The sequence below is a fragment of the Ranitomeya variabilis genome, chromosome 2 (assembly GCF_051348905.1).
Source record: "Ranitomeya variabilis isolate aRanVar5 chromosome 2, aRanVar5.hap1, whole genome shotgun sequence".
NCBI lineage: Eukaryota > Metazoa > Chordata > Amphibia > Anura > Dendrobatidae > Ranitomeya > Ranitomeya variabilis.
In genome coordinates this window covers 1,097,621,120-1,097,693,208 of record NC_135233.1, presented here as the reverse complement: position 1 = coordinate 1,097,693,208, position 72,089 = coordinate 1,097,621,120, and the positions used below count along the sequence as shown (strand labels likewise).

General features: G+C 44.4%; 1 protein-coding gene and 1 long non-coding RNA gene across 2 annotated transcripts; both read left to right on the top strand.

Annotated features, from left to right (window-relative positions):
* The first annotated feature begins 19,630 nt into the window (after nucleotides 1–19,630).
* Nucleotides 19,631–21,051, top strand: LOC143804075 (uncharacterized). Its single transcript, XM_077281812.1, has 2 exons — nucleotides 19,631–20,104; nucleotides 20,489–21,051. Exons 1-2 carry the CDS (start codon nucleotides 19,631–19,633, stop codon nucleotides 20,876–20,878), a joined length of 864 nt encoding a protein of 287 aa, XP_077137927.1. The 3' UTR covers nucleotides 20,879–21,051.
* Nucleotides 21,052–22,938: 1,887 nt separating this feature from the next.
* On the top strand, nucleotides 22,939–43,666 carry LOC143810234 (uncharacterized). The gene is made up of 4 exons (XR_013222713.1): nucleotides 22,939–23,213; nucleotides 31,403–31,534; nucleotides 31,771–31,905; nucleotides 43,053–43,666. It is a non-coding gene; the product is annotated as an uncharacterized LOC143810234 (long non-coding RNA).
* The last annotated feature ends 28,423 nt before the right edge of the window (nucleotides 43,667–72,089 follow it).

Here is a 72,089-nt window from a genome sequence, read left to right as displayed (position 1 = left end):
TTACACACATCATAATTGCGCTCGGCGGGCGAGAATTTTCTAAAAAAGAACGCACATGGCTTCATCACGAGCCATCGGAACTTCTCTGTGACAAAACCGCCCCCGCTCCAATCTCGGAAGCATCAACCTCAACCTGAAAAGGAAGTGAAACATCTGGTTGACATAACACAGGAGCAGAAGAAAACCGGCACTTAAGTTCCTGAAAGGCCTCCACAGCCGTAGGAGACCAATTAGCAACATCAGCACCTTTTTAGTCAAATCAGTCAAAGGTTTAACAACACTGAAAAAATTAGTAATGAACCGACGATAAAAATTAGCAAAACCCAAGAACTTCTGAAGACTCTTAACAGATGTAGGTTGTGTCCAGTCACAAATAGCCTGAACCTTGACGGGATCCATCTCAATAGTAGAAGGAGAAAAAATGTACCCCAAAAAAGAAATCTTCTGGACTCCGAAGAGACATTTTGAGCCCTTCACAAACAGAGAATTGGCCCTCAAAACTTGAAACACCTTCCTGACCTGTAGAACATGAGACTCCCAGTCATCAGAAAACACCAAAATATCATCCAAATACACAATCATAAACTTATCCAGATATTCACGGAAAATATTGTGCATAAAGGACTGAAAGACTGAAGGAGCATTAGAAAGTCCAAAAGGCATTACCAAATACTCAAAATGGCCCTCAGGCGTGTTAAATGCGGTTTTCCACTCATCACCCTGCTTAATCCGCACAAGATTATACGCACCACGAAGATCTATCTTAGTGAACCACCTAGCCCCCTTAATGCGAGAAAACAAATCAGTCAATAATGGCAATGGATATTGATATTTGACTGTAATCTTATTCAGAAGGCGATAATCTATACAAGGCCTTAGGGAACCATCTTTTTTAGCCACGAAAAAAAAACCTGCTCCCAGAGGGGACGAAGATGGACGAATATGTCCCTTTTCCAAGGACTCCTTAATATAATTCCGCATAGCAGTATGCTCTGGCACTGACAGATTAAATAAACGACCCTTAGGGAACTTACTGCCAGGGATTAATTCTATAGCACAGTCACAATCCCTATGAGGAGGGAGCGAATTGAGCTTAGGCTCCTCAAAAACATCCCGATAGTCAGACAAAAACGCAGGGACCTCAGAAGGAGTAGATGAAGCGATTGAAATCAGAGATGCATCATCATGAATCCCCTGACATCCCCAGCTTAACACAGACATTGTTTTCCAGTCCAGGACTGGATTATGAGTTTGTAACCATGGCAGACCAAGCACTAGTACATCATGTAAATTATACAGTACAAGGAAGCGAATCACCTCCTGATGAACGGGAGTCATGCGCATGGTCACTTGTGTCCAGTACTGCGGTTTATTCATAGCCAATGGTGTAGAATCAATTCCCTTTAAAGGAATAGGAATTTCCAGAGGCTCCAGACTAAAACCGCAGCGTTTGGCAAATGACCAATCCATAAGACTCAGGGCAGCGCCCGAATCCACATAGGCATCAACGGAAATGGATGACAGTGAACAAATCAGAGTTACAGACAAAATGAACTTAGACTGCAGAGTACTAATGGCAAAAGATTTATCAACCTTTTTTGTGCGTTTAGAGCATGCTGATATAACATGAGCTGAATCACCACAATAAAAACACAATCCATTTTTCCGCCTATAATTTTGCCGTTCACCTCTGGACTGAATTCTATCACATTGCATAGTCTCAGGTGCCTGTTCAGAAGACACCGCCAACTGGTGCACAGGTTTGCGCTCCCGTAAACGCCGATCAATCTGAATGGCCATAGTCATAGCCTCATTCAGACCTGTAGGCGCAGGGAACCCCACCATAATATCCTTAATGGCCTCAGAAAGACCATCTCTGAAGTTTGCAGCCAGGGCGCACTCATTCCACTGAGTAAGCACCGACCATTTCTGAAATTTTTGACAATATACCTCCGCTTCATCATGCCCCTGAGAGAGGGCTAATAAAGCCTTTTCAGCCTGAATCTCCAGGTTAGGTTCCTCATAGAGCAATCCCAGTGCCAGAAAAAACGCATCCACACTGAGCAATGCAGGATCCCCTGGTGCCAGTGCAAATGCCCAATTCTGAGGGTCGCCCCGCAGGAAAGAAATCACAATCTTGACCTGCTGAGCAGGGTCTCAAGAGGAGCGAGATTTCAAAGAAAGAAACAATTTGCAATTGTTCCTGAAATTCAGGAAGGTAGATCTATCTCCAGAAAAAAACTCTGGAATAGGAATTCTAGGTTCAGACATAGGAGTGTGCACAACAAAATCCTGTATGTTTTGAACTTTAGCAGCGAGATTATTCAAGCTGGAAGCCAAACTCTGGACATCCATGTTTAAACAGCTAAGGTCAGAGCCATTCAAGGGTTAAGAGGAGGTAAGAAGCAGCTAGACAGCAATTAAGGGCTAGGCAGCAAAACTCTGAGGGGAGAAAAAAAAAAAAATTTCTCCTCAACACTTCTTTTCCTCCTGCTTCAGCCCAAACAATTAACACTCTGTGGGCCGGCTATACTGTCATGTTCCCAATGGCAGGGAATCTGAACAACAGAACACAGGCAAAAAAACAGGAGGAGCTCTAGGGTGATGGAACCTGAGCTGACCGCGATCCTGAACCTCAACTCACAACTAGCAGCAGCCGGGGAGCATTCCTGGGGGGACTCTAGACGCCTCGCGCCAGCCGGAGATCTAGCTTCCCCTATCAGAAGAATAACAGACCTCGCTTGCCTCCAGAGAAATGTACCCACTGAAATAGCAGCCCCCCACATATAATGACGGTGAAATGAGAGGAAGGCACAAACGTAGTTATGAAAATAGATTCAGCAAAAATGAGGCCCGCTAAAAGCTAGATAGCAGAGGATACAAAAGGTGAACTGCGCGGTCAGCTTAAAAACCCTTCAAAATACCATCCTGAAATTACTTGAACTCATGTGCCAACTCATGGTAAATGAGTGGTAATTTCAGCCCACTAGAGCAACCAGCCACAGGGAATTACATATCTGCAAGCTGGACTAAAAAACATGAAAACAAACAAGAAACAGGGAAATCCAGACTTAGCTTGTCTTGAAGGCTTTAGGAGCAGGTAGCAAAGGTAACAGAGACACACTGATACATTGATAGCCGGCAAGGGAATGACAGGAAAGCCAGCTTAAATAGGAAACACCCAGCCTCTGATGGACAGGTGGAAACCAGAGACCGCAACCCACCAAAGTCACCCAGTACCAGTTGTAACCACCAGAGGGAGCCCAAAAACAGAGTCCACAACAGTCCTCCTCCTCTTCATCCTCCTCCTCCCTGTCCTCAGGCCCTCCCTGCTGAACAGACAGTATGACAGCTGTGTTTGTAGTACCTCCTATAGTGCATGAAAGTAGCTCCTGTTCTTCCTCCTCCTCCTCACTGACTACCAATCCACGATGAGAAGACATGAGGCTGGGTGTAATCCCACAGTATGGTTCCTTGCTCCATGTCCTCGTGATCTGCCTGCAATGCATCCTCTTTAATTGTGAGCAGAGAGGTTTTCAGAATGCTGAGAAGTGGTATTGTGATGCTAATTATGGCGCCATCGCCGCTCACCATCTTGGTGCAGTCCTCAAAGTTTTGGCGGATGGTACATATGTCGGACATCCCTGTCCAATCCTGAGGTCTTATGTGTGGAGTCTGAACTGAATATCGACGGCCTTGTTGATGTTGGTAGTCAACAAATGCCCTCTTCTGCTCACAAATCCTTTCCAATATATGCAGCGTAGAGTTCCAGCGCATGGACATCAAACACCAGCCGGTGAGCTGCAAGCTGCAAGCGCTGCTGAAGCATGGCAAGGGGGCTAAAGCTGTAGCTGACTTTCTAAAATGGGCACACAGACGGGGTACTTTCTCTAGCAGATCTGGCAGCTCCGGGTAGCTTTTCAGAAAATGTTGAACCACGAGGTTAAGCACATGGGCCAAGCAAGGTTCGTGTGCGAGCTCACCTTGACATTGTGGATCATCAGCTTGACCTCATTATGCTCTGCTCCATCCTTTCTGTCCACTCTTTCACTGTATCTTTTGCTGGTTCCTCCTCCTCTCACCTTCCCCTTACTGTTGGGGTTCCTCAAGGATCAGTCCTAGGCCCCTCCTGTCCTCTTTTTATACGGCCCCTATTGGACAAACAATCAGTAGATTTGATTTCCAGTACCATCTCTATGCTGATGACACCCAATTCTAAACTTCTTCTCCTGATATCATGCCTGCCTTTTTAGAAAACACCAGTGATTGTCTTACCGCTGTCTCTAACATCATGTCCTCCCTCTATCTGAAACTGAACCTGTCAAAAACTGAACACCTCTTGTTCTCTCCCTCTATTAACCTACCTTTGCCTGACATTGCCATCTCCGTGTGTGTTCCTCCATTACTCCCAAACAACATGCCCGCTGCCTTGGGGTCATACTTGATTTGGAGCTTTCATTCACCCCCCACATCCGATCACTGACTCGCTCTTTTTATCTGCATCTCAAAAACATTTCTAGAATTCGCCCTTTTTTTACTTTCGACTCTGCAAAAACTATCACTGTTTCAGTTATTCATTCTTGTCTGGACTATTGTAACTCTCTACTAATCGGCCTCCCTCTTACCAAACTCTCCCCACTCCAATCTGTCCTGAATGCTGCAGCCAGGATCATATTCCTCACCAACCGTTACACCGATGCCTCTACCTTGTGCCAGTCATTACACTGGCTAGAATCCAGTACAAAACTATTACTCTCACCCACAAAGCACTCCATGGCTCAGCACCACCCTACATCTCCTCCCTGGTCTCAGTCTACCACCCTACCCGTGCTCTCCGTTCTGCTAATGACCTGAGGGTAGCATCCTCATTAATCAGAACCTCCCACTCCCATCTCCAAGACTTTTCACGTGCTTCGCTAATTCTTTGGAATGCACTACCCAGGTTAATATGATTATTCCCCAATCCCCACAGTTTTAAGCGTGCCCTAAAAATGAATTTGTTCAGACTGGCCTACCGCCTCAACGCATTATCCTACCTATCCCTATGTGGCCCATTCAAAAAACTTAAACCATAATCAGGTTCCTCGCATCATGTTCTCATAGACTTTATGCAGTTAATAGCCCTCTGTGTCTGTACTGCTACATACTTAGGCAGTGAACTGGTTCATGCAGCTTTACATGAACACCCGAGCCTTACACTATGGCTGGTCCGAATAACTAAAGCAATTGTTACCATCCACCTCTCGTGTCTCCCCTTTTCCTCATAGGTTGTAAGCTTGCGAGCAGCAGGGCCCTCATTCCTCTTGGTATCTGTTTTGAACTGATTTTTGTGATGCTGTAATGTCTTTTGTCTGTACAAATCCCCTCTATAATTTGTAATTATTATTATTATTATAGTGTCACTGGTGCCTTTAGCAGCTCGAGAAGAAGTGAGGAGCAGAGTAATTTCTTCTTGTGTGACCAGTTAGAAGACACAAAATGAACTTGATCAAGTGCAGGAATAAAGATGATCCATGATATTAGGTGATTGGGGGATAATTTTTCTTTTGACTTGTTCAATATTTTCTTTGACATGAAATTTTCTCCTCAGACGTGCAGCACACCTTTTGTACAGCTGTAGAAATTGTGTTTGCAGCGTTTACCAGTCATGGTCATCATTTGTGCTGGGGTGTTATGGGTGTAGGGGTGCAGCTTCATCGAGGACACTTTCCATTGTTTAATTTTTCAAAGCTATGCCAGGACTGGAGGTTGAGGACATTGATAACTGTAAATTCTTTAAGTTGCTTGATATTGATGGCACATAGATTTCCATATGTTTGGTTAGTGGGGGTGTCCTGGGTGGGGCAATATTGACAGAATAGGAAAGAAGGTTGTGGTCAAAGAGCGGGAGAGAGGAGTTAGTAAATTTCCATGACTGTGCCTAAATACAATCCATGAAATATTTCATCTGTAGCTTCTCCAGAGTGAAACATTCTAATTTGTGTAAACACATTGATCATTTTGAGACATATTTGCATTATCGTTTGCATGAAACATTGAGAGCAGATCACCGAGCACAGAGGAAACCTTCTGTATCATCTTTTGTGGAGAAATCCGAGTGCTGGAGAGAAGATGAAACAGAATAGTTGTGTTGTTATCTAGCGTGAGGAAATTTTTAAGCCTTACAATGCTCCTCTGGGAATTATGACACTTTACATACAGTATTTCCCAGAGGAGCATTACAAGGCTTAAAAGCCTCCTCACCTTGGCATGTCAGTCTCCGCAAGGAAAAATGTTACCCCTTAGAAAGTAATTCTGGCACACTGAAACAGAACTACTGCCACAGGGATACCACAATTAGATGTATTTTATAAGCGCTACGATTGTTATGAGCTGTATATGCGCGTCAGCCACATGAGAGCACGTAGTCAAATTTCATCATGACCTTCTTATTTGTTTAGCATTTTGTAACTTTGTGTTTTTTTCCATTCTCATTTGCATCATCCATTGGAATATATTATGGGACAACTGAGCAGTGATCACTGTCAACTCTCGGAGGAATAATCAACAACACTGGAGACTTCACCACGTCTATGGAGCAGGTCTCAGCCATTGCTGTCATTGTTCCAGAAGGCCTCCTCTATGTCACAGGTCTAATGATACATTCATTCGTTATAGGAGTCGATGTCACTGACTGGCTGAAAAGAAGACCTTTGACCACCGCTGAACACATCATCACTTCTCTCTTTATATCGAAACTTCTTTATCAGCTGTTTGGTCTGGTGGACATAATATGGAGCTCTTTCTTGGGAGAAATATCTGTGGCATATGCAAGAAGTTCATATTTAATTACTAATTGGACTATGGTTTCCAGTGTATTGCTCTCAACCCTCCTCTCTGTTGTCTACTGCTTGAAAATTTGTCACTTTCACAATCCCATAATTATACATGTTAAAAGGATTATATCATCTGGCATCTTCCCATTGATTACCGCCTGTGTGCTGATTTCTGCTGGCTATTCTTCATCAAGTCTCCTAATTAATCTATTCATAAGAACAAAAGAATCATATAAGAATGAAACATTGGAGATCACTGATGACACTTGGGAACATCTGCTGGGATTATTTTTCTACATTGTCATCATTACTATTTTCCTTGTGCCATCAATCCTCGTAATAATCACTCTGTGCCATCACGTGTGCCATATGAGAACAAACAGTAATCTATCTAATCATTTGGTGGCTTATATTAAGACTATCAAGTTTACGATCATCTCTTTCCTCAGCTGCCTGTTCTGCAGTATCATCAGTCTAACCGGAATATCTTGGATCAATGAAATTGGCTTTGAATGGGTTTATTTATTATGGAATGTGTTTTGGAATCTACAATCGATTTGCCTGATCTGGGTAACCACAAGATTAAGGAATCATTTTTCTCAAATTTTCCATATTGGAACCAGCTGTTTTCTCAACAGAAGAAGTTCGGAACCCAACAATGTAGATCAAGTTGAGACAATCGCTTTATGACTTAAAACCCAAGACTCAAGTGATTAAAGTAGAAGAGCAACTTAACAGTAAAGAAATATTAACGTTTGATAACTCCTTAGGTTTTTGTGTGGACCAAAGTATTAAGCTCCATTATTTTGTAGCTAAGTTGCTTATGGTGGCTGTTTTGACTCAGATTTTACAAAAAGAGGGAATCAATCAGTTTATGAATAAGTTGAGAACTTTTTTCTTACATAGTCATTTTTGATAAAACTTTACCTCATCAGAAAATAGCTGAGATCACAATTTGACCTTACAGTTTTTGTAATTAATCACAAAATGATAAATGTGTTTTTCTAATTTTTCTATAATTTCTAATTCTCAGTAGTGCAGCTATGTACATTCGCTCCAAGGTTTTTGGAAAAGTTATTGTTTTTATGGTGGCTATACAGTACACCTGAGACAGAAGCTCTGAAGAGTGATAGATAGTTTGACACTCAAAATAACTTATTGAATGAGAACCATTGCTATCTGAGCCTTGACTTGATCTGGGCACCTCATATTGAAACAATAAGGAACAGTTATTTCTTGCTGTGTGAGACTTGGACAATTGAGAAAATAAAAATGACCTTTATTTATGTAAGAATATAAAATCTATTGAAATAGTTCTGCCTCCTGTCTTGCTGATGTTGGAGGAGAGGGCTGGGATCAAAATCTACATCAAAGTTAATTCCAAAGGTGTTGGATGGTACTGAAAACTGTGTGGCCTGTCTCCACAAAGCTAATGAAAATAGTCCAAAAGGCCCGTGCAGAAGGTAACCGTGGGAGCGGCACCAAGTGCACCATTTTAGAAAAATGGTCGGTGACTACCCAGATAACGGTGCAGCTACGAGACTTAGGTAAGCCCACCATGAAGTCCATCTCGACCATCTCCAAGGGCCTGTCTGCCACTGGCATGGGGTAAAGTAACCCAGCAGGCCATTGTCAAGGAGACCGATTCTTGGCGCAGGAGACACACGCCGGAATATAGTCCCCAATGTCACGGGCCATATGTGGCCACCAGTACGTCCTCGCCAGAAACTCAAATGTTCTCTTGGTCCCAAAATGTCCTCCCACCCTGGACTAGTGATCCCAAGAGAGAACCCCCGGATCTCAAATTAGATGGTACCAAAGTCTTGCCCTGGGGGCACAGACTCTAGCGAAACTGGAGCCACAGTTCTCAGGCTCTCTGAAGGGACAAAAGGTGAGGCTCCTCCTCCTCTGATAACAAAAAGGTGCGAGAGAGCATCGGCCTGAGTGTTCTTCTCCCCAGAGAGAAAATGAAGGTAAAGTGGAACCGGAAGAAGAACAGGGACCATCTGGCCTGGCAAGAGTTTAGCTGCTGGGTGGTTTGTAAATACACCAAGTTTTTGTGGTTGGTGAATACTTGGAAGGGGTAACGAGTTCCCTCCAGATGATGTCTCCAATCTGAAAAGGCCAACTTCATGGCTAGCAGCTTCCTGTCCCTGATGGAATAATTCCTCTCCGCCGGTGTGAAGGTCTTGGAGAAGAAGAAGCAAGGATGCTTCTGACCTTGAGCAACCTTTTGGAAGAGGACTGCTCCAGCTCCGACGGAAAAGGCATCCACCTCCATGATAAATGGTTTATCAACATCAGGGCGATGTAAAATGGGAGCGCCAGCGAAGTGTGACTTGATAGAGAGGAAGGCCTTGGAGGCCTCCTCCGACCACAATTTGGGATTAGCTTCCTTCTTGGTGAGAGCAACCAGGGGAGCTACCAAAGTTGAGAAGTCGGGAATGAACTGGCAATAATAGTTGATGCACCGCTTTGAGAGAATGGGGTTCTTGCCAGTCCATCACAGCCTGTAGCTTGGCAGGATCCATAGCCAATCCTTTGGTGAAGATGATATAGCCCAGGAAAGGCAAAGACTCCAGCTCAAACACACACTTCTTGAACTTGGCATAGAGGGAGTTTGCCCGAGGAGGTCGAAGACTTTGCAACTTCTCTTCGGTGGGAGTCTATATCTGTAGAGTAGATGAGAATATCATCCAGATGGACTACAACCAAGGTGGACAGCATATCCCGGAAGATATTGTTTACAAAGTCTTGGAAAACGGCTGGGGAATTACAACGCCCGAAGGGCATCACCAGTTATTCATAGTGCCCATCCCCGGTGTTAAAAGCCATCTTCCATTCGTCCCTCTCACGGATGCGAATCAGGTTGTAAGCACCCCGCAGAGCAAGCTTAGTAAATATCCTCGCTCCCCGCAACCTATTGAAGAGATATCAGGGGCAGAGGGTATTTATTCTTAACGATAATGGCGTTAAGACCCCTGTAATCTATGCATGGAAACAAATTCTCCGTTCTTCTTCTGCACAAAGAAGAACCCTGCAGGTGACACTGACTTCCTAATGAATCCTCTTGCCAGATTCTCCTGAAAGTACTGAGACATTGCCTCCATCTCCGGGAGAGATAACGTGTAGACTCGACCCCGGGGAGGCTCAGCACCAGGCAGGAGGTCAATAGGACAGTCATAGGAGCGGTGAAGCGGAAGGGTCTTCGAAGCCCTCTTGGAGAACACGTTCACATATGGCCAATAGTGCTTGTGGAGAGAGGAAAGATCTGCGGGTACTTCAGTTGTAGCAACTTTAACGCACTCCCTCAGACATCTACCCTCACAAGATTCACTCCATCCCAGAATTCTCCCTGAGGACCACTCTATATGAGGAGAGTGGTAGCATTACCATGGTATCCCCAAAAAGACCTCATCAATTCCCTCGGGAATGACTAGCATAGAGATAATCTCCTGATGGGATGGAGACATGGATAAGGTAAATGGGATGGTTTGGTGTGTTATCTGTGAGGGCAGTGTCGACCCATTTACCACTCGTACGGTCACAGGTTTGGCGAGCATCACCAAATGATATCTATAACCCTGTATGTAACCCCTTTCTCATATACAGCGCCATGGAATTAATGGTGCTATATAAATAATAATAATATTAATAAAACTGTTCTCTACTCATCTTTCTAATTTCCACTAGTGACTCATTCCTCTACTTCTATTATTTGGAAGTTATTACGGCGCTGACATCACGACGACAGAAAGGCAGCCAATCATTGAGATTTATACTTGGGAATGCCTCTTTCTGAGCGCACTAATTGGCCTTCGCTCTGTCAACAAGACATCAGCACCATAAAAAATGCCAGACAGTGGGAGCAGAGACTCATTGGTTGAGATGGGGAAATGGTCAGAATGGTTAGTTTTAGGATTGAGCGACTTTAACTTTTTAAGGATCGAGTCGGGTTTCGCGAAACCCGACTTTGTCAAAAGTCGAGTCGAGTCAAATCGGCCTATTATCGCGCAAAGTCGGGAATCGACCGAAACACGAAACCCAATGTAAGTCAATGGGGGAGCCCCAATGTAAGACAATGGGGGAGCAAAGTCTCTCTCTCTCTCCTCCGTCGTCCCTGCAAAGCAAAGGTTGTGTTGGACTGTGGAAATCGCTATATCCCAAACGGTAAGATGGCGGTTTTACCCCCTGTGACGCCGCACAAAGCAAGCCGGAACCTATGTCATCACGCTGCCCACACTCCCTGATTGGCTTAAAAATGGCGAGGAAAGCGTCATATGAAATGCGACTTTGGCGCGAAGATCGCCGACCGCATGGCCGATCCCGCAGTGGGATTGGGTCGGGTTTCATGAAACCCGACTTTGCTGAAAGTCGGCGATTTTTGAAAAAGTCCGATCTATTTCGCTCAACCCTAGTTAGTTTCTTTATAACAACCTGCAGCAAGGGACTGACCAATAATTAAGTCATCAGATTTCTATGGAGAAAACAATTTGAAAACAATTGGAAGCAGACTGAGACTTTCAGAAACTTATCTCAAGACTATAAAATCTATGATACTTTTTTAAAAGTAGTATAATCAGTACAATTGGCTTCTATGAATATATATCTATTTTCAGCATCTTGTGGTTGTCGTCTTGTCGAATTGTTTCTACTCACTGAATTCTATTATTTTAATCTGTATGTGGGTCTACACATAGAATGAATAGGTCTGGAGTCTTGACCTAGCAGGTAAAATTGGTTCTCCAGGTTTGAGATGAAAGTCAGCAGTTACGTTATGTGACTACAGACTTTTGAATCCTCACAGTGTGTGTACAGCGCACTGTCAAGATTCTCCGCAGCCGGTTGCAGGGTGGTCAGTCACATGACCATAGGTTTGTGATTTGCATACTTCTGATCACATTCCAACTAGATTTGCACAGCCTAGCTCATTAAAAGTGAACCGAGCGAGCACATTCAACCAACACACGACTGCTTGTTTGCTGCATACTCGCAGTTAAGTAGCCTCCTGCTTTCGCTGCTGGCACCAGAGAATCCTGATAGTAGGACCTATTATGTACAGTATATGGTAAACAAAGGGGTGTAATCATAAAAAGTACACTATGTACAAATATGAGATCCCTGTAGTCAAGGCCGGACTGGGACTGAATTCAGCCCTGGTCCCAAGATCACCCAGCCGAACTTACTATAAAGTGAATGTGGAATATGTTCATCGATTTGTGGATTGCTTGAAGTGTTTATGACATTTACAGAATACAAACTGCTGTAAAATCCAATTGCATGTCCTTCAGAGTAAATTAAGCCTTTAAGCTGACTGTCCCACTAAAATGGCATCTGTCACCGTACAATGTGTCGCCCCAGTGCGTGCAGCATTGACCTCTTTGAACTAATGCATATAAAGATAAAAGCAATAGTTTTATTATTATAGCGCCAACATATTCCATGATACTTTACATTTCAGGGGAGAGATGTGCAAAGAAAATAAGAAACTACAGAGAGGTCCATTTACAGTGGTATGTTCAAAATTACTGTTATTGTGAACAGTAAAGGGGTAGTGTCACCATAAAGAATACATTTAACTAGGCAGAAAATGTGGAAATAAATGGTTTTGCAATTTATACTTATTGAAATTATGCTCCATTCAAAAAATAACAAGCTTTCATCTTCTGAAGTATGCTCCCTGGTGCCCCCTGGCATTATTCCAGCTGCAGGCTTTACCCGTCCTTCCAACAGCCGGTCAGCTGGCTGAATTTGCCCAATACTAGTCATCATAAAAGGCCCTCCCAATTCCCCACCCCAAATGTGCATAACGGATTCCTCTGGGAGTGGGATGGGGTTGGAGAATCACTGACGTGTTTCTGTGCTTTCTGGTATCTGCTCTCTGCACTATCAGACCTGTGTGATGTGAGCGCAGGAAGAATACGTTGTACCCACTGGGGGTGTTGAGTTTTGGGAACCTGTTATGATAACAGATACTTATAGAATCATAGAATGGTAGAGTTGGAAGGGACCCCCTGGGTCATCGTGTCCAACCCCCTTCTCAATACAGGATTCACTAAACCATCTCAGACTGATGTCTGTCCAGCGTCTGTTTGAAGACCTCCGTTGAAGGAGAACTCACCACCTCTCGTGGCCGCCTGTTCCACTCATTGCTCACCCTCACTGTCAAACAGTTTTTTCTAATATATGTATCTTCTCCCTTTCAGTTTCATTCCATTGCTTCTCGTGTTTCCATGTGCAAATGAGAATAATGATGATCCATCTACACTGTGACAGCCCTTCAGATATTTGTAGACAGCCATTAAGTCTCCTCTTAGCCTTCTTTTTTTTTGCAAGCTAAACATTCCCAGATCCTTTAACTGTTCCTTATAGGACATACTTTGCAGTCCACTCACCATCCTGGTCGCTTTTCTCTGAACTTGCTCCAGTTTTTCAATGTCTTTTTTAAAATGTGGTGCCCAGAACTGGACCCAGTATTTCAGATGAGGCCTGATCAAGGAGGAGTAGAGGGGGATAATTACTATATGTGATCTACACTCTATGCTTCTCTTAATACATCCTAGAACTGTTTTTGCCTTTTTTGCTGCTGCATCACACTGTTGACTCATGTGCAGTCTGTAATCTATTAGTATACTCAAGTCTTTTTTACATGTGCTGTTGCCTAGTGTTAGGGCTAGCGGAACGCACCAAATTATAAGAGAGATGGTATAAGGTGCGTTCGCAGCCCGGGGTCCACCGTGCAGAGAGGGAACCTGCTGCTGAGTAATGACGGACTATATGGCAGTACAATGTGGATACACACACGGGTTAACTTCACCCTGTGTGAAGGAAGCAAACCCTGTTGCGTCACAGGGCCGCGGTACCGCACCAAGAGCGCAAGCAAGGAGTCTCAGGACTCTATCCCAAGACACAGGATTAGAGTACTTTCAGACCACTTGCGCTCGACACCGCAACTGGGGTGTCAAAGTAACAGAAAAATATAACTTAAAGCACAAGAGTGCGTGCTGTGCCGCTTTGGCTTTGACTAACCACCCAGACTTGGGATAGGAAAGCGCTCTATAAGCGCACGGCGCCGCACTGGAGGCTACAGCAATAGACGCTGTATCGTGTGTCTTTATATTGACAGCTTAGTCGGGCGCTAGACAGCAAGCATCCACCTTTCGCGAGCAGCCATACACAAGGGAGGGGATATTTAAGAACGACTTGCACTCATCAACACACACACGTAAAAAAATGTACACTAGCGCATGGCCGTGCGGTCGTGTGAACCTTTTATAGATGCAGAATGTACAGGACCTTCCCAGAAGGACCAATGGGAAGCTGCCACAGAAGTTGAGCACCTTCAGGACCTTCCTGGAGGACCAATGGGATCTGCTGCAGTATCTGAGCATGTGACCTTCAATCTCCAATGGGAGATCTTGCCCTGGTCATGCTCAGAAGGGGAAAAGCAGGACTTAGTCCCAAAAGCATCTGCTCGCCGCTGCCCAGCATTGGCTTCAATGGCAGAAGCTGGAAAATCAGCAGTAACTCTATGCACAGAGTGAGACTGAGCAAGATGCTGGGACCGATGTCTCTGCTGAGCAGACTTCACTGGAGTCCACTGGCTGGAGAAGAATGGGAGACCGCAGCAGAGATGGTTCGAGATTCCCCCTGTGCAGAGGCAGGAACTCGACACCTAACACCTAGTTCTATTCCTCCCATTCTATAGATATAATTTTCATTTTTCTTGCCCAGATGTATAATCTTGCATTTTTAGCTATTCTTCCTAGCTTTGCAATGTCTGCAAATTTGATCAGTTTACCTTCAGTTCCCTTATCTAGATCATTTATAAAAATGTTGAGCAACACTGGGCCAGTGTTGTGAACTCTATTTTTGGGCTCCCTCTAGTGGTCACAAGCGGTACTGTGTAGTGTTGTCTTTCTGCAGGTTGCAGCATCAGCTTGTTCGTTATCCTGGTTGGTTTCCTATTTAGCTCACCTGGATACTCAGTTCCTTGCCTGCTATCAATGTATTCAGTGCTCTTCAGATTCCTTGTGTCTACCTTGCTCCCAGTCTCTCCAAGACAAGCTAAGTTTTTGTTTGATCATTTTTTGATTATCAGCGTTCATTATGTTTTTAGTCCAGCTCGCTAAAATGTGATTTTCTCGCTTGCTGCTTGCTCTAGGGGACTGAGTTTCTCCCCCCACACCGTTAGTTGGTGTGGGGGTTCTTGAAATCTCAGAGTGGATATTTTGTAAGGGTTTTTTACTGACCGCATAGATTCCCTTTTCTATTTTCTGCTATCTAGTATTAGTGGGCCTCATTTGCTGAATCTGCTTTCACCCCTGTGTATGTGCCTTCCTCTTACTTTACCGTTATTATTTGTTGGGGGCTTCTATATCTTTGGGGATTATTTCTCTGGAGGCAAGAGAGGTCTTTCTTTCTCTCTAGGGGTAGTTAGTTCCTCAGGCTGGCTCGAGACGTCTAGGATTTTTAGGCACGTTCACCGGCTACTTCTAGTGTGTTTGGATAGGTTCAGATTTGCGGTCAGTCCAGTTTGCCACCTCCCTAGAGCTTGTCCTATGTTTGTTACTTAGCTGGAGTAATTTGTGATCCTCAACCACTAAGGATCATAACAGGCCAGGACAGAACCTTGTGGTCCCCACTTGAAACATTTTTCCAATTGGATATGCAATCATTTATTACCACTCTTTGAGCATGATCACTGAGCCAGTTATGAATCCACCTAAATGTAGCCTTGTCAATCCCATACTTGGTCACTTTTTCAATAAGGGTAGTATGAGATACTTTATCAAATGCTTTTCTGAAGTCGAGATATACTATATCTACAGCATTTCCTGTTGTGAACTCTATTTCTGGGCTCCCTCTTGTGGTCACAAGTGGTACTGTGTGAGTGCTGTCTTTCTGCAGGTTTGTGACTGGCATCAGCTGTCTCATTATATGTGGGCTGGTTTCCTATTTAAGCTCACTTGGACTCTCAGTCTATGCCTGCTGTCAATGTATTCAGTGCTACTCTTATTCCTTCTGACTACCTTGCTACCAGTCTCTTCAAGAGAAGCTAAGTTTCCATTTGTTCATTTTTTGATCATCAGTGTTCAATATATTTCTTGTCCAGCTTGCTAATATGTGATTTCCCTGTTTGCTGGTAGCTCTAGGGGGCTGAGTTTCTCCCCCCACACCGTTAGTTGGTATGGGGGTTCTTGAATTCTCAGCGTGGATATTTTGTAGGGTTTTCTGCTGACCGCACAGCTCACTATCTGTCTTCTGTAGTATTAGCGGGCCTCATTTGCTGAATCTGTTTTCATTCCTACGCGCTATAGTCACCAAGACATGGTGGGCGCGCCGGTATTCAAGAATCTCTCACAATGTGTCTGTGTGACACTAGTGGGATCTCCGCTGTATTGTAAAACGTTAGACAGGAAGTATCACGGTCTCCTTGGTTACCTCTGTGCTGCTCCATTAGCTGCCTGACGCTGGAGTATGTGCAGACATTTCTCCACTGTATTAGAAAACACTAGACAGGAAGTATCACGGTCTCCTTGGTTACCCCTGTGCTGCTCCATTAGCTGCCTGACGCTGGAGTATGTGCAGACATTTCTCCACTGTATTAGAAAACATTAGACAGGAAGTATCACGGTCTCCTTGGTTACCCCTGTGCTGCTCCATTAGCTGCCTGACGCTGGAGTATGTGCAGACATTTCTCCACTGTATTAGAAAACATTAGACAGGAAGTATCACGGTCTCCTTGGTTACCCCTGTGCTGCTCCATTAGCTGCCTGACGCTGGAGCATGCGCAGACAGAGCACAGTGGGTAACAGATCACATGGCTCTGATTGAACCGTGCGGCTGGAAGCAGCAACACAGCTGAGGCTGGTAAGGACATTTTTCCATGTATATTTAAGTGGCACATATTTTGCTATGAGATTACCCCTGATGAAGCCGCCCAGTGCAGGTGGCGACACGCGTTGGGTCTCTCTCTAACCCACATTATGACCCACTCTGGAGGCTATTTCGGTTCTGGCTCTGCATGCCTTTAGGCAGTATTTTCACTGCCTCACCCTACAGGTTGCTTATATTTGCTTTGAATGGTCTGTATTATATCTTGACTGGTAGGTTATATTGGCTTGGTTATTACTGCCTTCAGGCAGTCTTCATTTTCAACTGTTATCCCATGTTGTGCACAGTCCACATGTTGCTCCTCTGGGCACTCTTACTGGCCATTTGTGGTTAACACTACTGTGGCCTCTCTACTTGTTCATAGTTTAACCCCATGAACCAGCTGTCCTTGCATGTACCTGCTCTGTATTACTAGGCATTACTAGTGCAGTGGGGTTCTTTACTTTGTATTACGTTACAGAGACATACAAGCTGGGGTTTGTTTCACAGGCAGTTTGGTGTTATATACACTGGGTTTTATGGTGTCTTTTTTTCATCTGCTATTTATGCCTTATTTAACTGCATTTTGTCCAGGGGAGAGCCTTGCATAGGGTCTAGTTACTCTCCAGCTGGGCCGTTCTTGCCATTAACAGAGTATTTTACCATCCTATTGTAGTGTGGAGTCATTTGTGGGTTATTTGCCTTATCAGGGGCGATGGTGTATTATTATATAAGTTTTTTAAATGTTTTTAACTGTGTTTTGTCCTTTGTATGTGTCACTTAATAAAGTTGTGTTTATACATTTCTGCCTCATCTGTATTATGGTGATCCCCTGCGATAGGGCCTTGTCTCTCTTTTGTTAGTAAAGCTTATCTTTTTTTAGGCCCTGGTGGTATCCCATATACCGTGGTGCCCCCGTTTTGTCTTATTTAAACAGTGTCTTGTATATGTGGTGCTCTTTTTTGACCACATTTTCTGGGAGTTGGCACACGGTATCTTGATAACTACGGTATAGGATTATTTTGGTATATTGGTTATTGTATAATCATGGATTTGGCAGCTAGAGAGGCTGCATGGAGCAATCAGGCCAATGGTATTTTTAATGGGGACTTTGCCGGTGATCCGCCCAATGGGGCAGACCTTGATGATTTTCACCTGGTAACCAAGGAACTCATTAATCTACACAAGGCACTTACTAAATCATGGTGGAACGTCAAAACATTGGAGGAGTACAAAAAGGCGGGACTGGTTCCCAGAGGCCTTAGGGTACAGATTTTCCCGGCATGGGAAGTAGAGGGTACATTCCAAAACATCTGGGAATCTGGACTGTTGAGGTGTTCCTTTATTATAATTGATATGTTGTTGGAGCACGATCAGGCTGTACTGAGGACACTAAGAGATAAGATCAAAGTCTGTGAGGAGAAATTAATTAAATATGACAAAATAACACAGGTGGAACCTTTTCAAATACAATTGAAAAACACTATAGATGCCTTTGAGAAGGAAGTTATAACTAAGAAGAAGCAGAAATATAGGAGGGATCAACTTGATTTCAAAAATGGACGAGCCTATAGGTGGGTGCACAGGGGGAATAAGAGGCCCAGTGCACCTATAGGCACAGTGACTGCTAATTCTAACACCACGTCTGATGTACCATCAAGCGATGATTTTTTATCTTCGGAACTGAGCGACATCGAAGGCGCCACAGGAGGGGCCGCAGGAGGAGGCATGGCTCCAAAGAAACACATGAGAAATTACAAAGCTTGGCCACCCAGGAGTCAACGAGAGACCCGACAGAACAAGAAACGCCAATACTAGATATTGAAACACGGTGTCCACCATCTGTTGGTAAGCTACAAATTATCAATTTGTCTAATTATGTCCTGTCTGAGGCTGAGGTCTCGGTATTGGAAAAGGGTTTGTCCTTTTGCCCTACTAGTGGCTTGGACAAATTTACTTTTATTAAAGACGTGTATCTGTTTTGCAGACAGCTTACTTTTAAGGTTCTTTTTCATCGAACTTCGGATATGGATGACCTTTCCATCTGTGACAGACAAATCCTGCGGGACCTATTGGACTTATTGGACGAGGGAGAGGAAGGCCCTATTAGACGTAAGTTCACTGGCCGGTTACCATCCCAAGCCACTCCCCCGTTTACATTATGCCCAGCAGTTCAATGTTTTTTTGATGCTGTATATAGGGAGGTTTTACAACTTAAATTGGACCCCATTAGGGGTAGAAACATCAGCAGGGATGAACAGTCTATTATAACAAGATTGGGTTCCAATAGGGACTTTGTAATCCGGGAGGCGGACAAGGGGGGTAACCTGGTCATTTGGCCAGTTCACCTCTATATCCAGGAGGCTATGCGTCAGCTTGGTAACGCAGATTGTTACCAGATTCTCCCCTCTGACCCCACAGGTGTCTTTCAGGCAAAACTTAATCGGCTTTTGGACAGTGCATTTGCACATAACATCATTAACAAACGGGAGAAAGAGTTTTTAACCAATCAACACCCTAGGACTCCAACTTTCTACATGCTCCCCAAGGTCCACAAGTCCTTGGAGGCCCCACCAGGTAGGCCAATTGTGTCGGGGATAGGGGGATTACATGAGCGACCTTGCATCTATATTGACTTTTTTCTTCAACCCCTTGTCCTTAACCTACAGTCTTATATTAGAGATTCAACTTCTCTTATTTCATTATTGCAGGATTTGGAGGTGCCAACCAATACATGGCTTGTCACTCTGGACGTAGAGTCTCTTTACACGTGCATAAGTCACGACTTGGGGACACAAGCTGTAGCATACTTTTTGGATTTGAACACATCAGGAGACAGGGGACATGATTCTTTTCTGTTGGACCTCTTGTTCTTTGTCTTGGATAGAAATTTCTTTACTTTCGACCGCGCCTTTTACAGGCAAGTGAGGGGGACTGCCATGGGGGCACGGTGTGCCCCAGCTTATGCCAACCTCTTTTTGGGGTGGTGGGAGGCGACCAGGGTGTACTGTCTGGAGGGATATGCCAAGCATGTTATCAAATGGCTACGGTATATTGATGATATTTTGTTCCTCTGGACAGGCACCCTGGAAGAGTGTCAGGACTTTGTCAATACACTGAATGACAATCCTTGGAACATTCGACTGACATCCCAATACTCCCAAGGCGACATCGAATTTCTGGACCTTAAACTCAGTGTAATGGAAACAAGGATTGTGACTACTCTTTATCGGAAACCTACGGCCACTAACAGCCTTCTTCACTTCACTAGTTTCCATCCCCAACATCTCAAAAGAGGAATCCCCAAGGGACAGTTCTATAGAGTGAAGAGGAACTGCAGTCGTGTGGGGGACTTTGAGGAACATTCCCGGGAGCTCACTACACGGTTTCGTGAACGTGGTTACCCACACAAGGTAATATCACAGGCTTTTGTTGCGGCAAAAAGTAGTGACAGGGCGGGCCTGTTACAAACTCGGGCCAAAACCACCTACAAACCCCTTGGGGTAATTACTGCCTACAATAATCAATGGAAGGATGTAGGGAATATCCTCTCCAAGTATTGGGGCATTTTACGGAGCGAGTCCAGACTCCATCCCCACATTGCTGCTCAGCCTAGTTTAATAGCTAGGAGGGCAAGAAACCTGAGGGATTGTCTGAGCCACAGTCATTTTCAGCGGCCCACAAAAAGACTAAATAGGGGGGCCAGACTGGTGGGGACATTCCCTTGCGGGAATTGCAATATATGCCCTTTCATGGTTGGTAATGAGCCCATTACTGTATCCTCTTTGCCTTTACAGATCACCACCAAGGCATATTTCAACTGCAAATCCCGTAATCTGGTTTACGCACTTATTTGTCCTTGCCGCAAGGTGTATGTCGGTCAGACCACACAGGAACTGAGGAAACGTACCCAGCAGCACTTCTCAAATGTTCGTACCGCGAGGGCGGACAAAGCTAAAGGAAAGACTTTAACATCGGTGGCCGCACATTATCTGGCCGAACATGACTCCCAACTGGTGGACACCAGGATATTAGGATTGGAAGGTGTACGAACGAACATTAGAGGGGGAAATGTCACCCTGGAACTTTTGAGGCGTGAATCAAAATGGATTTTTCAACTGAATTGCCTAACCCCCTTGGGTTTGAATGAGGATCTTTTGTTTACTGGGTTCTATAAACAGATTTAAGATTTATGTTTCCTATTATTAGTGGCCTCCTCTGGACAAATCTATTGGTACACTTTTTTCAGCATGTTGGTACGATCGTTTATTCAACATTTAATTTGCTTTCTGTATCTTGTTGGCCTTATTTTGGCCAATTTTTCTGCTATATAATAATAACTGTTTGTAGATACTTGGTATTCTTTGAATATGTTCTTGGTAGTTCACCTGTACCTGCGTCCATTTGGTGCCATAGGCAACTGTGCCCCAGGATAAGTGGGCCTTCGGAGGCTAGGCTCGCCTCCTTTTTCATATGCTTCATATTGCACTGCTATGAGATACTGAGCGTTTGGCATTGGGTTGTATTACCCTAATAATCTTCTAAGTAACCTTTTTACCTGGTAGACCTTACATGTTTCTGAGGGTCTGATGTTACTAAACATATCATGGCACCCTATGTGGAAGCCTTGGTAAATTCGCTGCTCCAATGTGGGGACTACTCACCTGGTTATTGCTGACATACATGTCAGCACCTTCAGTTGTTGCATTTGATGCAATGTATCTGCAGGGGTGGCGCAGCTCAAGGGCCAGCACATTGGTGTGATTGTTGTCCTTAGTACATGTACTTTGCGTCGACCTCTTGTGCTTCAAGAGTTCATTAAATCATTTGTGTTCAGCAGAAGTGCCCCTGTGTATCTTTTGCACGGTGTGAGTTTCAGCAACAAATGTTTTTTTTTTGTTTTGTTTTTTTTTTTTTTTTTCTTAAAAACTCAGTCATTACCGTATCTGCAGCACTACACCCATTGGGTTCATTAATCCATTTGTATAGCAATTTAATAATTAATCGTGTGTGATTGCATACGTCTGGGTCCAGTACATTGGTAGTATCGCTCAATATTTTATTTCAGGTGCGCGCTTGGTCACTATGGCGTTCCGTGGCAGCATGCGTCATGTGTTTTATACACAAATTCCTTCGTCTGTGTACATAGAGCAGATTAGCGGCAATATTGGTACCATGACATGTGGGATGCACTGATATACAACATTGTCTGATAGTATTCCAGTGCAGCTCTGGTGGGATATCCACTTGATTGTAAATGCGTAACAGGAAGTATCATGGTCTCCTTGGAAACCCCTTTTATATATCAATAGCTGTCTGATGCTGCATTATGCACAGAACTCAGCGGGGTGGGGAATGTACCATTTACTATATTGGTTTTGAATTTATCGCACGGCTGTAAGTAGCAACACAGCCGTTCATGGTCTTTTTAGTATTTCAGTTGCTTATGGCAACGGATAGGAGTGTGTATAATACGGCATTTTGCACTAATATGCACAGTGCGTTCCACTCATGTATCTCCAACTTATATTTCCATGGCGCTCTAGTGGCGCTATAGTCACCAAGACATGGTGGGCGCGCCGGTATTCAAGAATCTCTCACAATGTGTCTGTGTGACACTAGTGGGATCTCCGCTGTATTGTAAAACGTTAGACAGGAAGTATCACGGTCTCCTTGGTTACCCCTGTGCTGCTCCATTAGCTGCCTGACGCTGGAGTATGTGCAGACATTTCTCCACTGTATTAGAAAACACTAGACAGGAAGTATCACGGTCTCCTTGGTTACCTCTGTGCTGCTCCATTAGCTGCCTGACACTGGAGTATGTGCAGACATTTCTCCACTGTATTAGAAAACACTAGACAGGAAGTATCACGGTCTCCTTGGTTACCCCTGTGCTGCTCCATTAGCTGCCTGACGCTGGAGTATGTGCAGACATTTCTCCACTGTATTAGAAAACACTAGACAGGAAGTATCACGGTCTCCTTGGTTACCTCTGTGCTGCTCCATTAGCTGCCTGACGCTGGAGTATGTGCAGACATTTCTCCACTGTATTAGAAAACACTAGACAGGAAGTATCACGGTCTCCTTGGTTACCTCTGTGCTGCTCCATTAGCTGCCTGACACTGGAGTATGTGCAGACATTTCTCCACTGTATTAGAAAACACTAGACAGGAAGTATCACGGTCTCCTTGGTTACCCCTGTGCTGCTCCATTAGCTGCCTGACGCTGGAGTATGTGCAGACATTTCTCCACTGTATTAGAAAACACTAGACAGGAAGTATCACGGTCTCCTTGGTTACCTCTGTGCTGCTCCATTAGCTGCCTGACGCTGGAGTATGTGCAGACATTTCTCCACTGTATTAGAAAACACTAGACAGGAAGTATCACGGTCTCCTTGGTTACCCCTGTGCTGCTCCATTAGCTGCCTGACGCTGGAGCATGCGCAGACAGAGCACAGTGGGTAACAGACCACATGGCTCTGATTGAACCGTGCGGCTGGAAGCAGCAACACAGCTGAGGCTGGTAAGGACATTTTTCCATGTATATTTAAGTGGCACATATTTTGCTATGAGATTACCCCTGATGAAGCCGCCCAGTGCAGGTGGCGACACGCGTTGGGTCTCTCTCTAACCCACATTATGACCCACTCTGAAGGCTAGTTCGGTTCTGGCTCTGCATGCCTTTAGGCAGTATTTTCACTGCCTCACCCTACAGGTTGCTTATATTTGCTTTGAATGGTCTGTATTATATCTTGACTGGTAGGTTATATTGGCTTGGTTATTACTGCCTTCAGGCAGTCTTCATTTTCAACTGTTATCCCATGTTGTGCACAGTCCACATGTTGCTCCTCTGGGCACTCTTACTGGCCATTTGTGGTTAACACTACTGTGGCCTCTCTACTTGTTCATAGTTTAACCCCATGAACCAGCTGTCCTTGCATGTACCTGCTCTGTATTACTAGGCATTACTAGTGCAGTGGGGTTCTTTACTTTGTATTACGTTACAGAGACATACAAGCTGGGGTTTGTTTCACAGGCAGTTTGGTGTTATATACACTGGGTTTTATGGTGTCTTTTTTTCATCTGCTATTTATGCCTTATTTAACTGCATTTTGTCCAGGGGAGAGCCTTGCATAGGGTCTAGTTACTCTCCAGCTGGGCCGTTCTTGCCATTAACAGAGTATTTTACCATCTTATTGTAGTGTGGAGTCATTTGTGGGTTATTTGCCTTATCAGGGGCGATGGTGTATTATTATATATGTTTTTAAATGTTTTTAACTGTGTTTTGTCCTTTGTATGTCTCACTTAATAAAGTTGTGTTTATACATTTCTGCCTCATCTGTATTATGGTGATCCCCTGCGATAGGGCCTTGTCTCTCTTTTGTTAGTAAAGCTTATCTTTTTTTAGGCCCTGGTGGTATCCCATATACCGTGGTGCCCCCGTTTTGTCTTATTGGAACCTGCTGCTGAGTAATGACGGACTATATGGCAGTACAATGTGGATACACACACGGGTTAACTTCACCCTGTGTGAAGGAAGCAAACCCTGTTGCGTCACAGGGCCGCGGTACCGCACCAAGAGCGCAAGCAAGGAGTCTCAGGACTCTATCCCAAGACACAGGATTAGAGTACTTTCAGACCACTTGCGCTCGACACCGCAACTGGGGTGTCAAAGCAGCAGAAAATATAACTTAAAGCACAAGAGTGCGTGCTGTGCCGCTTTGGCTTTGACTAACCACCCAGACTTGGGATAGGAAAGCGCTCTATAAGCGCACGGCGCCGCACTGGAGGCTACAGCAATAGACGCTGTATCGTGTGTCTTTATATTGACAGCTTAGTCGGGCGCTAGACAGCAAGCATCCACCTTTCGCGAGCAGCCATACACAAGGGAGGGGATATTTAAGAACGACTTGCACTCATCAACACACACACGTAAAAAAATGTACACTAGCGCATGGCCGTGCGGTCGTGTGAACCTTTTATAGATGCAGAATGTACAGGACCTTCCCAGAAGGACCAATGGGAAGCTGCCACAGAAGTTGAGCACCTTCAGGACCTTCCTGGAGGACCAATGGGATCTGCTGCAGTATCTGAGCATGTGACCTTCAATCTCCAATGGGAGATCTTGCCCTGGTCATGCTCAGAAGGGGAAAAGCAGGACTTAGTCCCAAAAGCATCTGCTCGCCGCTGCCCAGCATTGACTTCAATGGCAGAAGCTGGAAAATCAGCAGTAACTCTATGCACAGAGTGAGACTGAGCAAGATGCTGGGACCGATGTCTCTGCTGAGCAGACTTCACTGGAGTCCACTGGCTGGAGAAGAATGGGAGACCGCAGCAGAGATGGTTCGAGATTCCCCCTGTGCAGAGGCAGGAACTCGACACCTAACACCTAGTTCTATTCCTCCCATTCTATAGATATAATTTTCATTTTTCTTGCCCAGATGTATAATCTTGCATTTTTAGCTATTCTTCCTAGCTTTGCAATGTCTGCAAATTTGATCAGTTTACCTTCAGTTCCCTTATCTAGATCATTTATAAAAATGTTGAGCAACACTGGGCCAGTGTTGTGAACTCTATTTTTGGGCTCCCTCTAGTGGTCACAAGCGGTACTGTGTAGTGTTGTCTTTCTGCAGGTTGCAGCATCAGCTTGTTCGTTATCCTGGTTGGTTTCCTATTTAGCTCACCTGGATACTCAGTTCCTTGCCTGCTATCAATGTATTCAGTGCTCTTCAGATTCCTTGTGTCTACCTTGCTCCCAGTCTCTCCAAGACAAGCTAAGTTTTTGTTTGATCATTTTTTGATTATCAGCGTTCATTATGTTTTTAGTCCAGCTCGCTAAAATGTGATTTTCTCGCTTGCTGCTTGCTCTAGGGGACTGAGTTTCTCCCCCCACACCGTTAGTTGGTGTGGGGGTTCTTGAAATCTCAGAGTGGATATTTTGTAAGGGTTTTTTACTGACCGCATAGATTCCCTTTTCTATTTTCTGCTATCTAGTATTAGTGGGCCTCATTTGCTGAATCTGCTTTCACCCCTGTGTATGTGCCTTCCTCTTACTTTACCGTTATTATTTGTTGGGGGCTTCTATATCTTTGGGGATTATTTCTCTGGAGGCAAGAGAGGTCTTTCTTTCTCTCTAGGGGTAGTTAGTTCCTCAGGCTGGCTCGAGACGTCTAGGATTTTTAGGCACGTTCACCGGCTACTTCTAGTGTGTTTGGATAGGTTCAGATTTGCGGTCAGTCCAGTTTGCCACCTCCCTAGAGCTTGTCCTATGTTTGTTACTTAGCTGGAGTAATTTGTGATCCTCAACCACTAAGGATCATAACAGGCCAGGACAGAACCTTGTGGTCCCCACTTGAAACATTTTTCCAATTGGATATGCAATCATTTATTACCACTCTTTGAGCATGATCACTGAGCCAGTTATGAATCCACCTAAATGTAGCCTTGTCAATCCCATACTTGGTCACTTTTTCAATAAGGGTAGTATGAGATACTTTATCAAATGCTTTTCTGAAGTCGAGATATACTATATCTACAGCATTTCCTGTTGTGAACTCTATTTCTGGGCTCCCTCTTGTGGTCACAAGTGGTACTGTGTGAGTGCTGTCTTTCTGCAGGTTTGTGACTGGCATCAGCTGTCTCATTATATGTGGGCTGGTTTCCTATTTAAGCTCACTTGGACTCTCAGTCTATGCCTGCTGTCAATGTATTCAGTGCTACTCTTATTCCTTCTGACTACCTTGCTACCAGTCTCTTCAAGAGAAGCTAAGTTTCCATTTGTTCATTTTTTGATCATCAGTGTTCAATATATTTCTTGTCCAGCTTGATAATATGTGATTTCCCTGTTTGCTGGTAGCTCTAGGGGGCTGAGTTTCTCCCCCCACACCGTTAGTTGGTATGGGGGTTCTTGAATTCTCAGCGTGGATATTTTGTAGGGTTTTCTGCTGACCGCACAGCTCACTATCTGTCTTCTGTAGTATTAGCGGGCCTCATTTGCTGAATCTGTTTTCATTCCTACGTGTGTCTTTTCCCCTTACCTCACCGTTATTATTTGTTGGGGGCTTCCTATATCTTTGGGGTTATTTCTCTTGAGGCAAGTGAGGTCTTGCTTTCTCTTTAGGGGTAGTCAGTTTCTCAGGCTGCATCGAGACGTCCAGGATTTTAGGCACGTTCACCGGCTACCTTTAGTGTGTTTGGATAGGATCAGGATTGCGGTCAGTCCAGTTACCACCTCCCTAGAGCTTGTTCTTTGTTCAGTAACTTAGCTAGTATTTCTAGTGATCTCCAGCCACTGGGATCATAACAATTTCCATGATTCACCCAGTCAGTGATTCCATCATAGAAGGAAATTAGATTAGTCTGGCATGACTTATTTGCCACAAACCCATGTTGACTATGGTTAATTACTGTATTCTTATCCAAGTACTTACATACATGCTGTTTAAAAATTTATTCAAATATATTTCCTGGTATAGAAGTAAGGCTCACTGGCCTGTAATTTCCTGGCTCCATTCTCTTTCCTTTTTTTGAAGAATATACTGCACAAATTTGGCCAGCTGATCGGCCACTTGGAGGATGGATAAAGCTCGCAGCCGGAATAACGTCAAAGGGCGTCAGGGAGCATACTTGAGCAAATAAAAGCTTTTTAATTTTTGAATAGAGCATAATTTTTAATAACTGTAAATTACAAAACCATTTATTTTCCCCTTTTCTGCTTGGTTAAATGTATTCTTTATGGTGACACAACTTCTTTAAGCAAGTTGAAGATTAAATGATCTCTAAAAGGCCTAAAATTAAAGATGCCACATTTCCTTTGTATTTTAGGCAAAAAAAAATATTGTCATTTTTTCATATAAAAAATTAGAAGAAGGAAAATGGGCCAATGCAAAAGTTTGAGCACTCTACCTGGTTAGTACTTAGTAGCACCCCTTTTTGAAAGTATCACAGCTTGTAACTATACAAGAGTCTTTCAATTCTTGTCCACAGGACATGTTTCCAAATTGCATTAAGCTTGTTTAGATGTTCTTTTGCATACTTCTGATGCAAAATTTTATGGTGAGGATGCAAGAGAGGTTTTTTCTGATGACTCTTCCATGAAGGCCCAATTTGTGCAGGTATCTCTGAACAGTAGAACAATATACAACTCCAGAGTCTGCTAAATCTTTCTGAATGTTTTTTTACAGTCAAGTGGGGCATGCAAGCAGCTCTCATTGAAATTTTGCTTTGTCTTCCAGACCTTATCTTAACCTCTACTCTTCCTGGTAACTGACATTTCTTAATTACATTTTGAACTAAGGAAAGAGCAACTTGAAAATGCTTTGCTATCTTCTTATAGCTTTCTTATAGCCTTCTCCTGATTTATGGACCTCCGCCATTTTCATTTTCAGAGTGCTAGGCAGCTGCGTAGAAGAACTCATGGCTACTGTTTTTTGGTACAAGGTTGGAGGAGGCTGGGTTTCTATAAAGCAGGGATATTTGCATCACCTGGCCTTTCCTACTGAAGATATTGAACAAGCCATAACACCAACAGGCTAATGAGGGCAGCACGCAAGGTGTCTCAATGGTTAGCACTGCAACCTTCCAGCGCTGTGATGTTGAGTTCAAATGCCACCAAGGACAACATCTACAAGAAGTTTGTATGTTCTCCTCGTGTGTGGGCTTCCTCCGGATAGTTCAGTTTTCTCCCACACTCCAAAAGACATACTGATAGGGAAAGTAGACTACTGATAATGTCTGTAAAGCGATATATAAGCAAACATGATAAATAATAGCAAAATTAAGGGTTGAAACTTTGGACCAAGTTATCTGAGTACACAAATCTCTAAGGGTGCTAAAACTTCTGCATTGACCCTTTTTGTAATTTTTAAAATGAAAAGGTGAAAATATACACTCACCGGCCACTTTATTAGGTACACCATGCTAGTAACGGGTTGGACCCCCTTTTGCCTTCAGAACTGCCTCAATTCTTCGTGGCATAGATTCAACAAGGTGCTGGAAGCATTCCTCAGAGATTTTGGTCCATATTGACATGATGGCATCACACAGTTGCCGCAGATTTGTCAGCTGCACATCCCAAAGATGCTCCATACAAGGCAGGATGGATCCATGCTTTCATGTTGTTTACGCCAAATTCTGACCCTACCATCCGAATGTCGCAGCAGAAATCGAGACTCATCAGACCAAGCAACGTTTTTCCAATCTTCTACTGTCCAATTTCGATGAGCTTGTACAAATTGTAGCCTCAGTTTCCTGTTCTTAGCTGAAAGGAGTGGTACCTGGTGTGGTCTTCTGCTGCTGTAGCCCATCTGCCTCAAAGTTCGACGCACTGTGCGTTCAGAGATGCTCTTAGGCCTACCTTGGTTGTAACGGGTGGCGATTTGAGTCACTGTTGCCTTTCTATCAGCTCCAACCAGTCTGCCCATTCTCCTCTGACCTCTGGCATCAACAAGGCATTTCCGCCCACAGAACTGCCGCTCACTGGATTTTTTTTCTTTTTCGGACCATTCTCTGTAAACCCTAGAGATGGTTGTGCGTGAAAATCCCAGTAGATCAGCAGTTTCTGAAATACTCAGACCAGCCCTTCTGGCACCAACAACCATGCCACGTTCAAAGGCACTCAAATCACCTTTCTTCCCCATACTGATGCTCGGTTTGAACTGCAGGAGATTGTCTTGACCATGTCTACATGCCTAAATGCACTGAGTTGCCGCCATGTGATTGGCTGATTAGAAATTAAGTGTTAACAAGAAGTTGGACAGGTGTACCTAATAAAGTGGCCGGTGAGTGTATATATTACCTAAAATACAAAGGAAATGTGTCATATTTTATTTTAGGTCTTTAAGAGATCATTTCATTCAATTTTGACCAGACTTTTACAGGCCACTGAACACATCACTCTCTGTGCTTTTGGAGAAAATTCAGATTTTGTTATATTCGGCATTGAAACCGCCACTTCTACTAAAGTTACTTAACAATAAAATGTTCCCACCAGGACTAGAATCAAGGGCATTTCAATGGTGGAAATTGAAAGGCGTTACTAACCTGAAATATATTTAGTAAAATGATTACAATGTATTAGCCAGACAAGACTTTATATATAAATATAACCCACCATTCAGAGAAGCAATACGTATAAACCAAGGTCTACCTTTTGCATTGAATAACCCCCCTACTCCAAGAACTGGGCCTTTCCACTCACATAAACTCGTATGTCTCGACAATCTCTTTGGAAGAGGAGTAATCTCTGCACTTTACTCCATTTTCAACTCTCTCCGAGAGAACAAAAAACCTAAATTCATGGAACAATGGGAAGGAGACATTGAGTGTTTGATGTAACTGGAAAGATGGCCCCATTACTAGAACACATAATCAAAAGGTAGCAACCAGTCACAGAAACATCACTCAAAGTTTTACACAGGTCTTACTATGTTCCACCAAGATTAAGTTAGATATACCCTAATATATCAGATAACTGTTTTAGCGGTGTGAGGCAGTGACCAGTGTCATATGTAAGGGTCACTATGTGTCCCCCACGATGCGCTCAGAAGTGTATTAGATCCGCTGGAGTGCCCTGGGTTCACAGCAGGGTGCCTGTGAGTCACGAGGCAGAAGAAAAGTAAGTTTGAACCTGGTCAAGTTATTTTGACCAAGGCGCTTGTGCAGGAAAAGCCAGTATGGGCTTTTATTTTTTAAATGGTCTGCAGGAAGGTAGTTGAGTCCAGTCCGTTTCCTCCAGCCCAGATCTTATGTGGCCCATGGCCACAGTGTGAAGTGAAAGTTAAAAAAAAACCCTGCAGGAGGGTTTTGGGTGTGTCAGTGTTGATCCTGGAAGAAGACCGAGCAGGAGACTTGTGCAGAGCTCTTTCTGTGTGAAGTAACACGGGGCCACGCAGAGTCTAAAGCTTGACACCCCAGCACACACAGTGGTGTAATACCTTCATGGCAACTGGTCGCGGACTGTCTTTTGTTTTTTTCCGGCTGCGATCCAGAGGATACTATGTGCTGTGCACTGTGTGAGTTTTTGGACATTAAACACGTTTTGTTTTTGAACTTTGCCTGGTTCATAACTGGTGCTAAAGCCTGGAAATAAAAAACATTTTGTAAACACATCGAATCCTTTATCTCAAACGTTATTGGGAGATCTATCCAACTTGGTCCCACTGTCATCTTATTCGGAGATTAGCCACCTGGCATCTCCAATAGAACTTTCCTCCTCATGCGCTCTATCAGTATGGCAACAAGAATTCCCATAGCTTAAAAATCCACTTCTCTCTCATTACAAATGGTAAAAGATCGAATCAATATAATTATGTTATATGAATTAATTGATGCACTAAAAACGGATACTTTAGAGCTTTTTTATTACTTTTGGACCACGTGGATAATCTTTACCAAGATCCACATTTGAGTCAAGCTTTTCATTTAGAACCTTGACCAACTAAGTACCTAACTAACGCTACCAACAACTGTGTTCCATCTAAGATAGAAAGTCCCGAAAGGTCTTTGGATTTATTGCCTTTCATTTCTATCTTATTATTTATGCTAAGAGGTCAGTAATTTATGAATGCAAGCCTCCCCTAAGTTGCTTAAATTAACACCAAATGGGGAGCAACGCAACCCAAAAAATGTATAAAAAAAGTATGCCACAGATGGCAGAGCGTTATTTGACACATATAAGACCAATGTCAGTCAATGCAGGACTTTTTATTTCAGTGATAGAAAATAACCAACCAGGTTAAAAGCCAGATAAGTGACTTAAAAAACTAAAAAGATGCAACCTGTCTGGTATACAGTGGACCAACATCGAGATTACAGAAAATGACGCGTGACATCAGAAGTCAGAAGGTATGGATGCCTGGAAATGTTGTATTTTCCCTTACAAGTTTTGGTGACACTCTTATCACTGGATTCAAAAAAGGTGGAACAGGGAAATGTGACATATTTTTACATTCCTCAATCGAGGAGGACACATTAGACATACATACACCTCATGATTGCATTGCTCTAAAGCAACACGTTACAGCAGTTGGAACATGTCTCAGATGAGGCCATTTTTAACCCAGATTTTGTTTGTTTTGCAGGTGGATCCAGATACCACGATATATTTTGATTCTATACTGTACTGTACATGTTGTGGTTACAAAACATGAGGTAATAAAAACCGGCACAGGAAGCAGAGCTGAAGGCATTCAATGAGGTGTTTAGAGCGGTAAAGGGTAAGATCCAAATGTGTGTGTAGACGGTGGATCTTCCATAATGTCACATGAGAAACCTATAAAACAGCAGAGAGTTTATGGGCCCTGACGGAGGCTCTCCTGTTACTGACTAAGCTTGGCATAGTGGTGCTGACACCGATGAAGCCAGAGGAGATGCTCCCACAGATGTAGGAATCAAGGAAGCAGCAAAGAGGCCAAGAGTTGAGAGACTAGTTTCAATGTAGACCATGACTTTAGTGGCACCTATCTCTCCTGAGATTCCTGAATCCAGACAGAAGCAGAAAGAGTGGGAGACACAGGGATCCCAGCTGACTGAGGAAGGTCTGTGGAAAAAGGACAGAGATCTTTTCCTTTCTACTCAATGATGGCCCAGGTAACCCATGGACAAAAGCAGTTGTCAAAGATAGCGTTGTACGATTTGGTGGATAAGGAATGGGAGGCACAAGGGTTCAGTATCGAGGCAGCCAGGTACACCCAATCTTTTATGACATGTGCTGACACAATGCAGGAAAGACTTTAAAGACCACACAGAAGTGCACCCCTCGTCTGCTCTACTGTGTCAGAAATTGCAGATTGACTACATATAGCTACCACGAATAGGGGTATATGAGTTTCTGATTGTGTTGATCTCTTTTAAGGTTGACCTGAAGCATATCTGGTGCAGAAAGCTACAAGGTTATTGCTCAAAAACTCATGAAGGAGTTGGTATGTAGGTATGGGGTTCCTGAAATGATAGAGGTACACATCTTATGGGAGAGCTCATGAGGGAACTTTTGCAGTTTTTTGGAATTGAGCAGGCTTTTCACACTCTGTACCATGGAAAGGCAGAATGGGATATTAGAGGAAAAAATCCAGAAAGAAAAGTAGAAAAACGGCAAGTCATGGACCATATGCTTGATTTTAGCCCTTCAAGTAGAAAAAATGGTCTCTCTTCATAGTAGATACTTTTTGATATAGCATCTAGAACAGGATTATACTTTCCACAGTCATACAAAATACCGTGTGCACTACTGAAAAGGGTGGTGCTTAGGTTAGGTTCCCAAACCTTCATAGACCATAATCAAAAAGAACCTAGCACTCAACTTGATGCCTTTAGCGTGAGTTTTATTTGTAGTGGTACAAAATAAACGTTTCGGTCCAACACCTGGACCTTCGTCAGTAACTACATGTGAAACATAACAAAATGTGACAATGAAAATCATAACAAAATTAGAAATATTTAACAAAGAAAGTATATACATAATGCTGAGGATAATATTTTGGCATAATTCACAAAATGGTCAAATGTGTACTGGAGATATATGCTAGAGGGACGTCCTGAGTATCCAGGTTAGAGTGCTTCCATAGTTATAGGACAATTTTTGGGAAGTGTTGGTGCCCCAAACAAGTAAGAGAGGTGAGATACGTACCGTACTGCTGTAATAGCAAGTGAGACAAAAGGGATGGTAGACACACAGTAACGGCGTCTGTGGGCATGTAAACAGAGTCCCAAGCGGAAACATGTGAGAAATGCTTAATAGTAGGTGGGTATAGAGAGTTAAAGGGTATATGGTGGACCATACCTTAAAGCTGTAATATACAGGGTCGGTACTATGGGTATACAGAGAGGGAGAGACACGCAGTGGTGGGTTAGGAAAACCTCCTATTTGTGAACCAGGAAGAAGCACTATATGCTGCTGTGAAGAATTACCTTATAGAGACCGTGGCTGGATTAGGTGGGAGCAGACGCGGATTCCACCGCTGGTCTGCCGGTGTGCGGTAGTATCGCCCTTACATAGAGATCAGGGCGGGACAAACAGTGCTGGAAAGCCAATCGGCGTCGGCGCCGCAGACCGGAAGTGACGTCGCGCTAGACTTAGCCGCTCGATGCAGCTATTAGCAGGGCTGTATGACATGGTGAGCGGATGTGACGTCCGGTTGCCTGGGTAACCGGTAAACACAGTCAGTGATAGCTGGTAATAGCGGTGTTGCAGCGCTTAGGAGTAGTGCTTGGAGTCCAGTGGTGAGAGGTCGCTGTAGAAAGGTCACTAGTAACATGCAAAAGCAGAGCACTTAAGAGAATGATAAGATGGATGCACCTAGAAGAAAAGTGCCCACATGGATATTTGTAGTGGATAGATGAATTCCTTGTTGGTGGTGATCCTAGGGGATATCCTTGTGACACGTGAGATGGTAGACCGATGTGGGTGGAAGGACGGTCCAATACAACAAGCAGAAATGAAATATATCTCAATATAAACGGTTCTAGTGGCAAAAGAGGAAAACAGAATTAGGCAACAATAAATACATATTGCGATAGTACATAGGCCATGCAATGGCTGAAGTCCGTACACATCAGTTCACAACCCCGCATAATGGGACCGTCAGTAGGCAGCATGATTCCATTGTTAGATAAAAGAGGCTAAATCGTAGTCTCTATTGAGTCCCAATGGGTGAAGTGTATCTAGGGTATGGATCCAAAATGCCTCCCGTCTCTTTAAACGGGCAACCCGATCCCCACCCCTCCTGAATGGGGGGACATGCTCAATAACCTGGTATCGTAGTTGTGTGACAGTGTGGTCCTGGTTATGGAAGTGAAGGGGAAGGGGTAACAACAGGTTCTTGCGGCGGATCGTAGATTTGTGTTTAGAAACACGGTCTCTTATTGGTTGTGTAGTTTCCCCTACATACAGGAGTCCGCAGGGGCACTTGATTAGATATATCACCCATGATGAGGCACACGTGAAGAAATCTGGAATGTGGAATGCTTTACCGGACCGAGGGTGGTGGAAAGATGAGCCTTTGAGAACATTGTTACATTGGGCACAGTTAAGGCATGGGAAGGTCCCCATGCGTGGATTCTGTAAGAACCGCTGGCGAGGTATGGAAGAGTTTGTACCCAGGTCTGCCCTGACCAGAGAATCCCTGAGATTAGGTGGACGTTTGAAGCAGGGAAGAAACGGGTTCTGAAATTCGGGTACTTTTGGATATCCTTTTGATAGCAGGTGCCAGTGTTGGCGTATTGACCTATGTAGTATATATGAGAATGGGTGGTATGCATGGATGAACGGAATACGGTTGAGGGCTCTATTGGGTCGTGGGGTGGGAGGGGCTGTAGCCTTTGCCAGTACCGAGGGTGGATAACCCCGTTGGGAGAATTTGGTGGCCATCTCTCGGAGGCGTACTGGTTTGAGTTCCACGTCTGACACAATCCTGGAAACTCTCTGGAATTGTGATTTTGGGACTGAATTTTTGGTGGCCGGAGGATGGAAGCTCGTGAAATGCAACAGGCTGTTGCGGTCCGTGCTTTTTGTATATAGGTCAGTGGTTATCGTGCCATTCGGTTGTAAGATGACCAGGGTATCCAGAAAGTTAATCTGTGTGGTACTATGTGACATGGTGAAGGAGATACCCGGCCAAGCTGTATTGAGCCAATCGAAAAACACCGCGAGGGCTTCCAACGAGCCTCCCCATATGCAGAATACATCATCAATGTAACGTTTCCACATGATGACGTTGTCTCGGAACAGCGGGTGAGGGTAAATCAGACTCTCCTCAAAATCCGCCATGTAGCAATTTGCATATGGGGGCGCTACGTTAGAGCCCATCGCGGTACCACGGATCTGTAAGTAAAAATCATCCTGGAACAGGAAATAATTACGGGTGAGGATAATAGTAAGTAGATCGGTACATAGCTGTATTTGGTCTGGTGAGAGACCGGATTGGATCAGGAGCTTGTAAACGGAGTTGATACCCTCGGTATGAGGGATGGATGTATATAGATCTTTTACATCCATGGTTACCAGTATAGAATGTGCCGGGATGGGACACACATCCTTCAGTGTCTGGAGGAATGAACCCGTATCCAGAATGAAGGATTTGGATGACCTGATCATTGGGGTAAGTATCTTTTCCAGGTAAATGGCCAAAGGAGAAAGAATAGAGTCGGTGGATGCGACTATAGGCCTCCCCGGTGGTTTCTCTAGGTTTTTGTGGATCTTGGGGATAGTGTAGAATACTGGTGTGATAGGGTGTAATTTCGTAAGGAAATCCCGTGTTTTTAGGTCCAAGACCCCTAGTTCAAAATATTTGGCCAGTGTGTCCGAGATGATTTGCCGGGTGGCAGATTGGGGATCTTGTTGTAGCCTCGTGTAGACGGTAGAGTTATTAAGCTGGCGTCTTATTTCTAGAAGATAATCGGATTTATTCATTATGACGAGGGCACCCCCTTTGTCTGCTGGTTTGAAAATAAGATTACTGTCGCTCTGTAGGCCTTTTAGGGCTTGTCGTTCAATGGAGGAAAGATTAGAGGGAAAAAACAGTTTCCCCTTTCTAATGTCCTCACATAGTGTTTTAAATGACTCCTTGACGAAGCCTATAAAAGACTCCATGGCGTGTGAGCCCTGTGGTGGTCTGAAATGGCTCTTGGTGTAAAGGCCTAGACTACGAGATGATAGGGGACTATCAGATGGGGCTGTAGGGGGCTGGATGGGGGGAAAATCCGGGGAGGTAGAGAAGAATGCCTTCAACCTAAGGGACCTAAAGAACCTCTGAAGGTCCATCTCCAGGTCAAATGTGTGACATTGGTAAGAGGGGCAAAAGGACAGGCCTTTTTGCAAGATGTTGTATTCAGCCACCCCCAAGAGTCTGTCTGAGATGTTAATCACCAATGGAGTGTTCGTACCTGTGACCTCGTCGTGATCCTCCCTTGAGGAGGGTCTCCTCCTATGTCCGTGGCCGCGCCTCGTGGCCTTCTTCTCGGGAAACGATGTCGTTGGCCTAAAAAACGTGGCGGAATGGTAGCTGAGGCCCCGGACTCCTGTTCTGAGCCAGATGTCGAACAGTCGAGGGAGGTGCGTGGGCCTTGACGTGGTACATTTCGTCGGCCTGAGAAGGATTCCTGCCATCGGTATACCTGTTGGCGCTCGTAGTCCTCTGTGTCCCTGTTGAACTTACTACGTTTCCTGTCCTGTGTCTCTCGCCGGTGTTTGTCGATGTTCCTTGTTATCTGGTCCTTAAGGCTGGAGAGTTCCTCCGGAGTCCCAGACGCGGACAGTTGGGCCTCGATGGTTTTTATAGTCTCGGAGCTGGTTGAGATCGCCTTCTGTAGATGCTCGATCGTGAGCGTAATAATATCAAAGGAACATTTGTTTAATATCTGTTCATATTTAACACAATATTCAGGAGAGTCCCGAAACAGTGTGGGACGTAGTGAGACCCGTAGACCCCTAGGGATTCGTTGTGCTCGAAGGTATTCGGAAAGTGTAGCACAGTGGAGTTCAATGTTGGTAAAGTGACGAAGCTCCCGTTCTAGATCACGGCCTCTTGCCTCTCTAGGGGGGATTTTCAGAAAATCGCTATTGAAAGTGGAGCGTGCCAAGATACTGGACGTCTCCTCAGCATTATAGGAGAATGTGGACATGACCAGTCAGTGTGCACAACGTAAGGGAGTAACTATCATACAAAATACCGTGTGCACTACTGAAAAGGGTGGTGCTTAGGTTAGGTTCCCAAACCTTCATAGACCATAATCAAAAAGAACCTAGCACTCAACTTGATGCCTTTAGCGTGAGTTTTATTTGTAGTGGTACAAAATAAACGTTTCGGTCCAACACCTGGACCTTCGTCAGTAACTACATGTGAAACATAACAAAATGTGACAATGAAAATCATAACAAAATTAGAAATATTTAACAAAGAAAGTATATACATAATGCTGAGGATAATATTTTGGCATAATTCACAAAATGGTCAAATGTGTACTGGAGATATATGCTAGAGGGACGTCCTGAGTATCCAGGTTAGAGTGCTTCCATAGTTATAGGACAATTTTTGGGAAGTGTTGGTGCCCCAAACAAGTAAGAGAGGTGAGATACGTACCGTACTGCTGTAATAGCAAGTGAGACAAAAGGGATGGTAGACACACAGTAACGGCGTCTGTGGGCATGTAAACAGAGTCCCAAGCGGAAACATGTGAGAAATGCTTAATAGTAGGTGGGTATAGAGAGTTAAAGGGTATATGGTGGACCATACCTTAAAGCTGTAATATACAGGGTCGGTACTATGGGTATACAGAGAGGGAGAGACACGCAGTGGTGGGTTAGGAAAACCTCCTATTTGTGAACCAGGAAGAAGCACTATATGCTGCTGTGAAGAATTACCTTATAGAGACCGTGGCTGGATTAGGTGGGAGCAGACGCGGATTCCACCGCTGGTCTGCCGGTGTGCGGTAGTATCGCCCTTACATAGAGATCAGGGCGGGACAAACAGTGCTGGAAAGCCAATCGGCGTCGGCGCCGCAGACCGGAAGTGACGTCGCGCTAGACTTAGCCGCTCGATGCAGCTATTAGCAGGGCTGTATGACATGGTGAGCGGATGTGACGTCCGGTTGCCTGGGTAACCGGTAAACACAGTCAGTGATAGCTGGTAATAGCGGTGTTGCAGCGCTTAGGAGTAGTGCTTGGAGTCCAGTGGTGAGAGGTCGCTGTAGAAAGGTCACTAGTAACATGCAAAAGCAGAGCACTTAAGAGAATGATAAGATGGATGCACCTAGAAGAAAAGTGCCCACATGGATATTTGTAGTGGATAGATGAATTCCTTGTTGGTGGTGATCCTAGGGGATATCCTTGTGACACGTGAGATGGTAGACCGATGTGGGTGGAAGGACGGTCCAATACAACAAGCAGAAATGAAATATATCTCAATATAAACGGTTCTAGTGGCAAAAGAGGAAAACAGAATTAGGCAACAATAAATACATATTGCGATAGTACATAGGCCATGCAATGGCTGAAGTCCGTACACATCAGTTCACAACCCCGCATAATGGGACCGTCAGTAGGCAGCATGATTCCATTGTTAGATAAAAGAGGCTAAATCGTAGTCTCTATTGAGTCCCAATGGGTGAAGTGTATCTAGGGTATGGATCCAAAATGCCTCCCGTCTCTTTAAACGGGCAACCCGATCCCCACCCCTCCTGAATGGGGGGACATGCTCAATAACCTGGTATCGTAGTTGTGTGACAGTGTGGTCCTGGTTATGGAAGTGAAGGGGAAGGGGTAACAACAGGTTCTTGCGGCGGATCGTAGATTTGTGTTTAGAAACACGGTCTCTTATTGGTTGTGTAGTTTCCCCTACATACAGGAGTCCGCAGGGGCACTTGATTAGATATATCACCCATGATGAGGCACACGTGAAGAAATCTGGAATGTGGAATGCTTTACCGGACCGAGGGTGGTGGAAAGATGAGCCTTTGAGAACATTGTTACATTGGGCACAGTTAAGGCATGGGAAGGTCCCCATGCGTGGATTCTGTAAGAACCGCTGGCGAGGTATGGAAGAGTTTGTACCCAGGTCTGCCCTGACCAGAGAATCCCTGAGATTAGGTGGACGTTTGAAGCAGGGAAGAAACGGGTTCTGAAATTCGGGTACTTTTGGATATCCTTTTGATAGCAGGTGCCAGTGTTGGCGTATTGACCTATGTAGTATATATGAGAATGGGTGGTATGCATGGATGAACGGAATACGGTTGAGGGCTCTATTGGGTCGTGGGGTGGGAGGGGCTGTAGCCTTTGCCAGTACCGAGGGTGGATAACCCCGTTGGGAGAATTTGGTGGCCATCTCTCGGAGGCGTACTGGTTTGAGTTCCACGTCTGACACAATCCTGGAAACTCTCTGGAATTGTGATTTTGGGACTGAATTTTTGGTGGCCGGAGGATGGAAGCTCGTGAAATGCAACAGGCTGTTGCGGTCCGTGCTTTTTGTATATAGGTCAGTGGTTATCGTGCCATTCGGTTGTAAGATGACCAGGGTATCCAGAAAGTTAATCTGTGTGGTACTATGTGACATGGTGAAGGAGATACCCGGCCAAGCTGTATTGAGCCAATCGAAAAACACCGCGAGGGCTTCCAACGAGCCCCCCCATATGCAGAATACATCATCAATGTAACGTTTCCACATGATGACGTTGTCTCGGAACAGCGGGTGAGGGTAAATCAGACTCTCCTCAAAATCCGCCATGTAGCAATTTGCATATGGGGGCGCTACGTTAGAGCCCATCGCGGTACCACGGATCTGTAAGTAAAAATCATCCTGGAACAGGAAATAATTACGGGTGAGGATAATAGTAAGTAGATCGGTACATAGCTGTATTTGGTCTGGTGAGAGACCGGATTGGATCAGGAGCTTGTAAACGGAGTTGATACCCTCGGTATGAGGGATGGATGTATATAGATCTTTTACATCCATGGTTACCAGTATAGAATGTGCCGGGATGGGACACACATCCTTCAGTGTCTGGAGGAATGAACCCGTATCCAGAATGAAGGATTTGGATGACCTGATCATTGGGGTAAGTATCTTTTCCAGGTAAATGGCCAAAGGAGAAAGAATAGAGTCGGTGGATGCGACTATAGGCCTCCCCGGTGGTTTCTCTAGGTTTTTGTGGATCTTGGGGATAGTGTAGAATACTGGTGTGATAGGGTGTAATTTCGTAAGGAAATCCCGTGTTTTTAGGTCCAAGACCCCTAGTTCAAAATATTTGGCCAGTGTGTCCGAGATGATTTGCCGGGTGGCAGATTGGGGATCTTGTTGTAGCCTCGTGTAGACGGTAGAGTTATTAAGCTGGCGTCTTATTTCTAGAAGATAATCGGATTTATTCATTATGACGAGGGCACCCCCTTTGTCTGCTGGTTTGAAAATAAGATTACTGTCGCTCTGTAGGCCTTTTAGGGCTTGTCGTTCAATGGAGGAAAGATTAGAGGGAAAAAACAGTTTCTGGATACCCTGGTCATCTTACAACCGAATGGCACGATAACCACTGACCTATATACAAAAAGCACGGACCGCAACAGCCTGTTGCATTTCACGAGCTTCCATCCTCCGGCCACCAAAAATTCAGTCCCAAAATCACAATTCCAGAGAGTTTCCAGGATTGTGTCAGACGTGGAACTCAAACCAGTACGCCTCCGAGAGATGGCCACCAAATTCTCCCAACGGGGTTATCCACCCTCGGTACTGGCAAAGGCTACAGCCCCTCCCACCCCACGACCCAATAGAGCCCTCAACCGTATTCCGTTCATCCATGCATACCACCCATTCTCATATATACTACATAGGTCAATACGCCAACACTGGCACCTGCTATCAAAAGGATATCCAAAAGTACCCGAATTTCAGAACCCGTTTCTTCCCTGCTTCAAACGTCCACCTAATCTCAGGGATTCTCTGGTCAGGGCAGACCTGGGTACAAACTCTTCCATACCTCGCCAGCGGTTCTTACAGAATCCACGCATGGGGACCTTCCCATGCCTTAACTGTGCCCAATGTAACAATGTTCTCAAAGGCTCATCTTTCCACCACCCTCGGTCCGGTAAAGCATTCCACATTCCAGATTTCTTCACGTGTGCCTCATCATGGGTGATATATCTAATCAAGTGCCCCTGCGGACTCCTGTATGTAGGGGAAACTACACAACCAATAAGAGACCGTGTTTCTAAACACAAATCTACGATCCGCCGCAAGAACCTGTTGTTACCCCTTCCCCTTCACTTCCATAACCAGGACCACACTGTCACACAACTACGATACCAGGTTATTGAGCATGTCCCCCCATTCAGGAGGGGTGGGGATCGGGTTGCCCGTTTAAAGAGACGGGAGGCATTTTGGATCCATACCCTAGATACACTTCACCCATTGGGACTCAATAGAGACTACGATTTAGCCTCTTTTATCTAACAATGGAATCATGCTGCCTACTGACGGTCCCATTATGCGGGGTTGTGAACTGATGTGTACGGACTTCAGCCATTGCATGGCCTATGTACTATCGCAATATGTATTTATTGTTGCCTAATTCTGTTTTCCTCTTTTGCCACTAGAACCGTTTATATTGAGATATATTTCATTTCTGCTTGTTGTATTGGACCGTCCTTCCACCCACATCGGTCTACCATCTCACGTGTCACAAGGATATCCCCTAGGATCACCACCAACAAGGAATTCATCTATCCACTACAAATATCCATGTGGGCACTTTTCTTCTAGGTGCATCCATCTTATCATTCTCTTAAGTGCTCTGCTTTTGCATGTTACTAGTGACCTTTCTACAGCGACCTCTCACCACTGGACTCCAAGCACTACTCCTAAGCGCTGCAACACCGCTATTACCAGCTATCACTGACTGTGTTTACCGGTTACCCAGGCAACCGGACGTCACATCCGCTCACCATGTCATACAGCCCTGCTAATAGCTGCATCGAGCGGCTAAGTCTAGCGCGACGTCACTTCCGGTCTGCGGCGCCGACGCCGATTGGCTTTCCAGCACTGTTTGTCCCGCCCTGATCTCTATGTAAGGGCGATACTACCGCACACCGGCAGACCAGCGGTGGAATCCGCGTCTGCTCCCACCTAATCCAGCCACGGTCTCTATAAGGTAATTCTTCACAGCAGCATATAGTGCTTCTTCCTGGTTCACAAATAGGAGGTTTTCCTAACCCACCACTGCGTGTCTCTCCCTCTCTGTATACCCATAGTACCGACCCTGTATATTACAGCTTTAAGGTATGGTCCACCATATACCCTTTAACTCTCTATACCCACCTACTATTAAGCATTTCTCACATGTTTCCGCTTGGGACTCTGTTTACATGCCCACAGACGCCGTTACTGTGTGTCTACCATCCCTTTTGTCTCACTTGCTATTACAGCAGTACGGTACGTATCTCACCTCTCTTACTTGTTTGGGGCACCAACACTTCCCAAAAATTGTCCTATAACTATGGAAGCACTCTAACCTGGATACTCAGGACGTCCCTCTAGCATATATCTCCAGTACACATTTGACCATTTTGTGAATTATGCCAAAATATTATCCTCAGCATTATGTATATACTTTCTTTGTTAAATATTTCTAATTTTGTTATGATTTTCATTGTCACATTTTGTTATGTTTCACATGTAGTTACTGACGAAGGTCCAGGTGTTGGACCGAAACGTTTATTTTGTACCACTACAAATAAAACTCACGCTAAAGGCATCAAGTTGAGTGCTAGGTTCTTTTTGATTATACTTTCCACAGTGACATCAGATGCAGCATTATAGTCTGATCAGCAAAGTTAAAACATCACATAACAGACTAATCAATGTTCAGATGTATTCTTCTATTCCAGACTCTGAATCGGTGTCAGGAGCACATGATCTCAAGCCATGAAATAGGGTGGTCCTGAAAAGTCTTGTGAAAAAGAGCCATGAGCAAAGATTTGATGGGCTATTCCGGGTTCCCAAGCCACAGCAACTTCGGTGAAGCTTGAGGAAAAATCCACTTCACTGTAAAAGAGTCCCACCACCACCAGAATGATCCACTTTTTGCCTATTCTAATGGGGATAGCTATGCCATTGCCCCTAAAAAGGACATTAAGTGAGGTTCTGAATGATGACTAGGATAATAAATTCATTAGACATCATTCATTAGAAATGGACTCGAGTATGTCACCTTGGGATGATTGGATTTACAGTCACAGTCCTGTGAGTTTGAATACTTCATGGGTCTAAATGGGTCTTTCTGTATACTATAATTATTTTGATTGCTGGTATACATAGCCTTAAAAACGCTTTTCTATGTAATACCCAAGGTAATCCGGTTCATGTGTAAGAGAAACCACGTAAAAAAACTCTTGGTTGTATGTTTCAGACCCAAACAAGAAGAGATCCAGTGTTGTGATACAATTTTAGGTCCTTAGGTAGGGAACTAAGGTGAAGCATCAAGGAAAGTCCCAAGGACGTAACTAGCATCCTCTTATATGACTGCTGAAGTACCCATAATTGGTCACAAAAGGGGGGAATGTGAGAGAATGTGAGAGAACAGATTCCATTTTGTGAAAGTGGTGTCCATCTTGTCTTATATTGGGTAATGGTGATCAAGTAAGACTGATGGGCGGGGAAGTTTCACATTTCTATTCCTGCCCCTAAAGTTTCTGTTGAGTCATAGTTTGTAGTGACACTATTTAAAGTGCTTCCATGTGCTAATAAAGCTGAAGTCCTGAAGACACAATACAAGGCCGTTCTGTATTTTTTTTCCCCAAGCTCTCATAAGAAAAATCTTACTAATTTGGAGTTTAAAAATTATAGAAGAGAGTGTATGGCGCTCACACGGAGTAACACATAATTTAATAAATACCAAGAGGTGAGAGGCTTCTGTTCGCAAACATAAAACCTGTGAGAAAATATGGGAGACCCAAAAGGTTAAAAAGTGCTTGTCGTGTAAGGTCCAGCTTTTTATCCAGTAAATAAAGACATTCAAATAACGCTGCATAACATGGTCACCCGCCAGTATATGCACAAGTACAGATTCAAAAGGCTACTAAGTGCATGGAGGTTGTGTAAACTGATGATAAGAGGGACCAGATTCTAGAAAAAAGTTGAGAAATCAATTAATAGCTATATTGGTGAAGTGATAAGTCTGTCTAAAGAAATGTGTTTTTCGAGCACGTTTATACTATGAATGATGAAAATTTATTTATACGTTCCAAACAACTGGCAATGCAGGAAAGAAGATTTGGAGACAGGAGTTTTGGGTTAGGTAGAATGTAAGTAATTTATCACTAGTAGAAAGTAAGAACATGGTGGTAAAGAGTGATGAAGAGGAGATATTTGGTGAAGCAGAACTGTGGAGAGCTTTGTGTGTGAGAAAGGTAAGTTTTTAGTATATTCTGTAGTGAATGGGCAACCAGTGTAATGACTGGAACAGTGTGGAGGCGTCGGTGTAGTGACTGCATAGTAATATGATCCTGGCTGCTGCATTCAGGATAGGTTAGAGAGGGGAGAGTTTATTAAGAGGGAGACCGAACAGTAGAGAGTTGCAATAGTCCAGATAAGAATAAATAAAATCGACAGTAAGAATATTTGCAAAGTCAAAAGTGAGAAAGAATCACATTCTTGAAATGATGTTGAGGTGCAGGTGACGAGCGAGTGATCATATACAGGGAATAATGGAAAGCTTTTTGTCAAACATAACCTTAAGACAGTAATCAAGGAGATTTCTATATTAGGCTACTTTCACACATCAGGTTTTTGCCATCAGGCACAATATGGAGATTTTTGAAAAAAACTGATCCGTTTTTTTCCGCCGGATCCGTTTTTTCCTCATAGAGTTGTATTAGCACCACATTGCGCCTGATGGTCTCACATTTCATCCATTTTTTGCCGGATCCATCTAAAATTATTTTTCCGGCAGACGGAGAAAATGTACAGAGGTAAGTTTTTTCTCCCCGGCGAAAAAACGCACAGCGACGGTTCCAGTGATAAACGGATGAAACGTGAGGTGAAATGACTGAATCTGGCTACCGATTCTAGTATTTTTACACTGAGCATGCCCCGTAGCTTCGGTTTCCATTCTGGAGAGTCTCTCTCTCGCTCCGTTTTTTTTTAAATTCACCGGATTATGCCTGAAGGCAAAAAACTGATGTGAGAAAGTAGCCTTAGTTATAGGAGAATTGGCTAAAGGACATTAAACAGAGTCATCATATATGGTACATTCTCTAAACGGGATATAGTCAGCAGTGGGTACCGCAGGGATCTGTACCAGGAACAATGGTGACCACATTGACCAGGGATCGACTCACTGAATGCCCACTCTCACTTTAAGGTGGGCATCACACTACTTAGACAACATGGGATGAGGGTAGAACAGTGTGATAATACTTTATCAAACCACAAAACAGGCAGACAACCTATAGAACAGTCCCAGCACAGTACCCAAATGGTGCAAATTACAGAGTCTAGCCTTTCCGCTGACTTGCCGGGATAATAGTAGCTGTTACTTCAGATCTTCCAGAGCCGGTTACACCACACTATAAAGTGCAACTTTTTTGTGTATTATATATGAAGATATACAAGCGTAATCAATAAGCCCCACAATATCATGTAGCTGAGGGTAAAATTCCCTCCCTAAACACCCCAAGGGTGTCCAATCAGATGAACAACTCCAGCAATGTAGAACCAAACAAGAAAGGAGTATGAATGTCCACAAAACCATAATTAAAACAATGATAACTTTTATTACACAAACTTAAATAACAAACAAATCCATAATAATAATGAATACATATGTAGTACGCATTATATATTGGAGGTATCAAAGGAAATAACACGGTAGGCCAGGTTAGGTGAGTCGCTAAAGTACATCCTCAAGGGAGTCAGCAATAACAATAAATGTGGCGGCACATGGACCTCAGTGCTCAAAATCAGTATCAAATGGTTCCTATAAACCAGAAGGTAATATCACAACGCCGCCAATAGCACATCATTAATATGCAGACTTACCCATAACAAGTGTAGAGGGAGCAATCCACACCTTACCCAGCGGCCCCGGACGCGCGTTTCGCGGTGTAGCTTTATCAACAGGGTTTGGAATTACCTCTATCCCGTGTGTTTATATCCGTATGGTACCGGAAGTGTGGTTAAGAAGTGGCGCATGCGCATTGGCGAGTCACGCCAATCACCATTAGCAGCCGTCATAGTGGGGCGCACACAGGCGGAATACCGCCGTATGACGTCATCAAGTGTGCGCCCCGCACTATCTGATAGCAGCCAAGGGAGGCGGGCAGCAAAGACACCCAACGCGCATGCGCACCCACCATCGGTCATTTTAAAGGAGCCCAGGGTTATACATACAGCGCGGCCATCTTGGTGAGGATAAAAACACGAAGTTCCTGGCATGGAACATATAAATACAAAAAATACAGAAAAAATACAGAAAAGTGGCTGTGCAAAGATGCAGTGTTAGCAGCAATTACATATATACAAAACACGTAAGTGTGGTGCACAGATAGAACAAGTAAATATGCTATAAAAACAGAGACATAAATAATAATATAAAAAGCATCTCCGATTACAAGTGACAAGTAAAGATATGTAGTCCATATCCAATAATGAAGTGCCTTGGTGACTCGTGAGGAGAATTCTTCAATTCATCACATTTCCATAAGAGGAGGTGAAAAGACGACACCAGCAAGCATGAACAACATCTGGGCTCATAACCACTTGTGCCAGGTAAAGGGCTAAAAACTATAAAAACACACAAAAACAAAGATAAAAATTAATAAAAATAGAGCATGGGGATAAATGTTAATGGTACAAAGAGAGGTAGGGCAAACAGCCCAAATGAAATCAGGTTGAGACAGAGCCACACAGACGAAAAACAGTACATAATGCCCCATATGCACAAAATGCGCAATGCGCACAAAATATACAATGTAGAGCAGAGTACTCAGAGGAAGGGGACGAAACTCAATTTCTCATTGAGTCCTTTAGGGGCCATGGTGTCAAGGGTGACGATCCACTTGCACTCACGTTGTGCCAGGATCTTAACCATATTGCCACCCCTGACACCTCCATGGACCCTATCGATACCCCTCACCTTCAGCCCTGTGGGGTCAGAGCCATGATGTATGTGGAAGTGCCTAGGTAGAGTCTTGAGACCAGTTATGTCTTTGGCACCCTTTGCAGCCAAAATGTCTCGTACGTGTTCGCGTGTCCTAACCTTCAGTTCCCTAGACGTGAGACCAATATAAATAAGGGAGCAGGGGCATGTAGCATAGTATATCACAAAAGTGGTGTTACATGTGATAAATTCCCGGATCTTAAATTCCCTGCTCCCATTAGATGTTCTAAAGGTCCCACATCTAAGTATGTTAGGACACGCGACACACGAGCCACAGGGGAAACAGCCTACTTTTGGACTGCCTGTACCAAAGGGGTTTCTGGTTTTCGCCACATAGTGGCTTCTCACCAGACTATCCTTCAGGCTCCTACCCCTACGCTGTGTCATCAGAGGACGTTTGGTAAGTTGTGTAGCCAGTATATTGTCAGTCAATAAAACAGGCCAATGTTTAGTCAGGCTTTCTCGAATCAAGTCCCACCGGCAATTGGATGTAGAAATAAATCTGACCTCAGGGTCATATGTGGGTTTATTCCTCTTAGTTTGTAACAGGAGGTCCTCCCTATGTGCAGATTTCGCCCGTCTATATCCTGCCCTAATACAGCGTCGGCTGTACCCCCGGGCTTCAAACCGTTCTGTCAAGATGGCGGACTGCCTCTCGAAGCGGGCCTCGGTAGAGCACACCCGCCTATTCCTCAAGAATTGCCCAACCGGGATGGCCCTGATGGTAGAATAATTGTGTGCCGAGGAGGCATGTAACAGAGAATTCACAGATGTTTCTTTTCTGTATAAATCAGTCTCGACAGAGCCATCCTCGGCAACACACAAAGTAATATCCAAAAACTCAATTTTCCTCAAATGCCAACTATATGTGAACTTTAAATTAAAGGTGTTATTGTTGAGATCTTGCATAAATCTGGTTAGGCTGGCCTCGCTACCGTCCCAGATCATAAGAACATCGTCGATGTAGCGAAACCAGCCCACCATTGCCCACTTATCTTGTGCAAGTAAATATAGGTATTAGACAAGCACCACAGCCACTTCCACAAATGTGGAGAATCAGTAAGTTGTCCAGTGGCGCATGCCATGATTTCTACAGTACCCAACAGGAAACAACTAATTACCGCTAATTACTAACATGCAGTAATCACAAAAATTTCACTGATGGGGGATTGACTGGTAAGAGTACCACTATTTTATTGATAACGTTAATGTAAAAAATTAAAAATGGGGAAAAAAAAAAAAAGCCTGCCTCATACAAGTGTCCTTTCTACATAATTTTATAATCCAGGACATCGATCAGCTTTGCTGACTATGTACAAAAAGACTGATTTAACAATGCAGTGTCATTAGTATCTGGCAATGAGACTGGAGGAAACTTACTGTGAACCATCATTCTCTGAAGGCAGCCATTTCTTACAGCACCTTTCAATATACAAGGAGTCCCCAAAGTCTGGACACAGGCAAAAATACATATCTTCAAGAAATGAAATGTATTAATATTGTATTCAACTGGAATATTAAACATCATCTTCAATATGATTTCCAGCAAAGGTTGAGGCGCTTTGCAAAATTCTATTATAGTTAATTAAATTATTTTAAATTACAATTAATGAGCATTCCTGTGTCCAGATTTTAGGCACACCCCGTACATCAGCAGGTGAGGACCATGACTGGAGCAGATTTTGGCTTCCAACCAGCTGAGATACAGATTTGCATACCTTACCTAGAGGCGCTATTGCCTGGTAAATAAGGAACATGGGAAACAGAACAATGGACCAACTAGGGTGTGAGGTGGTGGCCTCGCTAGAACATACTGTATGAACGTACGTAGCATATTACACAAAGAAAAAACAGATTCTTAAAAGACCACTTGAGACATAGTTCTCCTGAAAGCCATGCTACTTTAGAAAGAAATAGTTACTTTGATTGGACTCTAGAATTATCTTACCAACTAAAGTAAGACGTAGGCCAGACCACTGGTCTAATATCTTAAAGTGACAGTAACAAATGTAAATTTAGGTCAGACTCATGACTACTATGGATGCTTTGCGCATTTTGTGCATATGGGGCATTATGTACTGTTTTTCGTCCGGTCTGTGTGGCTCTGTCTCAACCTGATTTCATTTGGGCTGTTTGCCCTACCTCTCTTTGTACCATTAACATTTATCCCCATGCTCTATTTTTATTAATTTTTATCTTTGTTTTTGTGTGTTTTTATAGTTTTTAGCCCTTTACCTGGCACAAGTGGTTATGAGCCCAGATGTTGTTCATGCTTGCTGGTGTCGTCTTTTCACCTCCTCTTATGGAAATGTGATGAATTGAAGAATTCTCCTCACGAGTCACCAAGGCACTTCATTATTGGATATGGACTACATATCTTTACTTGTCACTTGTAATCGGAGATGCTTTTTATATTATTATTTATGTCTCTGTTTTTATAGCATATTTACTTGTTCTATCTGTGCACCACACTTACGTGTTTTGTATATATGTAATTGCTGCTAACACTGCATCTTTGCACAGCCACTTTTCTGTATTTTTTCTGTATTTTTTGTATTTATATGTTCCATGCCAGGAACTTCGTGTTTTTATCCTCACCAAGATGGCCGCGCTGTATGTATAACCCTGGGCTCCTTTAAAATGACCGATGGTGGGTGCGCATGCGCGTTGGGTGTCTTTGCTGCCCGCCTCCCTTGGCTGCTATCAGATAGTGCGGGGCGCACACTTGATGACGTCATACGGCGGTATTCCGCCTGTGTGCGCCCCACTATGACGGCTGCTAATGGTGATTGGCGTGACTCGCCAATGCGCATGCGCCACTTCTTAACCACACTTCCGGTACCATACGGATATAAACACACGGGATAGAGGTAATTCCAAACCCTGTTGATAAAGCTACACCGCGAAACGCGCGTCCGGGGCCGCTGGGTAAGGTGTGGGTTGCTCCCTCTACACTTGTTATGGGTAAGTCTGCATATTAATGATGTGCTATTGGCGGCGTTGTGATATTACCTTCTGGTTTATAGGAACCATTTGATACTGATTTTGAGCACTGAGGTCCATGTGCCGCCACATTTATTGTTATTGCTGACTCCCTTGAGGATGTACTTTAGCGACTCACCTAACCTGGCCTACCGTGTTATTTCCTTTGATACCTCCAATATATAATGCGTACTACATATGTATTCATTATTATTATGGATTTGTTTGTTATTTAAGTTTGTGTAATAAAAGTTATCATTGTTTTAATTATGGTTTTGTGGACATTCATACTCCTTTCTTGTTTGGTTCTATATATGAAGATGGCTGCTCTTAGTATGCACCTGTTCACACTAGTTAGGAAGTGCCAGTCAGTCGTTTGTCATTTGTATATTAGTTCTCTGACCTAGCACTCCGCCCTCCAGCATGTGGTGGATTTTAATTGCAACAGGATCCTACCTATCCATAAATTCAGACATTGAAGGGAGGTATTCACATCTACCCAGGAATTCAGACTTCAGTCTTAGAGAGGACCCAGCAGATTTGAGACCGCCTTGTCACTAGCTGCTGGGCAGGCATGAATTGGCTAAATTATGTGCTAAGCGTCTCAGTTTTTTCCTAGTATCCAGATGCAGTATTGCTATTCATATTTCATGTATTTCATATTGACTTGCTTTACAACTACAGAGGGCAACTTTTTTTGTTTATTGTATATGGAGATACTGTAGCTGCTCCTAGTATGCACCTGTTCACACTAGCTTGGAAGTGCCAGTCAATATTTTGTCATTTGTACCCCACCTGTGGCACACACATAGAGATGAGGTAATCACACGCATAGGAAGATGACAGTCCATTCAGGTACAAAGACCAGTTTACTGGAGGATCACAACCTGACTTCATCTTCCAAAGTTGATTACCCCACCTGTGGCAAGTACACAGATAGGAGGTAACAACAAGTGCAGGAAGATGACAGTCCATTCAGGTACAAGGCCAGTTGAACAGAGGGTCACAATCAGGCTTCTCCAAACATTTCCATGGAGCCAGGTGATCGGCAGGTCCCAACCTGGTTTCTCCAAACATATCCATAAGTTCCAGGTGCCTGGATGATCCCAACCTGGTTTCTCCAAACATAGCCATAGGCTCCAGGTGCCCGGATGATCCCAACCTGGTTTCTCCAAACGTATCCAGAGGTGTCAGGTGACCTGATGGCCCCAATCTGGTTTCTCCAAATGTATCCATAGGTGCCAGGGGACCAAATGGTTCCAACCTGGTTTCTCCAAATGTATCCATAGGTTCCAGGTGACCGGATCATTCCAACATGGTTTCTCAAAACATATCCACATGTGCCAGGTGACCTGATGGTCCCAACCTGGTTTCTCCAAATGTATCCATAGGTTCCAGGTGACTGTATGATCCCAGCCTGGGTTTCACAAATGTATCCATGGTTCAGCGATTGTCACTGGATCAAATCTGCATTCTTCCAGCTGGGGCCAAGGTCCCCTAAGCTGGCATCCAGTAGAATGATAAATCTGTGTTTCTCATGATGGAACCTTGATGTCTTGGCTACAGTCCTGTAGAGATTCTCTGGATGTATTGGCTGAATCCCTGTCTGTCTCTCACAGAGGCGTATCATCTCCTTTTATATTTAACAAGTGTCCTTCATTCGGTATTTACAGGTAATGCTTAGACCAATTTGCATTGTTTGAGTATGTAATGTATTTGCATAGATTTTCCTCCTCTGTTTAACTATTCAAAAAACTGTCTGGCCTAGACAATGCATAATTAGCATATCAGTAAACATCACTAGTCATCAAGGATAAAAGTACAATATGTTATATCAAATGTCAACTTACAAGTCAATATTACAGGCTTACACAAGTTAAAGTCTGTTTTATTGACCAACCAGAAAGAAACACTTAAATTCAAGTCAACATATAGATATCAGTCTATTCTTCTTGGCTTACTAAAAGACGTCTGGTTAATTAAGATACAATGCTGTGTCTCCACAATTATGCTTTTTGCCAAATAGGTTTTCTTTACAGACATTCAGAACATCTAGAGCAGACCTGAAGAAAACGTGTTTGCAGTGTGTGCCATGATGGCAATTTTTACAAAGCTGAGTCATGAGAGGGAGAAGATTGGGGCCAATAAGGTCTGCAAATTCTTCATAAACTGCTGTGCATTGATGCTAGTGGCGTGACAAATTTTGACAGACAAGAAAAGAAGGATTTTGTCAGAGAGTGAGTAAATTTCTATTACTCTGGAAACATTTTGGATTATTTTTGGAAAGAAATTTGAGTGTCGGAGAGACTATGACATGGAATAACTGAGTTGTTATGTATTGGTGGGAACCATCTTTGTTCCAGATCTCATGATCTATTCACCTATTGAAAATCCTAATATCCTTCTTCTATATTTCAGCATTTGGGGAAATGTTTAGAAGCAAAATATTATTTGTAAAATATTTTATTTTGAAGAGTATTACAGAACATGAAAAGATCATCCTGCTGATTGTAAAATATTACAGAAAGACCCAGATTAGGTACAGTTTGTAAAAGAACAGATTCATTATAATGCTGATAGGTGTCAGGTTGGGCCCCAGAGCCTCCATGGTCATATTAATAATTATAGTTGAGTACATTTATTTTAAATCTATATTATCATGTATCCAGATTATTTGTAATTTGCTCCTTATGAATTAGCAAAATAGTTGACGACTGGCTGCCAATTTGCTGAAAGGGCCGGCAAAAGTTTAAACAACAAAAAAACTCTATTAACTCACCGCTCACCTCCGCTGCTCCCACTCCTTCATATGGTCCTTGACAAATCTCTTTACCATCACCTTACTGGAAAACCCAGAATCTTCATGGTAGGCTGGGACATCTGGCTGCAACAACGTCCCTGCACATGCTGGAGTCCCAGTCTAATGTGAAAGTGCCCAGGGTTTCAGTGCCGTGGTGGCGGTAAGAAAAGACACTGAGGACTGCAAGGAGGGCAGTGAGCAGCAGAGGTGAGAGGGGAGTTGTTGTTTTTTCTTACTACATCTTACGTTTATTATGCCCTGGAGTGTCCGCAGACCACAGAACATAATAAGGGACATTCGATTTGCACGGAATAAATTCACTGCAAAATTAATTTCCCAATTCGATTAGGCATTTTCGAATCTCAAGAGATCCGCTCATCTCTATGAATAATGCAGAATTTGCTTAAAACTGGCGATTATAGAACAGAAGTGTGACGCTATGTCGCTTCTCATGGCCATGCCTTGAGACAGGATAGGAAGGAGTTTGAGGTCTGAAGCCAGGAGGGTATGTCATAATCAAAAGGAAGAAACAAAGGTGTAGTCAGGTAACGAACCAAGGTCAGAATACCAGGAGATAGTGGATGAGAGCAGAAGGAGTTAAGCAGATGGATGGACAGAACGAAGTCCAAGGTCAGGCAATAAAAGATCTACCATTCAACTTTCATATCTCCTCTTTTTCCTCATAGATTGTAAGCTTGTGAGCAGGGCTCTTATTCCTCTTGGTATCTGTTCTGATCTATGTGTTTATTGTTGTACTGTACTGTCTATTGTCTGTACAAGTCCCCTCTAAAATGTAAAGTGCTGCGAAATATGTTGGCACTATAGAAATCAAATTATTATTATTATTATTATTATTACAAATAGAACGCAAGGCACAGAGAGAGACAAACCACACAGTAGCTGAATGTATGTCTGGCAGAGGTTGAGACTGACAGCACAGTTAAGTAGCCTGGCAATCACCTGGGACAATGAACACCTGGAGACAGCCAGCACCTGCCAGCCTTAGACTGGATGACTAAGCTCTCAATCAACACACCGACAGATCAGCTCACCCCTTCACCAGACTGGACGACTAAGCTGTCAATCAACGTACTGAAAGCTTCAGCATGCCCCAGTACCAGATAAGCTGATCTGTCAGTGACTGCATCCCAGAAACAATGAGTGATGGAACCATGACAAGAAGGACTTGAGTTTTCCGGTTATTCTGTTGTAGGTTTTTTTATGCAGAGCCAGAGCTGATGTGGTGACATATTCTTGTGACCGTAATAACATTGGTCACATGTAATTTTATTTAATACTGTATATATTTTCCTTGACCTTTTCCTTCATGCGTTCTGCTTAATATTCCTAATTCTGCTTATACAATTACTTCTTTAATGTACTTATTTATTTAAGTCTTTTATTATGGTTGGTATGTCTAGGCATTTTAATGGTGATACAGTATCTACACGCACTTGTCTATAGAATTTCACTTTGGACTCGATGTTGCCAACTTTTTTTGCAGTCTTCTTAAAATCCTAAAGCAGACCTGTCACCAGATTTCTCAGTATAAACTGCAGACATTATTAAAGGGGTTGGGTGGTACTTTTACAATGATTGCCTATCCTTAGATAGGTCTTCAATGTCTGATCAGTTGGGGTGCAACACCCGGCACTCCTGCCGATCAACTGCTCCCGATGTCGTTGTCAACCAGAACTGGTGAGTTATGGACCTGCACAATACAGCTTGGTTGATTTGAATTTAGGTCGGATATGCATTTCTATTTATAAGCTTCAATTACTATAATAAGCTGCGGGAAACATTTATTCAAATCCATAACTTTAGACCTATTTGTACAAGGTTTGTAGACTTTGGGATTTGCATCATCCTTTGCATTAACTAAAGAGATAAAAATAACCACGCAACGAATCAGATGTAGAGAGGATCCTGAAGAGATGGCGGCATCGGTCACGTTCCAGTATGACATCCAGCAGCTGTGTCTTATCGGTGCAGCAGGGGTGACACATATATTAGGACTGATGATACATTTCTTTATGTTGGGAGTCAGTGTCATTGACTGGCTGAAAAGAAGACCACTGACCACCGTTGACCACTTGATCACTTTTATTGTGACATCCAGGATCAGCTTTCAGTTTCTTTCGCTATTTCATGTATTTTGGATATCCTTCCATGGAGACATTTCTGAAGCCTACAATATCGGAATTAGTGTCGCTGGAGATTTTACTGTGGACTGCAATATGTGGTTTCCTGTCCTCCTCTCAGTTTTCTACAGTTTGAAGATAAGTTACATCCATAGCCACTTCTTTACAAATCTGAAGATGATTCTGCGGCGAGTTCTTGGGTTGATTATTACGTGTGTGCTGCTGTCCATTGGTTCCTTGTCAGTAGAAGCCTTGACTGTTTATATAAACGTTCCAAGAAATTCATCTCAAGAAGCCAACCTTCATGAATCTCAGATCATGAACTTCTTCATATCTTTGTTTTATCTGAGGAATGTCCTGCCACTACTCTTTTACGTCATCTCTTCCTTAGCTCTTCTAGGCTCTTTGTGCCATCACGTGTACAGGATGATGCGTCAGAAGAACGTAACGAGCCTGGACACTTATTACAGGACTATTAAGTTTACAATAGTCTCATTTTTTTGCCTTGCTTTGTATGTGATTATCAATATGTTTGGAAGGCGCCTCCTTGGTTTTGCTGGATCTTTTTTAGTCTGGAATTGATTTCCAGTGTTACATTCTATATACCTAATTTATATGACAGCACGGCTGAGGAGTCAATTTCTTGAGATTCTCCATTGCATGACTAATCGTCTTCTTAGTATAGTATGATTTCACCGCACACTCATATAGATTTCATGTTAATTACTTTAAATTTTATTATATATACACAATATATGGGAGCAGAAACAAGAATATGTAGTAGAAGCGATATCAACACTTGACATTTCGGCTCTGCCAGAGCCTTGTTCACTTAATCATTTAATCCAAAGCCAGATAATAGATAAGGTGCAGAATTAGGGGTAGATCTCCCCGTAGTGCCAGAAGGCGGCTATTACTGCCCCACTGTTCTTGTGACCATTGTAGGTAACCTTCTAGTGGTGTGGAGGTCTGTGGTTCAGAAGTAGGTGATGGACCAATAATGAACTGCCTGGTAATGGTAATGTATGGATACAAAGTGGCGCTCCCGCGCCTGGCTGCAATGGTGGCGTCATGAAAAGTCATGTGCAAATTAAATCTTGGTTAAGTACCCCAATAAAAACATCTCACCTATCCATAGGAAAGGCAATAAGACTATAATCATGGTGGGTCCCACTCCTGAGGATACCACTGATCATGAGAACAGGTGTCCCAAGTCCTCTGTTCAGATATAGTAACCAGTGTGTGGCGTTGCTCTATTCAGAGTCTATGAGACTGATGGGGGAAACACTCAGCTGTTGTTATCAGACTAAAAGACAGAAAACATCTGGGTCTAGTTCTTAATGCTTGTTAATACCCCCCATACAAAGACTGGACAATACCCCTCATACACAGAAAAGTGAGTATACTGTGAAAACAGAATAATACCACATACAGGGGATAAATACCACCATACCATGATCAGACCACATTGTCACGCATGTGGGAAGACTAAGTGCAACACAAAGGGATGAGGGGAAGTAAGTCCATGGGGGTGGAGACCTCTAGCCAGATCTAATAGCACCCTGTATAGCCTATTATCCCTATATTGGTCCCATACCAATTGCCCAGCAGGAACCTAAGCCCTGTATATCCCTAGAGCTAGGTCCTGAATAGGGAAAGGGGGGTGGGGGAGTGCACTGGTCAGTCCCCACTGTACTCTAAAAAGAAGAAAGGAGACAAACAAGGGAAGAGAAGCTTAACTTGAGCAGACTCCAGAGAGGTAACGCCAAGTGTCCTCCAACAGCACCTGAGAGGAAGCCGACTGCTATAGCTCGAAGCCTTCACAAGTGAAAATGGGAATATCACTGGCGACTCCCTGAAGCAGACTTGGAATATATAAACACCCAGGTCCAGGTGTGTCATTTAGAGCCGGAGGGAGGTTGCCACTGGGTCCAAAAGTCAGAAGGATTTAGAAGGAGTCTGCAATGTCAAATGCAGAGGCCTTCTGCAGCCAGATGCAGAGTGACTGTCTGTAGCATCTGACACACCTGTGACACACATATTACCTCCAAATAATTCCACATACAAGGAACAAATTCCACCAGGCCATGACCAGACCACATATTACCACCACATAGTGACCGAATAAAAGCAGATAGAGGGGATAAATGCGATCATTACCATGACCAGACCACATATTACCACCACCTAGTGACTGAATAATACCACATACACGGGACAAATGCCATCACACCATGACCACACCATCCCGCTGCTTCTGGTGTCTCCATCTGTTTGCAGCCATTGATGTCACGACGATAGCATGGAAGCCACTCATTGGATCTCAAAGGAGAATTTTCTCTACACACTTGCAGAACTGCTGAGCAGTGATGAGCAAACATGCTGGAATAATATCTTATCCGAGCATGCTCAGGTGTTATCTGTGTATCTTGGGCGTGCTCGTATATTATGTTCAAGTCCCTGTGGCTGCATGATTTGCTGCTGTTAAACAGCAGAACACAGGTCGAGATTCCCTAAGGCTACGTTCACATTTGCGTTGTTGGGCGCAGTGTCGGCGACGCGACGTGACGCAACCAACAACGCATGTACACAACGCAGCGTTGCCATGTCATAAGATCCTACAAGTAGCGTCCCCTGCGCCCTGTCTTGTGCGTCTATATGATGCATGCGTCGTAAAACGCAGTACAACGCATACCGGCGCATGTCCATGCGCCCCCCATGTTAAAGATAGGGGCGCATGATGCATGCGTCGGTATGCGTCGACGACGCTGCGCCCAACAACGCAAATGTGAATGTAGCCTAAGGGTACTGTCACACAGTGCAATTTTGATCGCTACGACGGTACGATTCGTGACGTTCTAGCGATATCGTTACGATATCGCAGTGTCTGACACGCAGCAGCGATCAGGGACCCTGCTGAGAATCGTACGTCGTAGCAGATCGTTTGGAACTTTCTTTCGTCGCTTGATCACCCGCTGACATCGCTGGATCGTTGTGTGTGACAGCGATCCAGCGATATGTTCGCTTGTAACCAGGGTAAACATCGGGTAACTAAGCGCAGGGCCACGCTTAGTAACCCGATGTTTACCCTGGTTACCAGCGTAAACGTAAAAAAAAAAAAACAGTACATACTTACATTCCGGTGTCTGTCCCCCGGCGTCTCAGCTTCTCTGCACTGTGAGCGCCTGCCGGCCGGAAAGCGGGCACAGCGGTGACCTCTGACGTCACCGCTCTGCTTTCCGGCTATGGTGCTTACACAGTGCAGAGAAGCAGAACGCCGGGGGACAGACACCGGAATGTATGTACTGTTTGTTTTTTTTACGTTTACGCTGGTAACCAGGGTAAACATCGGGTTACTAAGCGCGGCCCTGCGCTTAGTAACCCGATGTTTACCCTTGTTACCCGGGGACTTCGGCATCGCTCCAGCGCCGTGATTGCACCGTGTGACCGCAGTCTACGACGCTGGAGCGATAATCATACGATCGCTGCGACGTCACGGATCGTGCCGTCGTAGCGATCAAAATTGCACTGTGTGACAGTACCCTAAGAAACACGCAATTCCATCATGTGTTGAGGCTGTCTAACAGCCTATTCATGCATCCCCAGGGACATAATATATACGAGCATGCCCAAGATCTTCTAATAACACCCGAGTATGCTCAATGTTATCTGAGCACGTTCACTGTTATCACTACTGCTGAACTCACTTATTAGCTGCTACACTGTTGATGTTGCATCAACACCACACATCACAGAAAAAGATCCAGCCTTACCAACATCGGGGCAGATTACCATTGCACCAGCAGGATGCAGTGGATCCCATGATAAAAACAGGGACAACACAGGTGCTAAATACTGATGCACACAAACACTCAATCACCTGCCATTTCATGGTGGTGATGGCACTGTGGTATTAAACATGCACCCAGATAGAGCTTGTGTAAGGGGTGCAGGGGCTAGTTTAATGTATACATCCCTGGTATATTTCATATGTCATGTAATGTTTATAGAAGTATATATATTTTGTATTACATTGTACTTATGCTTATGTATTGCAAATGTATTGATGTTCATGTGTTGTATAGATATAGGGATAGTGCAGGATTCAGCCAAGTAGGGGGGAGCACAATACAATAGAATAGAATAAGGATTAGATAGGCCAATAGGATTAGGTTAGGAAGGGCTAAGACAAGGTAGTTGGGGGAGCTTCTGGGAGTTAGTCTGGGAGAGTCAGTGTGAGCCGGGAGCAAGGACCGGACAGTCGTGTCCAGGGGGGAAAGTATAAGCCGAGGAGCCCAGCAGTCCAGGGCCTAGAGCTGACATGTAGTGGAGGAATATCTTGGCAGCATCGGAATGGTAGCAGCTAACTTCATGAGGACAACCCTGAACGTCCAAGGCCTAGATCCTGGTAAGGATTGGAAGAGCCATTTCTCGACTTCATCTTTGCAAAGGCAAGTGGGTGGGGAAATCCTGAAGCGGTTATTCAGACCAGTTACGAAGCTTCGGGACCAGCGGATCCAGGGGATATTCTTGGAGGGACAGTACAGGGAACGGAATGGTGATATTCTGCAAAGAATCTTGTGCTGTTTCTGTGACTAAACTGGACGGGATGAGTAAAATTGTTTTGTTGAAGATGATCCAGGACTCTGACTGTCATTGTATGATGTTAAAGGAAAAGGACTCCCGGCAGTGTGAAATGGACCATTACTTACAAGTGAGTGAAATACCGTGTGTTAATAGAGTGGAGGGCGAAGGTGTGCCAGTGCCGCCACTCTCAACCACGACTACCCCCCTGGGCCCTGTTTCACTTGCACAGGATGCCAGTCATATAGATACATGTGATGCAGAGTGTCTGGCTTATTATTAGATCAGATGGGCTGTACAGCATTATATACAGGTGCTTCTCACAAAATTAGAATATCATTAAAAAGTTAATTTATTTCCGTTCTTCAATACAAAAAGTGAATCTCATATATTCTATAGAGTCATTACACACAGAGTGATCTATTTCACGTGTTTATTTCTGTTAATGTTAATGGTTATGGCTTGCAGCCAATGAAAACCCAAAAGTCATTATCTCAGTAAAAAATAAAACTTTGTAACACCAGCTTGAAATAATTATATTAAAATCTGAAATGTTGGCCTACTGAAATGTATTTTCAGTAAATGCACTCAATACTTGGTCGGGGCTCCTTTTCCAACAATTACTGCATCAATGGCATGGAGGCGATCAGCTTTTGGCACTACTGAGGGGTTATGGAAGCCCAGGTTGCTTTGATATCAGCCTTCAGCTCATATGCATTTTTGGCTCTGGTGTCTCTCATCTTCCTCTTGACAATACACAATAGATTCTCTATGGGGTTATGGACAGACAAGTTTGCTGCCAATCAAGCACACTGATACTGTTGTATATAAACCAGGTATTGGTACTTTTGTCAGTGTGGAGAGGTGCCAAGTCCTACTGGAGAATTAAACTTCCATCTCAAAAAAGCCTGTCGGCAGAGGGAAGCGTGAAGTGCTCTAATATTTCCTGGTAGACGGCTGCGCTGACTTGATAAAAGACAGTGGACCTACACCAGCAGATGACATGGCTCCCCAAACCATCACTGATTGTGGAGACTTCACACTGGACCTCCAGCAGCTTGGATTGTGGCCTCTCCAATCTTCCTCCAGACTCTGGGACCTCGATTTCCAAATGAAATGCAAAATTTACTTTCATCTGAAAACAACACCTTGGCCCACTGATAACAGTCCAGATCTTCTCCTTGGCCCAGGTAAGACGCTTCAGGCGTTGTCTACTGGTCATGAGTAGCTTGACACAAGGAATGTGACACTTGTAGCCCATGTTCTGGATACATCTGTGTGTGGTGGCTCTTGGAGCAATGACTCCAGCAGCAGTCCACTCTGTTAGGGTTGGTGGAACGCACCGAACATATTTATTAGATGGGAAAGGTGCGTTCGCAACCCGGGATCCAACGTGCAGGAAAGAACCTGCTGCTAAGTAAGGCGGTGAAGCAAATTAGAATAAACGAACTCTGTTACTTCACAGAGCCCATAGTAAAGAGAACTCTGTGCCCTGTTTAGCTCACAGGGGACATAGCTACTGTGTAGAGCCGACAGTGGTCATGCAGTCCAATCAACACACAGCTCCTCTCCGGTGGAGCCGGAATTCTATCGGCTATTAGCCAGCCCTGAATTCACACATAAACTCCTCTTCGGAGGTGCCAGCATTCTTGGGGCTTATTTCAGCCGGGCCCTTGACTGCATACACAAAACTCCTCGCTGGAGGTGCCAGCATTCTAGGGGCTTATTTCAGCTGGGTCCCTGACCACACACACGACCACACTGGCACTGAGCTCGTACATATTTAACACTAGCGCATGGCCATGCGGTCATGAGAACCTTATATAGCTGCAGCACCTACAGGACCTTCCAAGAAGGACCAATAGAAGGCTGCCACAGAACTTGATCAGGTACAGGACCTTTCTGGAGGACCAATGGAAGTTGCTGCAGTACCTGAGCATGTGACCCTTGATCTCCACTGAGAGATCTTACCCTGGGCATGCTCAGTGTGTGCAAAGCAGGACTTAGTCCCAGAAAAGCCTGCTCACTACAGATCAGTGCAGGGTACAATAGCAGAGCCTGGAGAGACAGCAGTAACCCTTTGCACAGTGTCAGACTCAGTGAGATGCTGGGACCGACGTCTCCGCTGAGCAGGGTCCACTGCAGCCGATGCAGAATGGGAGACCGCAGCAAACACGGCACAAGATTCCCCCTGTGCAGCAGCGGGAACTTGACTCCTAACATTACCCCCCATCCTATGGCCCCCCCTCCTTTAGCCTCGCTACGCTCAAAAGCTGCAATGAACAGCGGAGCCCGAATGTGCTCCACAGGTTCCCAGGTTCTATCTTCTGAACCGTGACCCTTCCAGTCCACCAGATAAAATGTCTTGCCACGTACCACCTTGCACCCCACAATAGCATTCACCTCAAACTCATCCAAGGATGAACCCGATGTCCCGGCAGATGACTCAGAAAACCGGGACAAATGAACGGGCTTTAAGAGGGAAACGTGAAAAGTGTCGGTGATACCAAGGCGTGGAGGCACAGCCAAACGGTAGACCACAGGGTTGACCTGTTCCAGAACCTTGAACGGGCCAATGTAGCGAGGCGCAAACTTAGTGGACTCAACTCGCAGCCTGATGTTACAGGCGGAGAGCCACACTAAGTGCCAGGAGCAAAGGTCGAAGCGGGACGCCAGTGTGTATCAGCAGAAACCCTCATTCTCTCCTTGGAGGCCCGGATGGCATCCTGTGTGCAGTCCCAGATGTCACGTGCCTCCACCACCCAGTCTGCCACCCTAGAATCGGTGGATAACATGGGCATGTGCACAGGGACACACGGATGCTGGCCGTAATTAAGGAGAAAAGGAGTCTGCCCAGTGGAATCGGCTACAGCGTTGTTCAAGGCAATTTCCGCCCAAGGTAGCAAAGATGCCCAATCATCCTGCCTAGCAGAGACAAAATGTCGCAAGTATGTCACCAGAGTCTGGTTGGTCCTCTCTATCTACCCATTCGTCTCGGGATGGTATGCAGAGGAGAGATTCAACTCTATGCTGAGTAAACGGCAGAGCTCTCTCCAAAACCGAGACGTGAACTGGGGACCCCGGTCGCTGACAATTTTATCAGGCATTCCATGTAAATGGAAAATGTGCTTTATGAATAACGCCGCCAAGGCCCGTGCAGAAGGTAACCGTGGAAGAGGCACCAAGTGCACCATCTTAGAGAAATGATCGGTGACAACCCAGGTAATGGTGCAGCTACACGACTTGGGTAAGCCCACCACGAAGTCCATCCCGACCATTTCCCAAGACCTGTCTGCCACCGGTAGGGGGTAAAGCAACCCAGCAGGCCGTTGCAGAGGAGACCGATTCTGGGCGCAGGAAACGAACGCCCGAATATGGTCCCCGACATCACGGGCCATATGCGGCCACCAGTACGTTCTCGCCAAAAGATCGGATGTCCTTTTGGTCCCAAAATGCCCACCCACTCTGGACGAGTGAGCCCAAGAGAGAACCTCTGGTTGCAAATTCGCTGGCACGAAAGTCTTGCCCGGGGGCACAGACTCTAGCGAAACCGGAGCTACAGTTCTCAGGTTCTCAGAAGGGACAATAAGCCGAGGCTCCTCCTCCTCCTCCTCAGATGACACTACGGAGCGGGAGAGAGCTTCGGCGCGAATGTTCTCCCCGGAGAGAAAATGAAGAGTAAAATGAAACCGGGAGAAGAACAGGGACCATCTAGCCTGGCGAGAATTCAGCCGCTGGGCCGTCTGTAGATATACCAAGTTTTTGTGGTCAGTGAAAACCTGGAAGGGAAAGCGAGCTCCCTCCAAGAGATGTCTCCACTCTGTGAAAGCCAAGTTCATGGCTAGCAACTCCCTGTCCCCGATGGAATAATTCCTCTCCGCCGATGTGAAGGTCTTGGAGAAGAAGAAGCATGGATGCTTCTGACCTTGAGCATCCTTTTGGAAAAGGACTGCTCCAGCACCAACGGATGAGGCATCCATCTCCATGAAAAATGGCTTATCTACATCGGGGCGATGTAGAATGGGAGCGCTAGCGAAGTGTGACTTAACCGAGAGGAAGGCCTTGGAGACACCCTCTGACCACAACTTGGGATTTGCTCCCTTTTTGGTGAGGGCAACCAAGGGAGCTACCAAAGTTGAGAAGTGTGGGATAAACTGACGATAGTAATTAATGAACCCCATAAAGCGCTGCACCGCTTTAAGTGAATGGGGTTCCTGCCAGTCCATCACAGCCTGTAGCTTGGCAGGATCCATAGCCAAACCCTGGGCAGAGATGATATAACCAAGGAAAGGCAAGGACTCCTGCTCAAATATACACTTCTCCAACTTGGAGTAGAGGGAGTTTGCCCGTAAGAGGTCGAAGACTTTGCGAACATCTCTCCGATGGGAGTCAATATCTGGAGAGTAGATGAGAATATCATCCAGATAGACTACGACCGAGGTGGTGAGCATATCCCGGAAGATGTCATTCACAAAGTCTTGGAAAACGGCTGGGGCATTACAGAGCCCGAAGGGCATCAACAGATATTCATAGTGCCCATCCCTGGTGTTAAAAGCCGTCTTCCATTCGTCCCCCTCACGGATGCGAATCAGGTTGTAAGCACCCCGCAGATCTAATTTTGTAAATACTCTTGCTCCCCGTAGCCTATCAAAAAGCTCAGATATCAGGGGTATTGGGTACTTGTTCTTAACAGTGATGGCGTTAAGACCCCTGTAGTCTATGCATGGACGTAAGTCTCCACTCTTCTTCTGTACGAAGAAGAACCCAGCCCCTGCAGGTGACACTGACTTCCTAATGAATCCCCTTGCCAGATTCTCTTGGATGTACTGAGACATTGCCTCCATCTCCGGGAGAGATAACGGATAGACTCGACCCCGGGGAGGCTCAGCACCAGGCAAGAGGTCAATAGGACAGTCATAGGGGCGGTGAGGCGGAAGGGTCTCCGCAGCCCTTTTGGAGAACACGTCCGCATAGGGCCAAAAGTGCTTGGGGAGAGAGGAAAGATCTGTGGGTACCTCTGTTGTAGCAACCTGAACGCACTCTCTCTGACATCTACCCTCACAGGATTTACTCCATCCCAAAATTCTCCCTGAGGACCACTCTATATGAGGAGAATGATAGCGTAGCCATGGTATCCCCAACAGGACCTCATCAATTCCCTCAGGAATGACTAATAGGGAGATAATCTCCTGATGTGATGGAGACACAGAAAGAGTGAAAGGAATGGTTTGGTGGGTAATCTGTGATGGTAGTGTCGACCCATTTACCACTCGAACGGTTACTGGTTTGGCGAGCATCACCAGGGGTATTGCGTGACGCTGGGCGAAAGCGGATGACATAAAATTACCCTCTGCCCCAGAGTCCACACATAGCTCTACCATAAGAGTGGATGGGCCTATGGTAATTGTCCCCTTGAAGGACAACTTAGAGGCAAACGTCGCCGTATCTAGTGTACCTCCTCCAACTGCCACTAGACGCTGACGTTTCCCTGACCACTGAGGACACTTGGAGGCAAGATGTCCTGACTGCCGGCAAACATGACAGACCTTAAGTGCACGAGCGGACTGGGACTTGGATCCCGCTCGTGTCACCTCTATGGCCTCATGTGACTCGGATGCCTGGACTGGAGATTCCAAAGGTCTGGTGAAGGTGGGAGCCAGCTGAAACCTCTGCCTACACTGGGCTCGCTCCAACCTTCGCTCATGAAAAGGAAGGTCTATGAGAGTTGATACAGCTATGAGCTCCTCCAGAGTGACGGGAATCTCCCTAGTGGCCAAAGCGTCCTTCACATGGTCAGCCAGCCCCCTCCAAAATACGGGAATGAGGGTTTTATCTGGCCATTCCAACTCAGACGCTAATGTCCGGAAGTGAACAGCAAAACGGCTGACCATGGTTGAACCCTGAGTCAAAGCCAGCAGTTGGAGCGCTGTATCATGGGTGACTTGAGGTCCTACGAAGACCTGTTTCAGAGTGTCCTGAAACCGAGGAACACTCCGCACCACATGATCGTTGTGCTCCCACAGTGGCACAGTCCACTCCAACGCTCTGGCTGACAGGAGAGAGATTATGAATCCCACCTTTGCCCGCTCTGTGAGAAAACGTGCAGCCAGGAGCTCGAGGTGTATACCACACTGGCTCACGAAACGCCTACAGGACTTACTGTCCCCAGAGCATCTCTCAGGCAATGGGAGGTGAGATAAAGTCAGAACAGAGGAGGCAGTGGGTAAAGCAGCTGCAGTCATGCTAGCAGCCTGAACAGCTATTGTGGTAACATCCACCGCCGAGGTTGCACGCTCAAGAGACGCCAACCGGCCCTCCAGCAGCTGGATGTACCCCTGCAATCGCTGTTTATCCGCCATTACTTGGCCAGATACTGGCGCTAGTGTACTGTTAGGGTTGGCGGAACGCACCGAATATAATTATTAGATGAGATAGGTGCGTTCGCAACCCGGGATCCACCGTGCAGGAAAGAACCTGCTGCTAAGTAAGGCGGCGAAGCAAATTACAATAAACAAACTCTGTTACTTCACAGAGCCCATAGTAAAGAGAACGCTGTGCCCTGTTTAGCTCACAGGGGACACAGCTACTGTGTAGAGCCGACAGTGGTCATGCAGTCCAATCAACACACAGCTCCTCTCCGGTGGAGCCGGAATTCTATCGGCTATTAGCCAGCCCTGAATTCACACATAAACTCCTCTCCGGAGGTGCCAGCATTCTACTGGCTTATTTCAGCTGGGTCCCTTACTGCATACACAAAACTCCTCGCCGGAGGTGCCAGCATTCTAGGAGCTTATTTCAGCCGGGTCCCTGACCACACACACAACCACACTGGCGCTGAGCTCGTACATATTTGACACTAGCGCATGGCCGTGCGGTCATGAGAACCTTATATAGCTGCAGCACCTACAGGACCTTCCAAGAAGGACCAATGGAAGGCTGCCACAGAACTTGATCAGGTACAGGACCTTTCTGGAGAACCAATGGAAGTTGCTGCAGTACCTGAGCATGTGACCCTTGATCTCCACTAAGAGATCTTACCCTGGGCATGCTCAGTGTGTGCAAAGCAGGACTTAGTCCCAGAAAAGCCTGCTAACCGCAGATCAGTGCAGGGTACAATAGCAGAGCCTGGAGAGACAGCAGTAACCCTTTGCACAGTATCAGACTCAGTGAGACGCTGGGACCGACGTCTCCGCTGAGCAGGCTCCACTGCAGCTGATGCAGAATGGGAGACTGCAGCAGACACGGCTCGAGATTTCCCCTGTGCAGCAGCGGGAACTCAACTCCTAACACACTCCTTGTGAATCTCACCCACATTTTTGAAAGGTCTTTTCTTAAAGGGAACCTGTCAGCAGATTTTACTGCTATAAGATGCAGCCACTGCCTTTCTGGGCTTATTTACATCATTCTGTAATGCTGTAGATTGTGAAACAATCCTTTCCAGGCTGCGGTTATCCTGGTTGCTTGTACACCTTTTTCTACCACACTTTTTCCTTCCACTCAACTTTCCATTAATATGCTGGGATACAGCACTCTGTGAACAGCCAGCTTCTTTAGCAATGACCTTTTGTGGCTTCTCCTCCTTGTGGAGTGTGTCAATGACTGCCTTCCGGACATCTGTCAGGTCAGCAGTGTTCCCCATGATTGTGGAGCCTATGAAACAGACTAAGGGACCTTTATAAACGCTTAGGAAGCCTTTGTAGGTGTTTTTTGCTAATTATTCTAATTTACTGAGATAATGACTTTTTGGTTTTCATTGGCTGTAAGCCATAATCATCAACATTAACAGAATGTCAGTATCTAGTCCTGGAATCTGTTTCTCTTGCCCTTAGTTAACATGGATCTTGATGTTTCACGTCGGCCATCTTGCTTCCTGCCAAAGTTGTATATAAAGCCAGCACCTGCTCTGTTTCATTGCTTGTGTATTATGTTTTGGACCTTGTTCCTCTGCAGTCCCAAGCCTGGACTTATGATCCCTGTTGGTCCTTTCCTAACGGCGGAGTCCTCTGCCAACCTGCATGTCTGGATCCCTGCCTGCTGACCAAGTGATTGCTAGACACCTGACTTCAGAAACCTCTGCCTGACCACACCTGCGGTGAAGTAAGAACTCCAGCCAGCTAGTGTGTTCCTCTGCTCTGCAAGAGACTGTGTCTTGTGCACTCATTGCTCAGTGACTTTGCATGCTGTGTCGCAGAGTATCAGCTCTGCTATTACTGTTTATCAGATTGACTGAACATTTATCTGGACTTACATGCTATATTGCATTCAGATCACAAATACAATTCTGCTTGTTCAAACCAATGTGTCTGCAGTCTCTTTGACCTAGCCACTGGTGTCCAGTTGTATCCACTAGTATCGTGACACAGAAATAAACACGTGAAATAGATCACTCTGTGTGTAATGACGCTATATAATATATGAGTTTCACTTATTGTATTGAATAACTGAAATAAATTAACTTTTTGATGATATTCTAATTTTGTGAGAAGCTTCTGTAAGTGCACCCCACAAGACAGATGCCACAATTAACCCAACCAAAATTTAAGGGCCTGGCTACATCCTACCAAAAATGGAAAATAAAAGTAATAAAAAGATGAATAACATACAAGATAAATAAGTTGCATGACGTATTGGTCAATATTTTGGTCAAAATAGTTAAGCTCGCAACCCACGCCAAGTACTGCAAATATGCAATGACTACTCCATTCAAATGGGGGTCCCTAATTGGTGAGGGTCCCAGCTGTGGGATCCTTAGTACTTAGAAGTTTTTGACCTGTGCATTTTGTTATTAGTATGTACTTTTGCAGCTGCATCCCCCTCCTTGGCTCCCACCTTTCATCTTCCTTCTCATTTACTATTACATATTAGATTGGACTTTGAGAAGCATTGTAAATGTTTGAAGATATTTGGCTGATGAATGGCGAGGAATGAGACATTTACCCCTAAAACAATGTTTTCATAATGTCACCACAGTTTAGATCTCAGTAGAGATGAGCAAATATATTCTATTCTTTTCTGCTCACATATGACATACATTTTCACACTGATTTTTTTGTAATTTGCTTCCATGCAGATCCAGCTATAAAGGGCCATCAGAAGGCTAATAAAAATGAAAAAGGCTTATACTCAACTTATCTTTCCCCTCTACGGTCCCTTCACTCCATACGGTTACCCATCTGGTCCTCACTGCATCTTCTTATTATCTCCAATGAAAATTGAATCCTCCATCCTCTAGACGAAACCGGGAATTCTGGCTCTGATGACATCTAGGATGTTTCTGAGCAAGGTCACGTCACTGCTCGTGATGTCATGATGTTGCATCTTTACGCGCACTTGCACAGAAACATCCTGAGCCAAGGGAAGTCACAACGAGTTCCCGGATTTCAGTGAGTGTCGGTGGTGATAAATATCTGTGTTTGGACCTGATGTGGGATTGTGAAGAGTGGAGGGGCCAATAAAGTCAACGGTATGGAGAGTATTAGTATGATCTACGTCTTATGTTTGATATCCTCTTGTGACTCCCAAGTCCCCAGGGCAAAAGTAGAGACATTTTAATTTCTGCAGAATTTCACTGCCAATCAAATTTCTTAGGAAAATCCCTATGAACTTGGAAATGTGAATTTTGTCAGATCCGCTCATCTCTAGATCCCACTATGGAGTTAGGATGAGCGAATCAGTTCTGAATAAATGAAAGTAATTTAGAATTTATCAACATTTTTGCCACAATTTTTCTAGATTTATATTGTCCACAAAGGGTTTTCAGAACATAAATAAGATATATTCACCTAGTCCCTGGCCTTTTCCTGCGTCACCACTGGCTTGATAAGGCACCTGCTCTGCTCTGGCACAGGCGTCCTCTCCACTTTTTGCCCATATTTCTGGCACCAGCTAGTCCTTTATGCAAGTCATGGCTTCAGAATAAGCATCAAAACCTGGCTGGTGTCAGAAGCATGGACAAAGATTGAAGAGGAAAGCAGCGCTGGATTGGAGTGGATACCTTAGGAAGCCTGCAGCAGCAGAGACAGGAGAGAGGCTAGGTTAGTATAATATTCTATTATTTTTATGTAAGATTACAGCACAACTGTGGAGGAGACGGAGAAATTCATTAGACTTATATGGATGCATGCGATCCGAATTTGCAATTGCAGCATGCTGCATTTTGTCCTGTCCGACCACAATCCGATCAGAGCAGGAAAAAAAAAGTGCCATTTAGAACAGAAGCATAGGATTAAGCATTGGTACCATTGTAATCCGATTTTTAATCAGATTGCATTTGTTCGATTTAATCGCAAATTGGAGTGAGCTGTTACTGTGTATAATCATCATCATTATTTAAGTAAAGTTTATGCATAGCAATTTTCAGTAGATCTGTAATAATTATTGATAAGCAAATGATACCCATTCAAATGAATATAGTAGTACTCTCATCAGCCGACCCCTGCGCATTGTAATAAAGATGTCAGTGTGATATATAATTAGTGCAGTGCGTGTATTTTACTGCACATGTATTTCTTGAATAAATAAATAATTAAATTTTAAAAAAAGCCTTAATTTTCATAACCAGCTGAGTGAAAGTCAATGGCTGGGGGTTGAGGTTAAAATTTTGGGAAGGGGCCAAAAGCCATAAAGATTCCCAAGCTATTAATATCAGCTCAAATCTGTTTGCATAGCCTTTACTGGTTATTATAGAAGAAACACCCCCCAAAACAATTACTTGAGGTCCCCCTATATTTACTATCCAGCAAAGGCTAAACTGACAGCTATGGGTTGATATTAATAGCTTAGGAAGGGGTCATGGATATTGTCTCCCTCCCAGACTAACAACATCAGCTCTCAGCCACCCCCAAAATATTGCATCCATAAGAGGCACCAATATCCATGTCCCCTTTCCAGTCTGAGAATACCAGCTCTCAACTGTGCTTTTTTTTGGCTGGTTATCAAAAATGAGGGGGACCTCACAATGTTTTTTTTAATTAGTTATTTTAATAATTTATAAAAACTGCTTGAGAACCCCTCTGTTTTTATTAACCAGTCAAGAAAAAACTGACAGCTGAGTGCTGCAGCCTGCAGCTCTCACTTTACTTGCACTGGTTATATATAGGGTGGGCCATGTATATGGATGCACCTAAATAAAATGGGAATGGTTGGTGATATCAACTTTCTGTTTGTGGCACATTAGTATATGGGAGGGGGAAAACTTTTCAAGATGGGCGGTGACCATGGCGGCCACTTTGAAGTCGGCCATTTTGGATCTCACTTTATTTTTTCCAATGGGAAGAGGGTCATGTGACACATCAAACTTATTGAGAATTTCACAAGAAAAACAATGGTGTGCTTAGTTTCAACGTAACTTTATTTCTTCATGAGTTATTTACAAGTTTCTCTTTGTTTACAGCCATTGACATGTCACAGAGGATGACTCAGATTGGCGCACTGAATTTGCAGAATGGAAAAAAAAAAATTGGAACAGGACCCTCAGTTTACACAGAACATTATGTTCAGTGATGGGGCAAACATTTTTGGACGGGCCATTTATATGGATTCACCTAAATCAAATGGGAATGGTGACAGTTTTCTTGCGTAGGGTGTCCTGCATTGAAATCTGCTGCAATGACCCGGGTACTGCGTTCAACAGACATCAACACAATTTCTATCCGCTCCTCACGTGTTAACCTCTGAGACATGTCAATGGCTGTAAACAAAGAGAAACTTGTAAATAACTCATGGAAAAATAAAGTTACGTTAAAACCAAGCACACCATTGTTTTTCTTGTGAAATTCTCAATAAGTTTGATGTGTCACATGACCCTCTTCCCATTGGAAAAAATAAAGTTGGATCCAAAATGGCCAAGTTCAAAATGGTCGCCATGGTCAACACCCATCTTGAAAAGTTTTCCCCCTCCCATATACTAATGTGCCACAAACAGGAAATTGATATCACCAACCATTCCCATTTTATTTAGTTGTATCCATATACATGGCCCACCCTGTAGAATAGAGGACAACTTTTTTCTTTATTTATTTTTTAATACAGTGCACCGCTATCCAATCACAGTCATGCCAATACTTGACATGGCTGTGATGGGGCCCGAAGTACCCACACAGTCAAAGCTTGTTTATTTGCTGTGCTGCAGTCTTTCAGCAAACTGTGTTCGGGCTTCCAAAACCCAAACAGTAACACGGAATTACAGGAGAAGTTCATGTTGGGGGTCCGTGCATAAACACTAGTTGTCCGGTATGGACCACGATCTTTATTGTTCAGA

What these genes read in the sequence shown, in the direction of transcription:
- LOC143804075 (XM_077281812.1), top strand. Translation starts at nt 19,631, where the DNA reads ATGGGGGCACGGTGTGCCCCAGCTTATGCCAACCTCTTTTTGGGGTGG. An exon ending in AACGTGGTTACCCACACAAG is followed by an intron (nt 20,105 to 20,488) that starts GTAATATCACAG and finishes TTGCCTTTACAG; the next exon opens with ATCACCACCAAGGCATATTT.